Source organism: Lolium rigidum, chromosome 4 (genome assembly GCF_022539505.1).
Source record: "Lolium rigidum isolate FL_2022 chromosome 4, APGP_CSIRO_Lrig_0.1, whole genome shotgun sequence".
In the NCBI taxonomy this organism is placed as follows: domain Eukaryota; kingdom Viridiplantae; phylum Streptophyta; class Magnoliopsida; order Poales; family Poaceae; genus Lolium; species Lolium rigidum.
Genome location: NC_061511.1, coordinates 257,891,160 through 257,963,248, shown reverse-complemented (window position 1 = coordinate 257,963,248; position 72,089 = coordinate 257,891,160). Strand labels below are relative to the sequence as shown.

The window sequence follows — 72,089 nt, the reverse complement described above, 5'->3', positions numbered from 1 at the left end:
GATGAAAGTAACGAGCCCAGGTTTACTCGACTAACTGCCAAAGCAAAACGATGTTACCCTACACAGGTTCAAGTCCCCAGGCTTGAACCTGGATTGCTAGAACCTTCGGGTCTATTTCTTTCATTGACATGGCTCCTTCCTTTTTATCGGGTGCGCAGCCAGCGCACCTAATGGGAGTAGCCCCCGAGCATGTGGATGACTGTGAAGTAGTCATGCATAGGATGTAAGTTGATGGACGAAACATCGTAGCTTTCCTTGAGTTAATAATATTCGGGTGCTCTGCCATGAAGGAATCCATAATTTTGATGATGTCATCAGCGAGGTGGCAACTGTTGCAGCGAGATTGACGGGACGTGACCTAGTGGGCTTGCCCATGTCTGCGCAGTCAGTTTGGAAATGACCGAACCTTGCGCGTCAACCGAGACGTTTCCTCAATCCTCGTGCGTAGTGGAGGTAACTGGCCGACGTTTTGCCTCTCCTTGCAACACGCGCATAGCCAGATTTTCATCCATTTTTAGCGGTGCAGATTTGATGGCCCAAATCCGGAGTAATTTCCCTTTATAAAAGGAATCCAGGGTTTAATTCGTTTCACCCGTGCCTTCCTGTTCATCTCCTTTCTCGCATCTTGCCTCCCATCGCCACTGCGCCCAAGTCTTGAAACTTCAAAGGAGACCCCGAGAGCCATGGGAAAGAAGAGGAACACCGCATCTGCTGGTGTCACCACAAGCACCACCGGTTGGAAGGCAACAGCTGCCGCACCGAAAACTGCCGCCGCCAGAGACGCCCAATGTGATTGGACAGCGTCCATCATCACTAAGCGCAATGAGAATAAGATGAGAAGTTGATACGTCTCCAACGTATCGATAATTTCTTGTGTTCCATGCCACATTATTGATGTTATCTACATGTTTTATGCACACTTTATGTCATATTCGTGCATTTTCTGGAACTAACCTATTAACAAGATGCCGAAGTGCCAGTTCCTGTTTTCTCGCTGTTTTTGGTTTCGAAATCCTAGTAACGAAATATTCTCGGAATCGGACGAAATCAACGCCGAAAGTCTTAGAAATACGCGAAGCTTCCGGAGCACCGAAGAAAGGTCGGAGGGGTGCCGGGGGGCCCCACACCGTGGGCGGCGCGGCCCAAGGGGGGCGCGCCCCCTATGGTCCGGGCAGCCCGGGCCCCTCCGACTCCGACTCTTCGCCTATTTAAGTCGTCGTGACCTAAAACCTCGACACCAATTGACGAAACTCCGGAAAAGTTGCCGTGGCGCCGCCGCCATCGCGAAACTCCAATTCGGGGGACGGAACTCCGTTCCGGCACCCTGCCGGAGCGGGGAAGTGCCCCGGAAGGCTTCTCCATCGACACCGCTGCCATCTCCATCGACACCGCTGCCATCTCCACCGCCATCTTCATCACCGCTGCTGCTCCCATGAGGAGGAGTAGTTCTCCATCGAGGCTCGGGGCTGTACCGGTAGCTATGTGGTTCATCTCTCTTCCATGTACTTCAATACAATGATCTCATTGAGATTCATATGAGTTTGTATCACAATTTATCTATGTGCTACTCTAGTGATGTGTTATTAAAGTAGTTTTATTCCTCCTGCATGTGTGCAAAGGTGACGGTGCGTGCACCGTGTTAGTACTTGGTTTATGCTATGATCATGATCTCTTGTAGATTATGGAGTTAACTATTGCTATGATAATATTGATGTGATCTATTCCTCCTACATATGCATGAAGGTGACAGGTGTGCATGCTATGCTAGTACTTGGTTTAGTCTGTTGATCTATCTTACACTTAAGGTTACTTAAACATGAGCATTATTGTGGAGCTTGTTAACTCCGGCATTGAGGGTTCGTGTAATCCTACGCAATGTGTTCATCATCCAACAAAAGTGTAGAGTATGCATTTATCCGTTCTGTTATGTGATCAATGTTGAGAGTGTCCACTAGTGAAAGTGTAATCCCTAGGCCTTGTTCCTAAATACTCGCTGAGTTACTACTGCTTGTTTACTACTGCTTAGCGTTACTACTGCTGAGTTACTACTTGCTCGTTTCTTGTTTTACTTGCGTTACTATCTGCTGCAATACCACCACCATCAACTACACGCCAAGCACTTTTACGGCACCGTTGCTACTTGCTCATACTTATTTATACCACCTGTATTTCACTATCTCTTCGCCGAACTAGTGCACCTATTTGGTGTGTTGGGGACACAAGAGACTTCTTGCTTTGTGGTTGCGGGGTTGCATGAGAGGGATATCTTTGACCTCTTCCTCCCCGAGTTCGATAAACCTTGGGTATCCACTTAAGGGAAACTTGCTGCTGTTCTACAAACCTCTACTCTTGGAGGCCCAACACTGCTCTACGGGAAAGGAGGGGGAACGTAGACATCAAGCACTTTTACAGCGCCGTTGCTGGGGAGGAAAGGTAAAAGGCACTCATACTACGGTCTCGGGTAAAGTATTTTTACGGCGCCGTTGTGTGTGTGCTCAAAGCTATTTCCTTTAGATCCTGCAATTGCATCTTGTTGTTTCTTGTTTACACTAGTTTGGAATAATGTACAAGAGTGAGCTTCTTATTCTATTTCCTGATTTAAAACATGGATTGTTTGATGCGAAAATTAAAAAACCTATGAAACCTTGTTTGCATGCTGGTAGTAATATTAGTATGAACGCTTTGAACACCATTGTTGATAATGATATAGAAAGTTCTAAGCTTGGGGAAGCTGGTTTTCATGATATTTTTAGTCCCCCAAGCATTGAGGAGAAAATTTTCTTTGATGATACTTTGCCTCCTATTTCTGATGATTATAATGATAGTGGTCTTTTGGTGCCACTTACTGCTGAGAGTAAATTTTGTTGTGATTATACTATGCCTCCTACACTTGATGAGAATAATAATGATAGCTACTTTGTTGAATTTGCTCCCACTACAACTAATAAAATTGATTATGCTTATGTGGAGAGTAATAATTTTATGCATGAGACTCATGATAAGAATGCTTTATGTGATAGTTATATTGTTGAGTTTGCTCATGTTGCTACTGAAAGTTATTATGAGAGAGGAAAATATGGTTGTAGAAATTTTCATGTTACTAAAATGCCTCTCTATGTGCTGAAATTTTTCAAGCTACACTTGTTTTATCTTCCTATGCTTGTTACTTTGCTCTTCATGAACTTGTTTATTTGCAAGATTCCTATGCATAGGAAGCATGTTAGACTTAAATGTGTTTTGAATTTGCCTCTTGGTGCTCTCTTTTGCTTCAAATACTATTTCTTGCGAGTGCATCATTAAAACTGCTGAGCCCATCTTAATGGCTAAAAAGAAAGAACTTCTTGGGAGATAACCCATGTGTTATTTTGCTACAGTACTTTGTTTTATATTTGTGTCTTGGAAGTTGTTTACTACTGTAGCAACCTCTCCTTATCTTAGTTTTGAGTTTTGTTGTGCCAAGTTAAGCCGTTGATAGAAAAGTAAGTACTAGATTTGGATTACTGCGCAGTTCCAGATTTCTTTGCTGTCACGAATCTGAGCCCACTGCCCTGCAGGAAGCTCAGAAAATTATGCCAATTTACGAGCATGATCCTCAGATATGTACGCAACTTTCATTCAATTTGAGCATTTTCGTTTGAGCAGGTCTGGTGGCCTAATAAAATCCATCTTTACGGACTGTTCTGTTTTGACAGATTCTGCCTTTTATTTCGCATTGCCTCTTTTGCTATGTTGGATGAATTTCTTTGATCCATTAATGTCCAGTAGCTTTATGCAATGTCCAGAAGTGTTAAGAATGATTGTGTCACCTCTGAACATGTTAATTTTTATTGTCCACTAACCCTCTAATAAGTTGTTTCGAGTTTGGTGTGGAGGAAGTTTTCAAGGATCAAGAGAGGAGTATGATACAATATGATTAAGGAGAGTGAAAGCTCTAAGCTTGGGGATGCCCCGGTGGTTCATCCCTGCATATATCAAGAAGACTCAAGCGTCTAAGCTTGGGGATGCCCAAGGCATCCCCTTCTTCATCGACAACATTATCGGGTTCCTCCCCTGAAACTATATTTTTATTCCATCACATCTTATGTGCTTTTTCTTGGAGCGTCTGTTTGTTTGCTTTTGTTTTTGTTTTTGTTTGAATAAATTGGATTACATCATGCTTGTGTGGGAGAGAGACACGCTCCGCTGGTTCATATGAACACATGTGTTCTTAGCTCATAATATTCATGGCGAAGTTTCCTCTTCGTTAAATTGTTATATGGTTGGAATTGGAAAATGATACATGTAGTAATTGCTATAATGTCTTGGGTAATGTGATACTTGGCAATTGTTGTGCTCATGTTTAAGCTCTTGCATCATATACTTTGCACCCATTAGTGAAGAAATACATAGAGCATGCTAAAATTTGGTTTGCATAATTGGTCTCTCTAAGGTCTAGATAATTTCTAGTAAGGTGTTTGAACAACAAGGAAGACGATGTATAGTCTTATAATACTTGTAATATGTCTTTTATGTGAGTTTTGCTGTACTAGTTCATCCTTGTGTTTGCCTCAAACAACCTTGCTAGCCTAAACCTTGTATCGAGAGGGAATACTTCTCATGCATCCAAATACTTGAGCCAACACTATGCCATTTGTGTCCACCATACCTACCTACTACATGGTATTTCTCCGCCATTCCAAAGTAAATTGCTTGAGTGCTACCTTTAAACAATTCAAAATTTATTACCTCTTATTTGTGTCAATGTTTTATAGCTCATGAGGAAGTATGTGGTGTTTATCTTTCAATCTTGTTGGGCAACTTTCACCAATGGACTAGTGGCTTCATCCGCTTATCCAATAATTTTGCAAAAAGAGCTGGCAATGGGATTCCCGAGTCCCAAATTAACAAACTAAAAATAGACACTCCTCCATGGTATGTGATTGTTGGACGGCACCCGAAGGATTCGGTTAGCCATGGCTTGTGTAAGCAAAGGTTGGGAGGAGTGTCATCATAATAAAACTAAAATAAAAAGGTACTCCTTCATGGTATGAGATTGTTGGCGAGCACCAGAGGATTCGGTTAGCCATGGTTTGTGAAAGAAAGGTTGGAAGGAGTGCCATCCAAAAATAAAATAAAATGGGAGCCGCTCTTTGAAGGTTTGTACGGCAAGGGGGTTAGAGTACCCGCTACCATTCGTTGACAACAACATACACCTCTCAAAAACTTTATTTTTATGCTCTCTTTATGTTTTCAAAATCAAAGCTCTAGCACAAATATAGCAATCGATGCTTTCCTTTTTGAAGGACCATTCTCTTTACTTTTATGTTGAGTCAGTTCACCTATTTCTCTCCATCTCAAGAAGCAAACACTTGTGTGAACTGTGCATTGATTCTTACATATTTGCATATTGCATTTGTTATATTGCTTTGCATTGACAATTATCCATGAGATATATATGTTACAAGTTGAAAGCAACCGCTGAAACTTAATCTTCTTTTGTGTTGCTTCAATACCTTTACTTTGAATTATTGCTTTATGAGTTAACTCTTATGCAAGACTTATTGATGCTTGTCTTGAAGTGCTATTCATGAAAAGTCTTTGCTATATGATTCAGTTGTTTACTCATGTCATTACCATTGTTTTGATCGCTGCATTCTCTACATATGCTGTACAAATAGTATGATCAAGTTTATGATGGCATGTCACTCCGAAATTATCTTTGTTATCGTTTTACTCGCTCGGGACGAGCAGAACTAAGCTTGGGGATGCTCGATACGTCTCCAACGTATCGATAATTTCTTGTGTTCCATGCCACATTATTGATGTTATCTACATGTTTTATGCACACTTTATGTCATATTCGTGCATTTTACGGAACTAACCTATTAACAAGATGCCGAAGTGCCGGTTCTCGTTTTCTCGCTGTTTTTGGTTTCGAAATCCTAGTAACGAAATATTCTCGGAATCGGACGAAATCAACGCCGAAAGTCTTAGAAATACGCGAAGCTTCCGGAGCACCGAAGAAAGGTCGGAGGGGTGCCGGGGGGCCCCACACCCGTGGGCGGCGCGGCCCAAGGGGGGCGCGCCCCCTATGGTCTGGGCAGCCCAGGCCCCCTCCGACTCCGACTCTTCGCCTATTTAAGTCGTCGTGACCTAAAACCTCGACACCAATTGACGAAACTCCAGAAAAGTTACTGTGGCGCCGCCGCCATCGCGAAACTCCAATTCGGGGGACGGAACTGCGTTCCGGCACCTCGCCGGAGCGGGGAAGTGCCCCGGAAGGCTTCTCCATCGACACCGCTGCCATCTCCATCGACACCGCTGCCATCTCCACCGCCATCTTCATCACCGCTGCTTGCTCCCATGAGGAGGGAGTAGTTCTCCATCGAGGCTCGGGGCTGTACCGGTAGCTATGTGGTTCATCTCTCTTCCATGTACTTCAATACAATGATCTCATTGAGATTCATATGAGTTTGTATCACAATTTATCTATGTGCTACTCTAGTGATGTGTTATTAAAGTAGTTTTATTCCTCCTGCATGTGTGCAAAGGTGACGATGCGTGCACCGTGTTAGTACTTGGTTTATGCTATGATCATGATCTCTTGTAGATTATGGAGTTAACTATTGCTATGATAATATTGATGTGATCTATTCCTCCTACATATGCATGAAGGTGACAAGTGTGCATGCTATGCTAGTACTTGGTTTAGTCTCGTTGATCTATCTTACACTTAAGGTTACTTAAACATGAGCATTATTGTGGAGCTTGTTAACTCCGGCATTGAGGGTTCGTGTAATCCTACGCAATGTGTTCATCATCCAACAAAAGTGTAGAGTATGCATTTATACTGTTCTGTTATGTGATCAATGTTGAGAGTGTCCACTAGTGAAAGTGTAATCCCTAGGCCTTGTTCCTAAATACCGCTGAGTTACTACTGCTTGTTTACTACTGCTGCGTTACTACCGCTGAGTTACTACTCGCTCTGTTCATTGTTTCTTAGCGTTACTACTCGCTGCAATACCACCACCATCAACTACACGCCAAGCACTTTTCCGGCACCGTTGCTACTGCTCATACTTATTTATACCACCTGTATTTCACTATCTCTTCGCCGAACTAGTGCACCTATTTGGTGTGTTGGGGACACAAGAGACTTCTTGCTTTGTGGTTGCGGGGTTGCATGAGAGGGATATCTTTGACCTCTTCCTCCCTGAGTTCGATAAACCTTGGGTATCCACTTAAGGGAAACTTGCTGCTGTTCTACAAACCTCTACTCTTGGAGGCCCAACACTGTCTACAGGAAAGGAGGGGGAACGTAGACATCAGAAGTCCAGGGCTGATCTCTGATGACGAGAAAGACGTCTGCTTTCCAGGTTAAATTCTCGTCCTAATCCCCCTGCCGGATTCACTGTTATGTTTTTTTGCTTTTCTGTTCCGGGGGATGTCTCTTCCAGCCCATGAGTTTCTTCAGTGCCTATTTTTTCGTACGGTACTCAGCTCTAGCAGCTGACACCAAATTCTATTCTGCACCTCGCAGATTTTATCACCGTCTGCCAAGCTTTCCTCGGTATTGATCCTCACTGGGGCCTATGGAAGAATATTTTCAAGGTGAATTACTTTAACTTCTCGATGAAAGAATCTATCCAAGGTTGGAGATCGAAGTGGTTTTATCTTAGGGATCAGCCAGCTTTAGGACATCGATCCGACATGCCGAAGTTCACGGACGTCCTAGAAGCGACGCCGAAGAGGTACTGGCAAAACATCTTGACTACTGAAGAAAAAACTGATAGCCGATGATTTATATGAGAGGGTCCTAGACATGAAGAACGCTGGTGGCCGAACAATGATCAGTACTGAAGTTTTTGATGTGTTCTTGAAGCGCCGTATTCAGCCAGTGATGTCCAGGGCCCATCAGATGTGGTCATACTATGGTTCTAAAGATGTGACCCGGATCAATGCCGCTGAATTGTCAGAGAAGGAACTTTTAGACGAAGTTAGGCGCTTGACTCATTTTATTCAAGAAGATTCCATTCCCCTGGTAACTCTTCAAGATCCGTACGAGCTTCATCATCCTCGACCGAGGTTATCTTATTATCTTGGCATTCGATACTCTATACGATGCATGCACTTGATAGCTTTATTTTGAACTAATGAATTTTCCTTTGCAAGGTGTTATCCTTTTGCACCCGAGACTGGGGAGGTACCTCAGAATGATGAGTAGTCCACTGGTAATGTTGAAACAAATGTCGAGGTGGTCGAAGACAGCGAGGCCCCTGAATACGAAGGAGAATAAAAAGAGAAGGAAGAAAACGAGACTACTGCCGCCAGAACCCTTTTCTGTTGAACGCCGGAGGGCACTTGTTGATGAATTAAATGATATGGCGGAGTCGAGTCCTAGTGGCTGAAACGATGATGATCATGATCATGATCATGTTCTTTTTGTTGGTGCAGCTCCCGAAGTGTGATACGTCTCAAACGTATCTATAATTTTTGATGCTCCATGCTTGTTTTACACCAATTCATATATGTTTTGCTTACACTTCGATGCACTTTTATATGATTTCTGACACAAACCTATTAACAAGATGCCACAGTGCCAGTTTCATGTTTTCTGCTATTTTTGTATTTCAGAAAAGTTGTACAGGAAATATTCTCAGAATTGGACAGAACAAAAGCCGAAGTCAATATTTTACCGTAACGAAGACAGAGTCTAGAGGGGAGTCGAAGGGGGCAGCAGGGCGGCCACACCTACCCTAAGTGCGGCTTGGCCCTGGCCCGTGCCTAGGGGTGGCGTGGGCCACCCTGGCCTCCACCGACATCGCCCCTCCACCTATTTATTCACGATCTCGGGAAAACCCTGGATACCCGAGCCTCCATCCACGAAAAGTTCCGTCGCGGTCGCCATCGCAGAACCCATCTCGGGGGGTTCTGAAGCTCTTTCCGGCACCCTGCCGGAGGGGGAAATCATCGCCGGAGGCATCTACATCGCCATGCTCGCCTCCGAAGTGATGCGTGAGTAGTTCATCCATGTACTATGGGTCCACAGCAGTAGGTAGATGGTTGTCTTCTCCAATTTGTGCTTCATGTATAGATCTTGTGAGCTGCCCTACATGATCAAGATCATCCTTATGTAATCCTACATGTTGTGTTTGCTGGGATCCGATGAATATTGTATACTATGTTGAGGTCGATTATATATTCATGTCATATGTTATTTGTGATCTTGCATGCTCTTCGTTGCTAGTAGATACTCTGTCCAAGTAGATGCTTGTGACTCCAAGAGGGGGTATTTATGCTCGATAGTAGGTTCATGCCTCTAGTTTTCTGGAAGAGTGACAATAAGTTCTAAGATTGTAGATGTGTTGTTGCTACTAGGGAGAAAACAACAATGTTTTATCCAAGGGTATTCTATTGTTTACTTTACACACATTGCTTAATACGATAGTCTATTGCTTAGAACTTAATACTGGAAGGGGTTCGGACGATAACCGTAAGGTGGATTATTAGTCATAGACGCAGTTGGATTACGGTCTTTGTATTATGCTGTAATGCCCAAACGAATCTCATAATAATCATCTTGTCATGTATGGTTGATATTCTGTTAATTGCCTAGCTGTAATTTGTTCACCAAGCATGCTATTTATCTTTATGGAGAGACACCTCTAGTGAACTGTGGACCCCGGTCCTTTCCTTTACACTGATAAATTTATCCACTGCAATCTTGTTCTTTTACTTACTGCAAATCTCTGTTCTCTTTAATTACTGCAAACATCTCTTTTCACCTGATACGTCTAATCCTTTGTGTTCGGTGAACCGGTGAGATTGACAACCTCATTGTAAGTTGGGCAAAGTATTTTGGTTGTGTTGTGTGCAGGTTACACGTTGTTGCTGACGCCGGTAGTGCGCCCCGCCACTAGTCAGCTAGCAACACCTTCAGAAGTCACGCCTTTCTCCTACTGGTCGATTAAACCTTGGTTTCATACTGAGGTAAAACTTGCTGATGTGCTCATCACACCTTCCTCTTGGGGTTTCCCAACCGCTTCCACAACATCTGCGCTCAGCAAGATTGTCTGGCGCCATCACCGGAGCACCATCAAAGTATCAACTGTTCAGCCACCGAAGAGGACATCGGGCAGTTTTGCTGATGAGGACGAGTTGTTGTTTGAGTCGTAAGTGCCTTCACTTGTTCTTTCCATTAGATCACTTGATGATTTTTCATCCCCGTCGCTGATGTAGCTGAATCTTTTCATGTAGCAACAAAGGAGAAGTAGCTCTTCCACCTTTGAAGAAGGCGAAAACCAGCTCTAATAAGGAGGTGACAGCCAAAGCTGAAGGGCCAACTCTGCCGAAGGGGACGCTAGTTGCTCCTTCTCTGTTTAGGAGGGTTCAGACGAAAAGGAAAGAAGTTCCTTCGACAGCTGCCTCCCCGTCTTCAACTCCCGAAGGACACGTAAGTACCGTTGCGCTTTTCCTTTCCTTTGACAGTGTTCCTCGTCCAAGCATCCCCTGAACTTATATTTGGCCGTTAGCAGCTGAATGTCGGCTTGATGGTTACTTTAAATGTCTAACTATTGCCTTGTTTTTCGTAACATCCATTCCAAGCTACGGTGGCTATGGTGAGGGACTTCGCCTCCCAATTCATCCAACTTGAAGCCGAAAATGTTCAGCTTCAAAGAACTGCCAAGTCTTTATCTGATCAGCTTGAGCAAGCGGTCAAACTGGCAGCTGCTGCTCGGCGAGAGGCCGTCAAGCTGAAAAAGGAGCTGAATCAGCTGAAGGCGAAGTTGAAGGAGGAGGAGAAACTGAAGGCGGAGGCTCAGACCCTGATGAAGGAAAATGAGGACAACCTCCGTGATAGCTCGAAATTTAGCACTATTCTATCGTTCATCGTCATCATCTCCAACGGCGTCTCCACCTCTCTTCCCCTTGTTCTAGATTGTGTATTTGTAAGATTGAACATGATGATCTCCATGAATTACTATGTGTATTTCTATTCATCTATGATTGAGTAATTGATTCGGTTCTAGGTTGAGGTATGATCTAGTATGCAATATTAGACTTTGTGGCTTTATCTATTATATTACTCTCTCCTCTAGTGACAAAGAGGATATAGATGAGTTCATGTGATCCTTTGGACCGGAGTGTATTATTGACTTGCGTAGTGACAACGCGAGGTTCTAAGTAGTATATGTTTTGTGACAAACCGGTAACCATAGGGGATCATGTATTTATCTAAAGTATTATCTTGTGTAATTCCAATGGATGGCTACATAGTTGCCACTCTAGTACTAGTGATACCGAAAGCCTATACACCGTTTTTTATTCTATTCCATCCTACAAGTACAGCCCCTCTCATTACTCTCCGTTTTAGTTTACTTTATTCTTGTTTAGCTCTTTGTTCTTAGTTACTCTAAACCTCTCTTAACTCATTGCCATTTTAGTAGCTTATAGAATAGGCTATTTCCAAACCACGGTTTGGGTGCGAACGTGGCTGCGCCTGTGACAACGCAGTTGCGGGGTTGTGTGATTGCCATTTGCAAAGCTCCTTTGGGACGAACTTTCTAATAAATAGTTGCTGCTACAAGTACTGCAATAACCCTATTGTTGGACGCATGAACCCAGTCATCAACTTGGCGCCGTTGCCGGGCAGCATAGCGCTTGGTTATTACCTACCCACTCGCACATAGTTTATTTCCGTTTGTTGCTATTTTACTGCTTTTACTTAATTGAAAAGAACAAAAAAAATAAAACTATAAACTATAAAAATTGTTTGTACTAATCATGTCTTCCAAGATGTCTATTCGCGAACAAATGCAGCTTACGATGGAGGAGAAAGGATACAATGAATACCTACACATAGCTGCTCAAGAAGAGGACAATGTGTACAATGAAGAAGAACACATAACTAGTGATGAGGCACATGTAAACGACATATTTTATCAAGTGATATGTTGTGCTCACACATTATGTTCTTCTTATCAAATAATATGTCCTCAATGTATGTGTGCCCGACATTTTCGCTTTCAATGTTCTAATATTTATTATGCATCTTATTATGAATCTGTGGCATCTTTCCATAGTAATGATGCTAATAGGGAACTGAGAGAGTATGTTCTTTTATGAAGGAGCCCATGAGCTACTCCGAAAAATTATGATACTTATGATGAGTAGTGATGATGAATTTTTATAAATGGCATACGAAACCTTGCAATATATTATTGAGTATTTACATGAACATCTTAGTGATAATGCACTTGTGATAAAGAGTAAGGAACAATGCAAACGTGTAGTTCCCGAAAATAACGATTTGCAGGATTCACAAGATAAAGAGGAGGAACACCAAGAAGGTGAGGTTGACAACGAGTTACACACTACAAATTCTATTATTGTTAATGATCTCTCTTTAGTGATGATTCTTGTAATGCTAAAACTGAACATAATTTATATGTGGAGGCTTTATGCCTAGATACTCATGAGGAGAACATTACTAATGATGAACTAGAGATGCTAATATGCAGGAACCAATTTCTGATGCGAAAGAAGAATACTATGAATTGTTCCCCAACAATGAAGGCCAAGGTAAAGCTTTAAAATTTATTCATGAATCCCAGCCTCATAAGAAGGTATGCACACCACACTTGGTGCATCCACACTCGCTTAAAAGCGAGAACCTATTCATCTACAAGATGTCGATGCACAACAAGCGGGTACGACTCCGAATGTACTCCACTATGAGATGCTCCAAGCCTCATGAAGGTAAATTGCATAATCCTAGTTGATTCTTTAAAACAGTAATGGAGCATCAAAGCCTATCTATATGGCTTAAAAGAAAGCGCTTCCCGGGAGGCAACCTGAAAGTTATTAGGTGTCTTTCTTAATTTTGTGTCTTAAGTATAGTTGCATTCATGTTGCATTGACACTTTTATATATGCATGATTTCCTATTAGAGTTTTTTTTCAATAAAGGGAATATATTAATATCAAAAGATACCAATTACACCCAGCTTCTGCAACAATGCAACACCCTAATGGCAGTACGGATACACACAACCAAAAAAAGATTTTAAAAAAAGTAAGAATGAAAAGTTCCGCTATAGTATCCCAGACCTAGGAACAGTAATACATTTACCTTCTAGACAACACCTGAAATACAGACTCTTCAAAAGCGACGCCTTCAAGAAGGGAACAGTGTACCAGCGTCATTGTCGCCCGATCAAAGATTTTAGGTTTTCACCTTGAATTTCTATTAGAGTTGGCTTATGACTATTTCTAAAGGTAGAATTAATCATTAATGAAAGGTAAATATGGGGTTGCCACTCGGTGGCAATGTAGATACAGAACGAATTGATCTAATCACATACTCACTACAAAACACATGACGCTGATGTAGCATGCTGCGGCGTTAAGTCGCGCGATAACAGGGAAAGCAGCAGACAGCAGCAGTCTGGACAGGACATGCCCCGTCCAGTCGTGCAGGCTCTGGTCAGCACGGTCAAACTCTCAAATTAGGATGGGTATTGTGCAGCGGAGTTTAAACTATGGCTAAACAGACCCTTTTGCCCCTGACTAGCAGTGTGCATGCATACTACTCTTTTACCATTACTAGTACAAATGCCCGTGCGTTGCTATGGGGATTAAAGTATCTTTGGTTGCTACAATATATAAAAATAATGCACATGAAGATATCTGAGCTACTCTAGGAAAGCCTCCACCAGCAAGATGAGCTGGCAACCCTGAGTTTCCTCTCTTTAGATCAGATCATCTCATGTTGACGTTGTCTTGGGACTGTTCGCTGTTCAAAACCAAGTTCTTTGCGTGGCTGCTCGTCTAGTCGCGGGTGCATACCAATGACCTCTTTCTACGCAAGACCACCATCGATAAGAGTTACCACAAATACGGGAATAGAATACTAAAATTGTGCAATTTGGTCATACCTACTTGTATAACAAATTAATATCACGCCACATGTTTTGAATCACATACAACTGGCAAAATAATATTCAATTGAATTAGAAAAGGAACCATTGCCAAAATATACGGATGTCAGTTAACCATTCCAATGAAAGAAATAAAATGGTAGGACATAAAAGTTCTTCAAATTGTATTTTTAGATATTACAGCGGATAATAAGTTTACTTGTTTATCTCAATTCTCCAACTATAAAAAGTGTACATAGTAAATAGTTGATGTACATCATCGGAGATGCATGGCCGACTAATTATCAATTCACATTTGCAAAACATGACTCTTAATCATGTTACTGGACCTGATCTCACGTATGTTCAACTTCAATGAGGATATTTCAGACACCGGTAAGTAATCATATGTTGGTTCAATGAGGATATTTCAGACACCGATAAGTAATCATATGTTGGACAGTAAATGAATGATTTTAGACATAATGCCCATTTTCCTAAAAAACTTACAGGTTATAAGTCATGAACATTTTCTTATATCTTAAGTGGTTGTAAAAGGTTAGCACTTAGCAGTTGCTTATATCTTTCTATGAAAGCAAAAGCAAGTGTCATATGGAACTTTCAAGTCTAAATGGCAGCGTAACCCGTAGTACTATAACATGTATAAACTTCAACATTCTCATGCCTATGAGGTAAGAACATACAATAACTGTCAAAGATCACCTCATATGGTCTTATAAAATGATTGATCCATATGACCACAAATTTCATAGATTGAGCTTTCAGTAGCGAATCATGCCAGTGTCCCATCCGGCGTGACCCAACCTTCCTCAGGTGTCTTCTGAGCCTTGGCAACCAAAACATTTATCCTCACCTTGTACTCTTCATAATCTCTGTGCGTGAAACACAATGCTTATTTACATAACCAAGACCAAAACACAAGCTGTCAAAATAAGGGCGTAGTCATACTATGCAATAGAAATCTACCTTCATAGACCTACGCTCCTTGACGAAAGACGGGTGTATTTTGCCTTCAAGTAGTCAACCTTCTTCGAGAAGTAGAACTGAGGGGTTCGTGACTCAATGGCATACATCTTGCAAAATGGAGCCCATCTCCTTGCAAATTCCGCAGTTTCAGCAAGTGATTGAAACGTGATCATAGAAGCTCCATCGTCAGAGAAGTAGCACGAAACCTTCTCAACAGGAATGGATAGCACAATGTTTGCAGTGATTAGCGGAGGCTCTTTCAACGGATAGACTGTACTGGCAAAGAAATCCACAGGTGCTAACCCAGAATCTTCTCCAGCTCCATATGTGGAACAAGCCCTGGACTATGAATTCACTGGATACAGATACTTAATAATGTATAAACAGCTTTAGCGGTACTACTACTAAGCATACCATGTGATCAGTCTATCAACATAAGTCTCCCGATTGACAGGGCAACACTTGGGAAGTTGATCCAATATCCACGAGAAACCGAACCAGATCTCACATATGACTGAAGTCAACCAGAGACAGAAGGCGTTGTCGACAAGATTGGTGATACGTAGTGAAAGAAGATCCCGAGAACTACCATCCACAAAATAATGACTGCTGTGTAAGGTGTGAGCTTGTTCTTCAAAATAGCGATGATTTTGGAAGTGGCTCGTACGCATCTGTCAAACTGCAAAATTGTTTGGTACTTACGCATAGTTAAAGTACATGATATGAGTTGACAAGAAAAGGAGGTGCTTATGCATAGTACTTGATACGCTGTCAGTGTGGCATCCAGGAAGGAAACCACCAAGTCTTAAAACAAAAAAAATGGATGGTTTAATTAACCCGATAACTCTAGCCACCGTTGCCAAGCACCACTGCATTGCCATTAGCACCATGAGTCATGCTATAAATCTAAGGAACCAGCAATCTGCTTTCCTCACAAGGAGTTCCACGCTTGAGAGAACCTCAGTGCAGTTGCTGGTCCCTGGAAAGCCATATTCTTCGAGTCAATCTCTCCTACATCAGATTTAAGGAAAAAAGAATATTTTCTGAAGCCATTTTAGTAAACTCTGAAGGAAAACAAAGATTCAGAAATACAAAGTAACTCTTGATTGACACTTTCACTACACAGGGAACTTCTTTGCTTTCATGGTAGATTCCCACCAAAAATAGTTGCGAATACTCATGCGTCCATAGGAGCATCTATAAAATACCAACTTGTCAGGTATGATTCGATGGAGATATGAGATAAAAGAAGATCATTCTATTTTGAATATGTCTAGTGTCCATGAAAAATTAAGCCAAATATCTATTTGAAAAAGGAAAAGTAAGTTAAATCTCCAGCATTAAAAAAAACTGTTAGCGATCATCCTTGGAACGCTTCTATAAAAATAGCTGTAAATATGTCAAACACAGAATAGATTTGAGACGTTGGATTAGGCCGGGTTAATGGCTACAATTTGTTGGATGGAGCCCTCTGGCTCTTTTAATAGTAGTGGTGACGAAATAGAGCTCCATATCTTTTGGCAAACTGAAACTTCACCACGAAAACTGAACTAAAAATGAAAAGGATAAGAAAATGCAAGTATCCATAAATTATGTGCAATCTGATGAAATGCAGAAAAATAATGAATAAGCTTCACCGTAAATTACTTTTTCCAGCTGCATAACTAATCTAAATCATTGAGGCTCTCACTTTTCCCCCTCTCCGCTCTAAGCCAGCTACAGTATTCTTGGTTCTCTTCTTCCTTTGGCCGGGCCGCCGACAGCCGCTCCGCCGGAATAGCCGACCGGAGCTGGCCTAGGTTAGGCGCCGGTGTAGTTTAGGAGTAGATCTTTAGGTTTCATCTTGGTTTTTGGCTCTATGCCGTTCTTTGGTTTGCTTAGTAGTGGAGGCCGTGCCTTGGATCTCCGTCGCCAGATCCAGCAGGTTCTAGGGTCGTTTCTTGCTCTGCTTCTGCTCCTGTGGTTGGAGCAAAGCTGGAGGGAGAGCGACGCCGTCCTCCCCAATAAAGTGGTGACTCCAGGCGCTGCCAATCCAAGATGCTTCTGCAGCGATGTTGCTCTCATGTCCGGCCATGGTGGCGAGGGGGAGGGCAAGTTCTGTGCGGCACAGCTCCTTGCTGCCTCTCTCCTGGCCGGCCATGGTGGCGAGGAGGAGTTGAGGCGTGCAGAGTCGCTGGATCTGGATGGCGGTCCCTGGCTTCTTCCGAGTTGTGAGAGGTGGAGCAGAGTTCCGAGTCAATATTCCCTAGCCTGCCGTGGAGGCGAGGAGGGAAGTGGCCGCGGTGTCTCTGTTCTCCGCCTTCTTCAGCGTCGGCTGCCTGAGAGGTGCTATGGAGCTGCTCTCCTAGGGCTCCTTCGAGCGTCACACACGGCGTCTCTCGACGCCGTGATCCTTGGCCGGCATGGCGGCCCAACTTCAACCTCCAGTGTGGAGGTTCTCTCTCGTGTCGACCGCCGGAGCTCGGCGCTGCTTCATCGCCAAGTGGTTCGTTCCCGGAGGTGGAGAAGCGACCGGCGGATGCGATACGGCGTCGGAAGTGTGCTATTGAGCATCTTGGCACCTGAACTCAACGTCTCCATCTTGAGTTCGCCGGCGATCTGTGGCGGCGCCATCCTTGGACTTGATTGCGTTTTTACCTTTCTTTCTAGAGTGTTTTTTGCATATCTAGAAGCCCTTTCTTCAAATTACCCTGAGTGCAAGAGTTGTAAAGGGGCTTCTTTGTAATATGTACCTGCCACGTGTGATGAATGAAAGCTTCGCTGGGGTCTTCTAGGCCCTGGTCCCTTGTTCAAACAAAAAAAATCTAAATCATTATATAGGCTCACCGACATTGGTGTTCACAAGCCCACCGCATCTCATCTACCAAGAGAGCATTGACACAGATATCTAGAAGTGCATAACTCGGGAGCTTTCCATGTATCCAAGACTGTTCGTGAAAGCAAAGAAACCAAATTCTGCTCACAATGTGCGTGCTACAATAACTAAAATTTACAAGCCGTGTAAATCATTCTGTGACTTCAGAAACCTTCCAAGGTTTGGTGACATATCATGTGATAACAAGACTCACAAAGCCAAGATGAATTGGTATACGACTATGTTTAATTACCTGCTAACCCGATGCTTGACTTCTGGATTCTCAGCACTGAACCCACCCTTGGTTCTACAATAACTCAAGATAATTAGTCATGTTAATCATTATGTCAATTCAGTAATCTTCCTAGTTCTGGTGACATGTCAATGTAACACACTCAGGTTTCCATACCTGTATGGAAAAAATGTAGTACTTGTCGCTATTTGCATAGTCCTAAAGTTCAAGTCTTGTTCTTCCTCAATAAACCTAATCAAATTAAACCATCTGAAATACCCAACCTTTTTTTTGCCAAGTATTAAACTTCATTCTCCCTTCTTGTGAATGACCAACACTTTTTTATTCTAAATAATTTATCCATTGACAACCTTTTGGTATACTATATTAGAAAATTAGAAGAGAATAATGGTTTATTCAACCTCTAATTCGGGATGGTTTGCCACTGATCTATCCCTTAAAGCGGATGGATTCCACATGTGCTTTCCTTTAAACTTTATACAGTTCCCCTTTCAGGGATTATCCGTTCTCGTTTTTGTTCAAATTTTCCTTTAGTTATCCCAGCCTAAAACAGAAAGTCACACAGGATCCTAACTAATAAGCAAGATGTTGCTAAATCACGGAGCTTTATTTCAGAGTGAATCAAAAGAACCAAAGAAATTAGCAGTCCAGTAAACAAAACTTAGTAAAACAATCTCACATCATCACTGATAGTTTGAGAAGAAGAGCACACATGGAAGAGCTCGTTTGACTGACCTCCACTGGGTGCCAACCGGCAGGACGTGCCACAGGTTCGTGTGCAGCCTCCTTGCGCCATCGGTGGTGCCTCACCCTCGTCGAGCACGCACGGATTCGTCCGATGCATCACCCCACCGCGGCGCCTCTGCTTGTGTGGCGGTGCTTGGCAGGGAGGTACCCCGTGGTGCGGCTACGGTCGGAGAGGAGCCGCTGGAAGCAGCCGTATCGAGCGGAACTCTGGCTCCGGACGCGGCTAACATGGTCGGCCTAGGCGGCGGCGGCCTCCATCAGCGAGCGAGGATGGAGCGAGGTCAAGGGCTCCACCAGATCGTGACTCGTGAGTAGCTCGCCGCATGTTGTGGTTGCGGCGAACTGGATGGCTGCTTCACCTGGAGACGGCGGGATCATGCGAGGAAGATTGTCTCAACAATTTTGGATCTGATCCGGGGATCAGGGGAGTGATTGGGTGGGAGTAGTTACCGGAAATCGCTGTGATTACGGAATGTTTGGAGAGGTGGAACACCGTGGAGGCGGACAACGAAGCGGCCCACGCTGAATCAGAACGGTAGTACGACGAGGACGACCAAAACTTAGAAGACGTATTGAGAGGTGGGCAGAATAAGGAACATGTTCCTCCTTTTTAAGTAGTGTAGATAGATAGATAGATTTCTCCCTTCGTCGTATTCTTCTTCCCCATCTCATCTATTCCTGTGCCTCTCCCATGCCCCATCTCCTCCTCGCCTCTCTCTAATTCCATCTCACTCCCCGTAGAACGACGACACCATGGATCCGGCATGGTTCGTAGATAGCCAGGAGGAAGAAGAGGTCCCGGACTATGTAGCGTGCAATGAAGAAGAGTTGCTCCATGGAGCTCGCGGACTCGTCGGCGTGGGAGAAAAACAGCGTCGTCCAATTTGCCATTTGAACACATAGGAGGTGCTCGACTATGTATCTGGTTTCGAGAAGAAGAAGGAAGATGAAGGCGGCGAGCTTCCTGGTGAGTTGTGAAGTGGCCGCGACGAGCTCCGCGGCCAGCTGATTGGAGGCGGCGAGCGCGGGGAGCTGCACGGCGAGCGGGCTGGATATGGTGGTGTGCTGATTGGAGGCCGCGTCGAGCTCCGTGGCGAAGTGCGTGGTGACAGATAGTGGATAGGGGAGGCCGACGAGGTTCGTGCCATGGCCCGACGGCTGCTGCATGGCGTGCGCGGCGCGTGCCATGAGCATGGCAAGCTGCGTGGCCGCCCTGTCTGCACTTTCTTTTCCTCCTGGCCATCTACTGCTTCCGGCTGCAGCGTCGGCCTCAGCGTCGTTCGAGAGTTTGGACGTGGACATGTTCAACGTCGGCCTCGTGCTCCCGCCCGACGTCTTCGCCCTGGACATGCTCAAGCTCGGTCTCCCCTTGCTCCTCTGCACATTAATCGACTATGAGTCAAAATCAGATTGCAAAATCATTAACGAAGAAACAACAACGAAGAACATCACCATACCGTCCAATTCTGGAAAACTGTGCGATAAAGTTCCCTCCAATATGCAGCTCTCCTACTGAAAATCAAACGAAAAATTCTCAGTAAATTGGCGCCATTGAGTCCAGTAGTTTTTCTCCACAGCGCTGCATGCATCTGTATGTAGGCATGCATGAAGGTCGCAGTGACACAGCATAAAGCGGAGCATGCATGCAGGCCATCATCACGGGCCAGGCCTGTCACGGGCGCACTATACATGCATCTGTATTCGGCCAACTTTTCCATGTGAAGAGCAGGGATGTACGCTGAGCAAACCGGTTATCGCGCTGCACCACTCTGCAATTCACTCACCAGTCATGCGAAAAAATAGCCTCTAACTTGGTTTACAAAGGGACCAAGCTACTGCTAACTGCATTTAGCCGATCATGTGTTAGGGCAGCACGAATCTCCATCAATTGATCCTACGGCAACCTAGGAATAGGAGGGGGCATTGCCACCGGTGGCAAAAAATCTACTCTCTTGATAAAATCAGTGTTGCATATCCTAGTTAAAAAAATTCTACAGAATATATGCATGCGTTCTTGGATGCTAGACGAATGTTTCAGATCCTTAGTAAATTTTCGGAGAAGAATGCATGATTTTTGAGGCTCCGGGGAGTTTAACGAGCACTGATACGGGCGCAGGTCCGACTTCTCCATAAAAAAACATAAGAGATTAGGTTAGAGACTAATACAAGTAAACATGTACATGTAATGCGTCAGGGCTTTTTTTTCTTCACTAGTTAAGTGCCCGTGCATTGCACGGCTCTCGAGTTTTGTTCCTCGTCGATACAACTAAATGGAGTTCAAATTGTATAGAAAAGATAGGAACATAGTATTTCCAAACCCAGGAAGGCCTCTTTGATTCACAGATTTTCAAAACCTAGTAACATAAAATACGCAATATTAGAGTGTCATATATAGTTGAATCCTGTAGGATTTGGAACATATATGAATTTTCTTCAAAGAGTGTATGATTCACAAGAAAAAAACAAAGGGGTTCTAACATAAAGTTTGCATGGATAGAATTAAAAAATAATGTAATGCAATCCTATTACAAAAATACCTAACGAAGTAATCTTAAGTATAAGTGCACAACCAACAATACATGTGGAATAAAAAATTGTGTACCAGGAAAGAACCCCAGAAATAAAACCCAAGGCGATCCTATTACAAAAATCAACACCTGCTTGCCGGGCGATCATGCCACTGGAACCTGCACCCACAAGCGCGCAACCGTACTTCTACACTATCTTAACAATGGTCGATGGCCGTGAGTCCGTTCCTTCTCTAGCGGAGGGCAGTTCAAAGCAGACGCAGAAACACATCTTGATTTAGCCTATTTTAGTTCTGTTCTGCTGGAATCCAAACATGTAGATGCTACAGGATTCCAAGCTATGAGGCGGAAGATGATACTTGGTGAGGAATTAGGACAAAGGATGAGGCGATGATAAAAATTGATGTTGCAATTGTTGCCTGCCAAAACCCACCGGCGAGCAGCGATGGGCAACACGTAGAGCCGGGAGGCTCCCAGGACTGCTGGAGGGCCCTGGTCCCTCGGGCGACGGCCCGCAATGCTCTGGCACACGTCCCAGCTAATGCAAGGACGTGCCACCTGACCTATACCTAATCAGGAAGGTGATGGATTGCTTCAATTAGTTTCCTGCATGACAAACACGTAAACATTAAATACGAGCCCCGATCGGCTCTTAGGTTATCCAGTGAATCGGCTCAAAGAGCCGATTGCCCCATGATTCACGTTGGATTTACAATGACATGGGGGTCCTGCTTTATCAATACAAAGTTAAACCAATCTACGGCAGTCCAGGGTTTTCACCGCATAACCGGAACATCCTACACGTAATTGAGCCTAGCAGATACGTAAGATGATGGAAAACCAGCCCTAAAGAGGCCTAAAAACCAACATGAAGTTGATTCCCGGAACAATCCCTCTAGGACTTAATAAACCATACCTTACGCACTACCGGATCGTTCAACCCGTTTGCAAGGCCTAACCATGCGGATATCAAACCAATCCTTGAAGTACAAGGAACAACTATACCAGATCAGATCTACTAAATAAAGAACAAGCAAGATGCTGCCCTTACACCCAAGATAGGTGTAAGGGCAGCTAGATATTGAGGGGCAGCGTAGCTAAGCAAGCATATCATAAAGCGTCGACGTAAGCCCCAAAACATCTATGATAAGGGTGTTGCTCGCCATCAAAAAGGCTTCGAGCACGAGCAACACCAACAACGAATAAGTCGGTATCGCCTAGATCGCAAGATGCGATCTAGGCAGCATGTTGCTTACCCGGGAGAAACCCTCGAAACAAGGGGTGGCGATGCGCCTAGATTGGTTTGTTGTGAACGTGATCTTCCTCCTTTCTCAATAACCCTAGGTACATATTTATAGTCCGTGGACTTTCTATCTTAGAAATAAACCTAGTTGTGTACGACTAAACTTTATCTCTTAACTCTAAATCTACCATAATATACAGATACACGGGCAACCTAGCCCAAATTCTCGCACAAGGCCGATTCAGAGACACTTCATATGCATGTCCTCTAAGCCCTTCTTTGATCACGGCCCATCTCCGGACTTGGTTAAAATCTGGTGATAACACATGCCCCCCCTGGTTTTGGCAATGATAATTTCAAAACCACTCTGTTTTTTCTTCGTAGGGTCACGTCGTGGCAGAGCAGAACGTCACAGTATCCTTTCATCATGATGCCTTGCCTTCTCAGCTTCTCTGCACGATTTGATAGTTTTGGCACCATGTCCTCGAAAACTGCCCAAGTATTGAATCATCTCCACTATATCCCCTTTATTTAATCTCACCCGAGCAGCTCGCCTCTTCATCCTCCTGTTCCGCATTAGCCATCGACAAAAAACCCTCCTCTGCACCATGGACTCCTCCTCCTCCTCTGCCTCATCGGGTCTCTCCTTCCAGTCCTCCTCCTCCAGCGAGCCGGAGCCAGAGTTCAACCTGATGGTAGCGTACGAGGGCCTCGCCCCAGCGCACTGGGACGAGAGGGAATGGGACTTCTCCGACTGGTCAGAGGATGACGCCTCCCTGACCGACGGGGAGGACAACCTCCAATTCCTTGTGGATGGGGGGTTGGAGGAGGAGAGCGACGACGCCTTCTCCTGGGACGGCTTCTCCTCTTCCGACGAGGAGGAGGAAGTGGAGGATGACTCCTCCTCCGACGAGTACCCGCCGATGAAGCGTTTCCGCGTCGGGTCGGAGGATGACGACGACGATGGCGACGAGGAGGAGTACGGAGCGCCTGCCGCCGGCTACGGCAGCAGCGACGAAGGCTATGACAGCGACGACGAGGGCAGCGACGGCCCTTAGATAGGGACTACTAGACAGGACTAGTAGTAGTAGTGCATTAGGCAACAAATCCTCCTTTTGTGAGCGATCAGCTCTTCTTGTAAAAAATCCCCTTTTAATCAATGAAGAAGGATTCCATGTTTGATTTGTCCGATTGCTCAAAGAGCCGATGGCAACGCATCGGTCTTTACCAAAAACGCCAGCAAGGCCAGTCCCAAAATTCAAACGGTGACCTGATGCTTGCTTGCGACAGTTGTTCCTCTATAGTCGATGGCTACACATCGGCTTTTTAGTTCTAAAGTTGATGTCAGTGCGTCGGTTGTGCTTTGCATAGTTAAAAAAAAATTATTGGCCGATTTCATGCATCGGCCCCCATATTTCACTGTCCATCATCCCACGTACTCGGGAAATATTTCTTGAGATGCTGACCATTGACAGCTACTGGGAACTTCGCACCAGTCAGCTCCTCGAGCATGTATGCGCTACCCTTTAACACTTGGTCGACTCTGTACGGGCCGTGCCAATTTGGAGACCATTTGCCGTACACTTTATCCTTAGTTCCCAATGGCAATACAGCTTCCCATACCAGATCGCCGACGTGGAACTCCTTTGGTCTCACCTTCTTATTATATGCGCGAGCTACCTTGGCTTTGTTCTCTTTAATTTTCTCAAGTGACCAAAGTCTAAGTTCCGTCAGATCCTCAATGCTATCACTCATCAGGGTTGCATATTCTTAAGTTGTTAAGTCATTCTGAAACGTAATCCGCCTCGAGCCAGCCGTGATTTCCCAGGGCAACACGGCTTCTTGTCCATAGACCAGATGGTATGGCGAGGTTTTTACCGCTCCATGACATGACATGCGATAAGCCCACAAAGCCTCCGACAATACCTCGTGCCAACGTCTAGGGTGCTCGTCGATTTTCCTCTTAATCAGCTTGATAAGGCTCTTGTTGGACGCTTCAGCCTGCCCATTTGCTTGAGCATAGTACGGAGACGATCGGATCAGCTTAATTCTCATGTCCTCGCAGAACTTTCTAAACTCGCGAGAAATGAAGACCGAACCTCCATCGGTCGTGATAGTCTGGGGAATCCCGAATCTATGAATGACATGCTCTTTCACGAAACTGATAACATCCTTCGATGCCACAGACTTCATAGGGACGGCCTCCACCCATTTAGTGAAATAATCCGTAATGGCCGAATCCACTCATGGCCTTTGCTCGATGGAGGATTAATTTTGCCGATCATATCCATGCCCCAACCTCGAAATGGCCAAGGCTTGATGATGGGGTTCATTGCCGATGCGGGTACCATCCGAATGCTCCCAAACTTCCGACATGCTTGACACCCTTTATAGTAATTAAAACAAGTCCTCAAGCATGGTGGGCCAATAAAACCCCGATCGCCCGATCAACCATTTCATCTTATGAGCCGATTGATGAGTTCCACAGGCGCCTTCGTGTACCTCGTGTAAGAGCCGATTTGACTCGGTTGGCCCCAAACATCTGAGAAGTAACCCTTCCAAAGTCCTGTAGAACATATCATCTCCAATAAGGACATACTTCATGGCTTTGTACCTTATCCGTTTAGGTGCCCCCCGAGCCGAATCTTTCAAGTAATTGAAGATATCGGCTCTCCAGTCATCCGGTTCCATGAACTGTACCTGGACATCGGCTCCATCTACTATGTCCTTATAGCCCGACGCCATCTCGTGCGAAATCGTTCGCCTCGGTATTCTCGCGACCTCGGGACCCAGCTTGAAGTTTATGTACCTAAATTGTGTCATCGGCTCGCGGCAAGTGCATCCATAATGGGAAGAGCGACTCGCTCTCACATTTGTATTCTTCCGTGAGCCGGGAGATCACCAACTTTGAGTCTCCAAAGAGTTCCACTGCTTCCGCCCTGGCTTCAATAAGCAACTCCATCCCCTTGCGTATTGCTTCATACTCGCCGATATTGTTGGTGCAAGGGGTAGACAGCTGATGGAGAAGGAATAGGTTGCCCCCGGGGTGACACGAGTAGGATACCGATGCCGCAACCCTCATCACAAGCCGATCCGTCGAAGAACATGGCCCATGCACGTACGTACAGTCGTCGCTATATCGTTGTTGATTCGTTCAAGCAATAAGATCGACCAACGCTCGTCCCTTGATCGCTTTCGCAGGTTGATACCGGAGATCAAATTCGATAATGCAAACATCCACTTACCGAGTCGGCCTTTCAAAACAGGAGCCGACGGCATGTGTTTGATGACGTCCGATTTGCATATGATGACGATTTCGCCGTCGGAAAGATGTGACGAAGCTTGGTGCGAGTAAAAAATAGGCGGAGGCACAACTTCTCGATCTCGTGGTACCTAGTCTCTCGCATCCAACATTCTTCTCGCCGAGGTAGAAGGCGACTCTTTCCAGACCATCATAGACTTGCACCACCACTGAGGCGATGGAAGTGTCAGCTACTGACAAGTAAATATAGAATGGCCTGTCTTGCTGGGGCGGAACCAACACAGGTGGCTTCGTTAGATATTCCTTTATCTCGTCAAACGCTTGCTGTTGCTCTGCTCCCTCAGCGAAATTCCTCATCAGCTTTAATCTTTACCAATCCCATGAACGGCTCGATTCGCCCTGACAGGTTGGAGATGAACCTTCTAACGAAGTTGATTTTGCCGATAAGACACTGGAGTTCGTTCTTCGTGGTAGGTGGCTTCATTGTTCGTACCGCCTCCTGACTTTTCAGGCCGATCTCAATTCCGCGTTCATGAACCAAGAAGCCCAAGAATTGACCGGCCGTCACACCAAAAGCACACTTCTTTAGATTCATTTTCAGCCCGAATTTTCTAGTTCGGTCCAGGATGCGTCGCAAATCCTCCAAGTGTCCTTCGATTGAGACAGACTTGACCACCACGTCATCAATGTAAATCTCCACCAACTTGCCGATCAGATCATGAAAGATGTAATTCATGGCTCTTTGGTATGTTGCACCGGCATTTTTCAGTCCAAATGTCATGACTACATATTCAAACAAGCCCATCGCACCTGGTACTCTGAATGTAGTCTTGTGTATATTTTCTGGAGCCATAAAAATTTGGTTGTAACCGGCATTGCCATCCATGAAACTTAAAACCTTATGACCAGCGGCTGCATTGATCAATGCCTCGGCTACCGGCATTGGGTACTCATCCTTTGGAGTGGCTCTGTTGAGATCCCGAAAATCTATGGCGACGCGCCATCGGCCGTCCTTTTTCTCTACAGGTACGATATTAGATATCCACTCGAAGCATACCCGCATGGCCCGATGAACCCGGCGCTCAACATCTTCTCGATCTCTTTCTTGACTTCTTCTAAAATTTCGGCCTTCATCCGTCGTGCTCGCCATCGGAACGGCCGAAATCCTTTCTTAAGAGGGAGCCGATGCTCAATGATGCTCCTGTCTAACCCGGGCATTTCTGTGTAATCCCATGCAAAACAATCTGGGTATTCTTTCAACAAAGCTATCATCAGGCCCCTCAGATGCGGATCCAACTTTTTGCTGATAAATGTTGGTCGTGGCTTATCCCCAGGACCAATGTCAATCTCTTCTAGCTCATCAGCCGATGTAAACCCATATCCTAGCTTTCCGTCGCCTGCTAGATCAATGCTGAACACAGGCAAAACGTATGGTGAGGATAATTTTGGCCGATTGCTGGAATCGGCCTCCATGTTGATTGTATTGCTCAATGAAGGTTTACAACTTATCTGTGCTCCACTACGGGAGGGAGTCTCCCTGCTACGACCACGTGACATGCTTGAGGTGAGATCATTGCTTTTTATTTTTTGGGGCCGATCGCAGGGATCGGCCTTGCCACGTACGTCGGTTGATGTTGCTCTTGCTACTCGGTCAGGCCGGTGGATAAGACCAGCCTCACCCCGTTTTTTGTAACCTCGATGCGATCACAGCCGTCCAAACTGACTCCAGAGAGCGGCTCTTGGTCTTCCGAGTCCCAAATGTTCGTGCCGGCTATTGAGACCTCGATCGAGTCGTCTGCATGGACGACCTCCACTTCATCTCCATCCCATTGTATCAGGCACTGGTGCATTGTAGATGGGATGCAGCAGTTGGCGTGAATCCAATCCCTCCCTAGCAGGACAGCGTAGGTGCTTTTGCTGTCGACGATGAAGAACGTGGTTGGGATGGTTTTCCGGCCTATGGTTAGCTCCACGTTCAGAACGCCTAGCGTCTCTGATGCTTGGCCGTTGAAGTCGTTTAGTGTGACGTTGGTTTTGATCAGATCTGCGCTAGAGCGTCCCAAATGCCGTAGCATGGAGTATGGCATTATATTGACTGCCGCTCCCGTGTCAACCAACATCTTGCCGACGGGCTGCCCATTGATATAACCTTTTAGGTACAGGGCCTTCATATGTTTGTAGCCCTTCTCTCGTGGATTTTCAAAGATAACCGGCCGTGGACCGCGATCAAACCGTGCTATCGGCACTTCTTTGGTTGCCGGGAGCACGAAACTCCGACGGAAGTATGAACACCATGTTTGTGCCGGCCCGATGTACCCACATCGGCTTTTACTTGCTTGGGGCGCCATTCTTTCTTTTGTGGACGACTCTCCTCGTCCAAAGTTTGCTGAATTTTCACGGCCAGATCGGGCCGCGCTTTCCTCAACGTGTGCAGGTATTGCGCCTCGGCTTGCTCCAAGCTACGTAGCCGCTGAACCCTACGCTTCTGGGAGTGGCTGAGTCCATCAGGACGCCACCTTGGCCGGTGGTACCTATCTTCTTCTTTATCTTCTGACTCCTCAAAGTCTTCCTCTTGAGATGACTCAGCTCGTTTGTTCTGTGGTGGGAGAGGCCCTAGACGCTTGAAAACTGAAACTTCTCCTGCGTCCCTCTTCTGTCGTCTACACTCCGGGCAGTTGTCGATTGTGGGCAATCGGCTCATTCCTGAATCCCAGCAGTGCTTAAAGAAAGGACAGTCCCAGTGTTTATCCATGTCCTCCTGCTCTCTTGACCTCCCCTTAGCGCGGCGCTCATATCCTTCGTCGTCTCTATCATACTGACGATATCTTCCATTGTCTACGTCAGACCGATGATATCTTTCGTCATCTCTGTCGTACTGCCGACGTCGGTCATACTGACGCTCATATTTGTTAAGGAGATGCATGGAGAGTGGTCGTTGATGTCGCACGCTTCTCACTTGTTCTTCGGTGAGGTACCGCCTGTCATCATATCGGGGTCGGTCGCGTGGGCCGGCCTCCTCCTTTTCCTTGCCGCGGGAGTGCCTGCTTTCTTCTTTATCCTTGCCATGGTGGTGTACAGTCCCTGCCATGTTAACATCGAACGAGAAATCTAGCCGACGCCTCGCGGAGTGATTGAGTTCCACCATGTTGACGCCAGGGAACGGATGTGTGTCCACTTTCATGGCAAACTGCCCAAAGATCAATCGGCCTTGTTCTATCGCTGTTTGGATCTGCCGACGAAACTCTTTGCAGTCATTGGTGGTATGGGTGAACGAGTGATGCCACTTGCAGTACGGTCTCCCGTTCATTTCTTGCGCCGTGGGGATTTTATGGCCTTCGGGTAACTTCAGCTGTTTTTCCTTAAGCAATATATCAAATATCTGCTCAGCTTTGCTCACATCGAAGTCAAACCCTTTTGCGAGCCCTTGTGGTTTCACCCATTTGCGGGACACGGGAGTTGCCCCCGAGCCCATTCAGCCACGGCTACTTCCAGTGTCTTCTCGCAGATTCCTCGGCTTCTTCGTCTCGACCGGGCCTACCGGACGCTTAAACTTGTCCCGGTACAACTCAGGGTGGCGCTGCTCATACGATGTTAGTTTCTGGACCATGTGCGACGATTGAACCGTACTCTACTTGGAAAGCCGGATCCTTGATCGGCGTTGCGAGGCCCAATGCCGCGCATCGATCGCTTCTTTTTCGGCTAAACGAACCGAATAACATCGGTTCTCGACGATCTCGAAACGTTGAATGTATTCCGACACCGTTTCTCCCCGCTTCGCCGCACTGCGTTAGATCGGCAATGCCGGCCTCGGTAGCTTCGAGTGATATTGCACATGAAACTGCTCTTCCAGTTGCTTCTACGTCCGGACTGAGTTTGGTGGCAACGAGGTGTACCACCCAAAGGCTGATCCCGTGAGAGATTGTGCAAAAAACCTCACACGTAACGGGTCTGATGCTGAAATCATGCCCAATTGTGCCAAATATCGGCTCACGTGCTCTATTGAGCTAGACCCTTCTGCTCCATTGAATTTTGAGAACTCAGGGAGCCGATATTTGGGTGGCAGCGGGATCAAATCATACTCGTCGGGGTACGGCTTGGAATAGCCGATTGTTTTCTTCTTCGGCAGGATGCCGAACTGGTCTCTCAAGATGGTACTGATTTGTTCCATGGTATGAGTTGTAGGGACCGAGCTTTCATGACTCGTTCCGGTGGCATATTTAGCTAGCCATGCCTGTTTATCGGCGTCTGCTCCAGAAATCCCTGCTGGTGCAATCTGGTTCGTGCGCGCCAAGGTATTGCAGTCCGGCACGTATGTGCACACGTATCCATGTGGGATCTCTTTAGGCGGCTCATACAGGATTGGCAATCGCCAGGATCGCCTCCAACCTTGTAGACGACGTACGCCGGTGAACCCCGTAGCTCCGGAGCTGCAAGCGCGAATGGCAGCGGCGGTCTGGTTTGGAACGGTATTTCTCCCTGGTGTGTCCCTAGGGTAGGTCCTGACGGAGAGTACTGATGCTTCATGATTTCCTGCACCACGCGAACCGCAACGCGCTCGAAAGCGTTCACCAAGCTCTCAGAATGACGGTGTAGAGAATGAGCCACCATGTAATTAACTTCCTGGCGCAGAGCTCTGGTGCGTTCCTCTGAAGGGGTAGACAGGTCTACTTCATCAAGAACGCCTTCGGGGGAGAACCCTTTCCACCTGATGCCATGTGAACGGGTCTTTGCGAAGGAGCCGATGAGATCGGCTTCTAAGAGGGCTTTAATCTCATCATACTTCTTCTTGTGCTCCTCAGGCAGATCTGCGTACGTGACTGGTTCGTCCACCACCTCATCGGCGGATTTTGACATAGTTGCTGCAGATGTCGACGTAGTTGTTGTAGAGTGTCCCACCGGGCGTGCCAGAATGTGTTGCCTGCCAAAACCCACCGGCGAGCGGCCGACGGGCAACACGTAGAGCCGGGAGGCTCCCGAGACCGCCGGAGGGCCCTGGTCCCTCGGGCGACGGCCCGCAATGCTCTGGCACACGTCCCAACTAATGCAAGGGCGTGCCACCTGACCTATACCTGGTCAGGAAGGTGATGGATTGCTTCAATTAGTTTCCTGCATGACAAACACGTAAACATTAAATACGAGGCCCGATCGGCTCTTAGGTTATCCTGTGAATCGGCTCAAAGAGCCGATTGCCCCATGATTCACGTTGGATTTACAATGACATGGGGGTCCTGCTTTATCAATACAAAGTTAAACCAATCTACGACAGTCTAGGGTTTTCACCGCATAACCGGAACATCCTACACGTAATTGAGCCTAGCAGATACGTAAGATGATGGAAAACCAGCCCTAAAGAGGCCTAAAAACCAACATGAAGTTGATCCCCGGAACAATCCCTCTAGGACTTAATAAACCATACCTTACGCACTACCGGATCGTTCAACCCGTTTGCAAGGCCTAACCATGCGGATATCAAACCAATCCTTGAAGTACAAGGAACAACTATAACGGATCGGATCTACTAAATAAAGAACAAGCAAGATGCTGCCCTTACACCCAAGATAGGTGTAAGGGCAGCTAGATATTGAGGGGCAGCGTAGCTAAGCAAGCATATCATAAAGCGTCGACGTAAGCCCCAAAACATCTATGATAAGGGTGTTGCTCGCCATCAAAAAGGCTTCAGCACGAGCAACACCAACAACGAATAAACTTATACTGCCTAGATCGCAAGATGCGATCTAGGCAGCATGTTGCTTACCCGGGAGAAACCCTCGAAACAAGGGGTGGCGATGCGCCTAGATTGGTTTGTTGTGAACGTGATCGTCCTCCTTTCTCAATAACCCTAGGTACATATTTATAGTCTGTGGACTTTCTATCTTAGGAATAAACCTAGCTGTGTACGACTAAACTTTATCTCTTAATTCTAAATCTACCATAATATACAGATACACGGGCAACCTGGCCCAAATTCTCGCACAAGGCCGATTCAGAGACACTTCATATGCATGTCCTCTAAGCCCTTCTTCGATCACGGCCCATCTCCGGACTTGGTTAAAATCTGATGATAACAGCAATGTTGAAGGCAAGTATTTTTTATATGAATTTGCACTTCAGTGTTTTAAACTACCCTAACAGATTACCCGATCCGGCCTAATGAAAAACTCTGCCTTTTTGTTTTGCCATGTAGGTTCAGGAGACTCCAAAGAGCTGTGCAAAAGTAACATATAACTATATAAAAGCAAGCGATAGTATTAGCATGTTGTTGTTGGGCTGGAAAAACATGGTCGCTCTGTGGTAGGTGATCCATAGTGGATAATGATTTCAGGAAATTCCTCTTATAGTAATCTTATAAGTAAAACATGTACATACATCCATTTTTAGGCGGGTTATAAGGTGAGAGTAAATCTTGTGCAGGCTCACATTTTTCTTGTCTACCTGATTGTGTTCCTTTGGTGACATAACGTTGTGTTAATTATCTATGCCAATCTTACAGTGTCATAGATATAATATTTATAGAGAAAAATAATTTGGGTGATTGTGTTCCTTTGGTGAAATAACGTTGTGTTAATTATCTATGCCAATCTTACAGTGTCATAGATATAATATTTATAGAGAAAAATAATTTGGGTGAGCACCCCTAATTCTAACGACTAATTAAGAAGGACTGATCTTCTCACGTGGCAAATCTCACACCGGACAACCTGATGTTCCAGAGTAGTTTTATTGGCTCAGTGCCTCTATTTCTATCTGAAAGATGCAGGATACCTGCCCTTCTATTTTCTAAAATGTAATACTCAGGTTTCGAGAACTGTGTGCAGATATGTATTGATTAGTTTAGTCTCCTTTTTTCACAGTATACCAAATCCTTTGAGTTGATCACGTTGTTATCTGCTTATATAACATTTTATAAATATTTATCTCATTTTACATTTCACCGGAAATTAATCTTGCTGCTCCTGCTATGCACCTTTTTGGATGTTACACAACGAAGTTATATTAGATTGCGTTGTTGTATATTGAGTAACAGTAAATTTTACCTAATAGGAGCACTGACAGCAATTTCACACTCCGGACCATCCGATCTCATGTATGAAAGTTCCAGATCACTCGCTCATACTACCGCAGGCTTCAGGGGCCTCTTACTTGCCTCTCCTTTTTACTTTAATATTTTCTGTTGCTAATAGCATTTAGATATTGAGTAGTTCAGTAGTGTGAGGCTAATGAGCTAATTGTCTATTTGATTCTAGCATATTTTTCAAAAGGATGGTATGTGCTCAGCTCTGGACATCTTTGGTTTAGTGTTGCACTTCATAATAATTTGCATGAGTTCTCAACAATGCTTTAATTTGGAAAACCACTATGTTTGATCAACTGTTCAATTATGCCAATATTATACACATATCTCACAACAACAAAAAATTAATATCCAGTGTATATATACTTAAATGATTATGACTGATTGTCGAAGGAAATTTACTCAAGAACATTTGTTTAACCGAGAGGATATAAATGTTCTTTGCACGTTTATTGATGCCTCTCCTTCAGAATTGAGGATATCTATGAAAGCATATGTTTCAGCAGGCTAGGGCTTCACTCAGACCAGATTATCTTAGTATCTTATTCACAGACGCGTGCTTATTTCCTTTCATGACTTAATAAAGGATTTAATTTGATTCATTTTTCTATGAAATGTGTATCCACTTGTAGAAAAGGAAGTTCTCTACTTGTGAGGGGCGTTTTTGGATTTCACTGTTCTTGCCTTCATTAAATGCAGGCTTTCTGATATTTTAAATTGAAAAAAATCTTATTACAATCACAACAGTAAGGAACATATAGTTGATCTTAGAATTCGATGGTTTAGCATGTATAGACTTGAGAAGATAACCAATTATATCAATACAAGAGTTGAATTCTCAAGAACGTGACCCTCTTATAAGATTTGAATTGTTGATTTTGTTGAATAGTGCAAGATGCCTATAGAGGATGTAGTGTTGTACTCTAACCATTTTGTGCATCTCCTTAAATGATGCAATAGAGAAAAGATGTGAAAAGGAAAGCAGTTATGTGATTATGTTGGTGGTAACTTATATAAATCTGCTCCACCACCTCTATTGCAGTATTGCTGCATTGTAATCCAATGTTGTCAAATTTACAAAATGTTTCTATCTTCTAAGCTTTCTTAAATATTTTTGATATCTTTTCAATATGGACGGGCGCAGGAACGCACGCTTTTATGATCTAGTAAAACTATATAGCAAAAGGAAATAACAAACGTATTGCTATTGGGTGGATACATACCTCTGTAACGATGAGAGTCCAGATCTGGACTAAGGGATCAAATCGAGGCAGTGAAAAATCAGTTAGCACCCTTGCGATCTGCAATGTATTCCTACGTAGACCACATATTGGTATCTAAAATTCCTGTGTGATTTTTACAATTGCTTGAGTGCATCTTAGAATTCACTGATCAACAGTGCAACTCTGGGAGAATGAACGGTAGCCAAGAACAATAAAATCTTTGACTGAACATCACTGCAACTCTGCAATCAGGAATGACTTGGGCGTTGTATGGGGGGCTCCAATGAGGTAGGAGGTCAAACCTGGAACGATGCAGCAGCGGCCACAACCGCGACGGTGGGTGCCTTGATCTTGATGACCTCATCGTCGTGAAACTCCTCCTCATGGGCAACGAACTCTAAATCTGATTCCCCGGAGTGCAACTTATTATTCAGTACAACCAACACCAAGCAAATGTATGAGATCATCTTAGGTAGAAGACCCTGCCATGCAACTTATTATTCAGTACAACCAACACCAAGCAAATGTATGAATCAAAATTAGTACATTCATTGAATGGAAAATGCAAACGGTTAGATCAAATATCCATTGGAACATGAAAAAGAATTATGAAGATAAAAAACAGCAGAGTTGAGAGCCGTTTACTGAATTGGAGAGCTAGCATGTATTAGGAGAGAACTGTAAAAGATGCTAGCTATCTAGCATTCCTCTTAGATCCGTACCTACAGAAATCTCTAAGGTGATGTTAGATGCACGTAATTTGAATATTTAGAGTTGCAGCGAAATTGGTAGAGGAAAAAAACATGAGAGCAATCTACCATTTATATCAAATTCAGGACTCATTGTCACCTCATGCCTTAATCGTCCCTCTTTGTGTATGATCCTCTTGCCTAATTAGTTAAGCTGGAACACCACAATTTTGAAGAGAAAGCACCTTTGATCATTCACAAGAGAGAACTGATTCCCAGGGGGAACTGATATTGTAGAAGTTCATAATACACCTACCTGTAGTAGAAACATTGTTGGGTGTAATTTTTAATGAGAATGGATAGAGAAACTACAAAGAAGTCCAATATATGACATAGGAAAGTGCCACTAAATATTGTTCCCGAGAACCATTTCAACTTATACACAGCTTGCAATTTCGACAAAAGAATCATACTCAACTTGCTTCATATTCCCTACATCGTAAAGCAAGGTCCTGAATATATCTTGTTTATGACTCAATCACCAAGAACGAATATACAACAACAAAAAAAGGTTCATTCTCGACTAAGAATCATTTTCTCTGCTATACGTCTTTGCTACTGGATTCGATTCAGTTCAGTGATATATATATCAATTCCTAAATGAACAACCCGCAGTAGACCAATAATTTCTGCTCGATTTGTAGTTGTTGGATCAACGATTTTTGGGGGCAAAATTGCTTCTTTAATTCCTGTCGATGTACCTCGTTAAGTGGTGGCGGCGGGTGTGTGCAGATGCAGGTTGCAGCGGCCATGACGAACCTCATCGGCCGAAGCAGCAGCTGCCGGATGACACCCGGGCCTCTCTCAAGATCTTCGACCCCTCCTCATCCTCCGTTGACCCACCTTCCGCTCTCATCCGCGTTCCGGCGCCCGGCGGCCGACGCCAAGTCCACCTCCCCGCTCATCAAGGATGAAGCGGGCGACATCCAGGATGTCGGCAAGGCAACGCAACAGGCTACGAGAAGGGGCCTCGTGCGTGCTTTAATTCCAGCCCAACGAGCAGACCGTCGCCTTGAGCACTCCGCGTATCGCGGGCCGGAGTTCGGGGACGGGGACTCCGTGTAAGAGGCTGGCGCACACCTCCTTGATCGCGCTGATAGCGCAGGATGCGGGGCTGGTGGGGCGGCGAGGAGGTCGCAACAGAGCAGGATGTAGGGGCGGCTGGAACGGGTGGCAATCGGCGCCGTCATCGACGGTGCGAGGGAGATAGATGATAAGGAGGTCGCAGGTCTGTGGGATGTGTTTTACTAATACTCCCTCCGTCCACAAATAAGTGTACGTGCGAGGTTTTCAAGATACATTACGAAGTAAAGTAAAAAGTGCATTGGAAAGGTGCATCTCCCCTTTTTAATTAGTTCACCTCCAATGAGCTAAGTGCTTATAGAAAGTAAGGAGAACATATGCTCAATATTATTGGGTTTGATTTTCGTGCGATGAAAGAGAAGCAATTAAAGTGCATTAGGAAGATAGGAGTACACTCTTTTGTGGACAAAGTTTAGAACTAGATGTCCACTTATTTGTGGACGGAGGGAGTACGCGATTGACCAAAATGCAAAAATGGCTACCGTCCGCGAAGCGGGACGAAGGTTGGACGAACGGACCATGTATTGGTTAACCACGGAACACTCTCCCATTTTTTAAGTAGTAGACGCCAGGCTCCTTCTATTTTTCTTTCACACGTACCATGGCAGCAGCAGGCCGGACTCATCTAGGTGCATGCACGAGAGAAACTTCCGTGTAACACTAACATCGGAGGAATATGGCGTGCATAAATTTGTAATTTCAATCGGTAATCAAGGTCACGTGTACGTGGAAGAAAAACTACAGTGAGCTTCTGAATAAGTGTACAAAATAACAATTAGCTTCCGTAGTTGTGGCTTTGATTTGATATAAGGACACAGTCCACAAGTCACGTAATTTTATTCAACTGGCTTTGTGTGGAGTCTGACGGTCATGGTTTTTTTCTGGGCCAGAATTTCGGAAATTTTACTGAAATATTTTTGGGTTACCACCAGAAAAATAAAATACCGGACGAAATATACTGGTGTTTATTGAACTTGATAATTATTTTTAAAATTGGATAGATCAATGCATTAGTTTCAAAAATCGCGGGCAATGTTACGTCTTGTATCTTTGGTATTTTGGAAAATAGGTAATAACGGTGGTCAATGGTATTATTTGCCAACCAAGAAAAAATTCCTTGATGAACGATGTTTCATGATAGAAAAAAAGTTCGTACAACATATAGATGCGTGTCTGTGCAAAAAATAATAATAAAAAGGCTAAGTGAGGCCAGAATGCTAGGTTAGTCAACATCATTGGAAGTAGCTCTGCTGTCGGATCTAAAAGTCGTGACTTTGGTTTGACCTAAGAACAAAATCCACAAGTCACGTAATTTTGTTCCATTGGATTTGTGTGAAGTCTCCAATTGTCGGTGTTTTTTTTTTTTTGGCCGGAATTTTCAAAATTTCGCCAATTTTCTGATTACCACTGGAGAACTAAAATACCGAACGGTATATACCTCCATTTTGATAATTTGATGATTTTAATATTTTTTGGATAAATTTATGAATAATTTCGAAAAATCTCAAGTGTTTTCTATATATGACAGGTATTTCCATTATTTTCGAAACCTGGTAATACCGATGGTCAGTGGTATATTTTCCAAAACGAGGAAAAAAACCTTAATGACTATTACATGTTATAAAAAGTGTACACACAAATTAGAGATTTAACAGTTCCAAGTCAAGTTTATTAACATAGCACATATTATGTTTTTCATAATATTTAAAATAACAACATTCAACTTTATTTTTCAATCTTTTTGTCACTTCAAAGATGATGCCCTCGCATTTGTGAGGGCCACCGTGCTAGTTCTTTGAAACAGTGAGAGCATGGCTGGGCCTGACGGTGGGGGTGGGCAGACCGGCTTTAGGCCTGACGTTGGGGGTGGGAGGATCGGGAAGCTGGACAGCAACATTGGGCATCCGGTGGACCTTCAAATTAAAAGGTATGAACTTTTTGGACCGTTTTGTAAAATGTTGCCTACGTGGCATCAGTCAAAGCGCCATGCGGGTCGGTCAAACCTAGGTAGGAGTTGAGGTGAGATACCTAACAAACTATTGGGACTTAGATATGCAGTTTCATACAACTAGGACTAACTTGACACCCCTCAAATACTTTTAGGACTTCGCATGGATTTTACTCTTTAGTAAACCATCAACAATATATGCACACATAAATATTGGTCGAAGTTACATCTCTAATAAATGCACCCGCCCAGCAATCGTCCTGCTATTTTTTTTATCCCTAAGGCTGGTCATAGTGGGGAGTAACTTAGACTAGTAACATATGCCATGTTACTATTCTAGATTATTACTACATTCATAGTGGGAAGTACCTTATATGTGGTGTCATGCATTGTATCATTTATTATGTTGTAGACTCATCTTGCTTTGAGATGTGTGATGTTATGGTAACATAGCTAATTACCACCTCACTCTCTTTCTTCATTTATTAGCATGTCATATCACCAAAATGCCTTAAGATGTGTGATGTTACTAGCTATGTTACTCCCACTATGAGCAGTCTAAGTTGTTTGCTGAGAAGTACAAAACTTAATAAATCAAGTATAATGAGGAGATGTCCTCTACCACATTTCCTTAGAAAATCGAACAATATAACATTGCATTTTCAAATAGATTAGACGGGAGAAAATGCTAGTTGAATTTATCCCAAAAACATTAGAGGGAGCTGCGGCGCGTGTGACTGGTTGTACACACACATGAAACTTCTCTGCTTGCCTTGCTTCGTCATTGACATACACGCGGTGCTCTTCGATCATCTGACGAACATTGAACTGAACACTTAGCCGACAACGCTAAGACTATGCGGAGGCACCACGGAGTGCCAAAAGCATTACAAATTTTACTAGACTAACAAAAGTAACACGTGGCAAGAAACCAAGCAAACAACAAACACGAAGATGTACATGGAGAAGCCGCCGGCCGAAGGGGGTTGCATTCTCGTCGAAATCCAAACACTACAAATGCTCGGGCCAAGCGGGGCCTCACAGCTCCGTGGCCAACGGGGCGTCGAACACGGCGCTGGTGACGAGTATCCCCTTGACCTCGGCGCCGCCGCCGTGGTCTGCCACTGCCAGCAAGGACCTTTTGGAGGCCCTGCCGTGGTGCGCCCGCCTATCGACCAGTAGCGCCCTCCCGATCTTGGACGGACTAGACAGCTGCGCCGGCGAGAAGCTCGGCGTGGCGTACACCGTGCCCGAGACGGGCACCGGGTACGCCGGCAACGGCGCGTTGACAGCCTTGCTGTTCTTGCAGGAGGAAACCTTGGCACCGGCGGGAGGTTGGTCGGTCTGCTTGGTTAGCTCGTCCACGTAGAGCAGGTCGTCGATGCGCGCGATGATGTTGGAGGCCAGGCTCTCCAAAACCCGCGAGTAGCTCTCCAGGATCGATTTCCCCACATCCTGATCAGAGGAAAAAATTGTTAGTACACGATCAGTTCATCAGCTAACCAATGCACACGTCGACACTAAACGATGGAGTGTCTTATTGCACCGACACCTTTGACAGACCTTGTTGTATTGGATCTTGCTCATGTCCAAGCTCGTCTGCGTCAGCCCTGGGAACCTCTGCTTGAGTGAAATCAACAGGCCCTCGGCTCGTTCGGCGAGCAGGTCCCCTCGCTTCTCCGTGTCCATGATCATCTCCTTGACGATGCCCCAAGACGACTTGGTGCCCGCCGACCTGCCGGCGGCGGTGCCCCTCCGGCGCCATACGTAGATGGAGGCCTCGACACGGTTGGCGATCTCCACGGCCTGGTACTCGGACGATAGGTCCAGGCAGTCGAGGAGGCAGTCAGGAGAGAACTGCTCCGACGTGATGTACCGGTATATGATGTCGCCAAGCGTGGCGCGCCCATTCTGAAACCCAAATGTATTCGTCAGAAAATGGACTTGAGAATTCAGAACGGGCATCTAGAGAATGAGCAGAGGACAGTGTCTCTGCCGCGTTGCAACCTTTGGCAGGGAGTCGTGGTACGAGTCGGGGACGTCCATCTCTGCCAAGGCATTGCTGTTGATGGCCATGGCGGCCTTGAGGATCTGGTTGGCGCAGTCGCGCTTGTGCTCCAGCTGCGTCCTGGTGGCCTCGCGGAGGCCGCCGGGGGCCAGTCGAGGCACGGGCAGCCACCACTTCTCGTCACGGCGGTGGACCGGCCTCCGGAACGAGGCCGAACCGTCGCAGTCCGGCGCGCATATCCCCTGGTCGACGTACCAAAACTCGGTGTCCCTGAAACTCTCCAGTGTTTCCTGCAACAGAGGGTTCTCGTCAGACAGATGTTCCACGATTCGTTTGTCTGAAGAATCAAACAGTTTTCTTTGTTGAACTCACGAGCAGCATGTGGTCTAGCTTCCGGAGCGCCGGCAGATTGATGTACAGATCGGATCGGGGCCTGCTCGTCATGATCTGCAAATAGATGATCCACCGTAAGTGCCAAACAGGTAGTGCAATCTTCTGATTTCAGCTGAAAAAGCCACACGCGATGTAGTGCTAGTGTTCATGGCAATCATTATTTGAGCTCGTAAAGAAAATTGCTCCACTATCTATACATGCAATTTAGTACACTAGTGTTCATGGCAATCATTATTTGAGCTTATAATTGTATACATGCGGGTTTTTTACCTGGAAACAAGAACCTGGAATGAAGCTGCTGTTAGGGAGTGCTGCTTACCTCATGATGCGGCGGTGATCCTTACTATAAAACTTCCACAAAGAGCAACGGAAGACTTCATTGCATGGAGTGGCGAAAATAGTGGCCTGTTCAGTGTCCGTTCGGCATACCGGATCGGCCTCCATATGAAAAACCAGGGTAGTAACACAGGCCAATCCAGCTCCGAGGCAACTGGCGATAGGAAGATCTGGGATGTTATCTGGAAAGCGAATGTGCCACCCAAGCTACGAGTTTTTGCGTGGAGGGCTGCCTCAGATTCACTTGGTACCCGCCTAAACTTAAGTCGGCGAATTGATACGGTTTCCCCCACTTGTGCGATATGTGGGTGCAAGACCGAGGATGCCCACCATGCCCTTGTTGATTGTACTCTGCCTCGTGCATTACGTGAGGAACTTCGCGATCATTGGACTCTGCCAACTGAACTATCGTTTAGAGAAAAGAATAAGGACTGGTTTTTCACGCTTCTGATCAATGCCCCCAAGGACCAAAGACCCAAGATTATCTTTCTTCTATGGCGGTCCTGGCATCACCGAAATAATATAGTGCATGGAGATGGTAAAGCTTCGGTGTCTGCATCTGTCCCGTACCTGGTTAATTATCACAGTTCAACTGTTAAGGCTGGTGACGACATCGGCAGTGGTATACCCTCATGGATCCTCCCAGCAGCCGGCGCAGTCAAAGCCAATGTCGATGCCGGGTGGGATTCTGTGTCAAAGATGGCTGGTATTGGTATCATTGTCAGAAACCATAGAGGCTCCCCTCTTGTTGCCGAATGGAAACCTATTCCAGATTGTGGGAGTGCGGAGGAGGCGGAAGTAATTGCTTGCCTCCATGGTCTTCGCCAGCTAGTGGAATTGCAGTGTTGGCCAGGCACAATTGAAACAGATTGCCTGCGTGCTGTGCAGGCGATTTCAAGTGACCAGGAGGAACGCTCAGCTTGCTGGACTTCCATCTTGGAGATCCGTGAACTTCTGAAGATCTTCCAAGACGTTTCCATTGTTAAGATAGACAGAGTCTGTAATGGGGTAGCTCATGTCCTAGCTCAGCTTGGTAGGTCAGGTCTTTCTGGTTGTGTGCGAGATTCAGCGCCTGACTGCGTTCAGGACCTGATCACGCTTGATTGTACGAACACTGTGTAATCCTTTGGCAGCAGGTTTCTTACGCACTCTTTTCCTTACCAGGGTACCTAAGGGGACTGGAAGGTTTTTAATGAGGCGGCCTGCTGCTGTATTAATATATGTGTTCTTACCTCAAAAAAAAAAAAAAAACAAAAAGTGTCTTTGGCTCCCGAGCTACGGTTATCCCTACATTCTAAAACTTTAAAATTCATACTTACAAGTCTAGGAAAACTGAACAAAAAATTCTGGACATACTCAATGATGTATCCAACAAGCATGCAACATTGCCATGCGAAATTCTTTGCAGTGTGGGCTACACAAAAATGACAAAATCTGATAACATTTAAAAATATGCATACCCAGATCCACAATCTTGCCATCTTTGTGTAGCTAAGAACGCAAAGTATTTCAAACTACATCGAGAGTATTTCGTTTTTTTTTAATAAAAATGACTGGATCAGTGGAGTCCTGGATCCAAAATTCTGCACTCGTTTTGTGATCTTTATTTACTCTCAATCTTGGTAGGAGTAGTGCTAGCAAGGGACGCAACATGCGGCTGCTGGTGACATTGAAATGTGATGAAGCACGCCAAATTGAAGGACCAAACGGACAGCACATTCATGTACAGTAGCCTTTACTCTTTGGACCTCAAATGCGCTCAACCGTCTTAGTAGTACAATAAACGAGATTAAGTACAATCAAACGGCTAAACACGTACACTTAATATTTTCAGTGGTCCGCGTCCAAGTTGAATTCGAATTATTAGCGGATTTGCGCTCGATCTATGCATCCGTAGAACACGGACCAACTTAAGTAACTCCGTGATCTACTTGCTCATGAACAGCAAGACAAACACTACTACTTACTAGCAGAAATTGTACAAGTGTATAGTTCAGTCATCAAGCCATTGAACGAAGGTTAACATGACATGTGAAATGTTACAGCTCTGTCAGTCTTGAGTTACCTCAAGCCTGGTCCCGTCAGGGAAGGTCTGCCAAGTGGGCACGAGCTCGACGATGTGGTCGCTGACGCAGAGCAGCCAGTCCATCTCCCGCCGCCACATGGCCTTCTTCTCCGGCGCCAGCGGCTCCAGCCTCCACAGCTGCCCGAAAATCGTCGCTGCAAGCGCAAGGACCGACCAGCGCGTCAGAGCTCTGTCCCCTCCGATCGACAAAAAGCCAGTTCGCGAATTCCAACGTATCGGGCGGGCAAGCCCAGAAACAGAATGTGGGTCACTCACCGCAGAGGTTGGTGATGGCGTTGGAGATGGCGAGCGCGGTGCAGACGCCCTTGCCGCTCCCGGACATGTCCTCGCCCAGCAGCAGCTTGGAGAACCGCTCCTTCATCAGCTCCAGCTCTGCAGCGAAAGTTAATCCCGCGGCACGGTCAACTAGGCTGCTGGTACCACTGCGGTGCTGCTCTGAATCGACGTTTCGAAATTAAAGGGAGGATTTTTTTCGTCCCGTAGGTACGCACGCACCTGGGGCTCTGTGCCTCTCGGCGCACGCGTCGCCGACGGGCGGCGGTTTCTTCTCGCCGGGCGGCGGCTTGGGCTTGGCGTCGTCGGTGACGTAGGTCTTGATGGCGACCTGCTGCCACTCGTCGGGCGGGCAGTAGGAGTCGCTGGAGGCGGCCACGGAGCTGGCGCTGGAGCTGCTCCCGCGGCGGCGCTCCTCGTCGACGGAGTCTGCCGTGAGCGTCTCGCTCACGGCCATCTCCTCCTCCTCTTCCTCCTCGGCCGCGCCTCCTCCTCCTCCTCCTCTCGCCATTCCAATCAGGCTAATTTGACAAGGAGGCAGTGACGACGACTGCTGCTGCGTCTGATGCTACGTGCTGATTGACGCGCGACGGGATTGGTTGGGCGTCTGGGGCAGAGCACGGCCGAGTTCTTGCTGGTAATTGCATGAGACGGCGAGAGTATAAAGGCTTAAAAGAGGTGAAAGGTAGCCAGCGGAGGAGAGGAGGGAGGAGGAGTGACCGTTGGGGTTTTGAGTAGTTTTGGTGGGATTCTCGGTGCGGGAAGCAACGGACAGTGAGTGAGAGTGACAAAGGCTGCTAGCCTGCTACTCAATTTGGACGCGCGCCGTGGCAGCTACGATGCCCGGCGGTGGTCCGTCCGTCTGGCCGCTTTCGCTCTACGTATCTCTGCGCTCGCCTTCTTTTGCCGTTGCGCGCTGTCGAGGGCTGGTCTGCGCATGTGCATATGGGAGGGAAGGCGGATACAAAATTTTGGTTGCAGGATCTGCACGTTAGGGGGAAACAGAAATCTAGAGGGCCGGCCGTTTGATGATTCCTCGTTGCGTCTGGGTTGGATTTAGTTGTTTAGTGGCGTTGAACATGATGATCAAACGGTCAATTTCTTTGTTTACTGGTGGGCGGACTGACGGTGTTCTTGGATCGATCCACATGTCATGGCCTGGGCAAATGTCTTTCTTTGAAAATCTGAAATAGGTTATAGAAATGATGGTGCTATTACTATTGCTTTCCGGTTTGGAAAAACTCAAAAGGCTCTTTTGATTCATAGAAATTGCGTAGCATTTATATCCTATAGAATTTTGTCCTACATTAGTTGTTTGATTCGGAACATATTCTATACGAAATAATAATTCTATAGATTGTAGTCATACCATATGGAAAAATTTCTCTAACACAATCAAAGAGAAATTATCTTCCTATAAAATTCAACTAGGCGTGAGATACTAATCCTATATTTTTCATGTTCCTATGATTTTTCTATCCTATGAATCGAAGGAGCCCTCAAAGTTTTCTCGTGGAATAAAAAATCCTCCTCTCCGCTCCTCTTTGCTATCATAAAAATGATGATGAGTCTAAGACAACGGCAATGTGGAAGCATTTGAGCCACAAGCATTGACATCGACTCAAGGAAAGCCGCAACACTACAACGCAATGTGGAATGCGTCGACAATGGGGATGCAAAGGCACAATGGGGAGGCGGGGTGGAAAAGGCAAGGGTTAGGAGGGTTCCACATGAGGCACATAAGGGCTTAGATGGATGATTGATCGTCAGCAATGACTATCCGACAAAAACCTAACCGCAATAATTGGAACCGAACTCAACCTGTGTAAGGGTTATGTCCCTACCCTGTGATTTCAATCCAATCTATATGTTGGTATTTCCCCCCAAAAAAGTTCATGTGATTTCCAATTGAGTCCTCAAGCTTATTGGGGATTTACGATTTAACCATCTAGAGTACTGTATTTTAGAAATGAGACATCAAGGCTCAATGGGCTTCGCAGTTCATCCCATAATCTTACCTTTTTCATCACTCTAACCACCCGACTTAATATTTTTGCATTTAAGCTCCAGGTTTAGAGAAATTATACATGGTACACCATGGGATCTTCCTAAATTGCACAAGTAATAATTATGTTGCATTATGTAAAATTTCCATAAGGCCATCATGTATTCATATATTCCATAATGTTGTGTACCATTTTTTATTATTTATGATGTGCTTGACCTAGGAAATCACGACCATATTTTGAGGTCAAATTATTCACCGCTGTTGTGTGCTATAATCACCCCTTAGGATTAGTGTTGTTTGCACTTTTGCCATCCTCTCCACTGTATTTTGCATTAAGCTCTCTACTTTAGAAAAAAAACATAGTATATCCTTGGGACTTCCTAAATTACACAAGGAATAATTTTGCACTATTTACATTATGTAATATTCCTCATGTATTCTTAAATTCCATCGTGATGTGTACAATTTCTTTAATTTATGATGTGCTTGGCACGGCCATATTTGGTGGTCAAAGTGTTCACTCATCACTTTGGTTTGTGCTATGAATCCCATCCCTTAGGCTTACTATTGTTTGCACTTTTGCCATCCTCTCGATTGTATTTTGCATTAAGCTCTCTACTTTAGGGGGGAAATACATAGTAGACACTTGGGACTTCCTAAATTGCACAAGGAAAAACTCTGCACTATTTACATTATGTAAAATTACCATATGAAGCCCTCAATCTTAATATATTCCATAATGATGTGTACAAATTCTTCAACTAATGACATGCTTGAAACCAAAGCCATATGTTGAGGTCAAAATATTTGCCGGTCACTCAACTTTGTTCTATGAGCCAATATTGAACCCACACTTGAACGTAACCATGTTTGTTGCTCCCACCTTGCGACAACTTTATTTTCTTCTCCTAAGTTAAAAACTCATATGGGAGTCGTGGCGGAGCCAAGGGTGCGAGATGGTTGTGTCAAGCCAACGATAATGGTTCCACAAGGATGAGAGGGCAAATGGCTCCCGAGATCTAGGGAGCTCATTGTTTAAAGAAAAAAAATGGCATTTGAAAGTTCCAAAAAAATCGCAAAAGGTCCTAGATGTAGATAATGATGATTTTTTCCTAGTGCGCATAAATACCAATCCAAAATTCATTGTATTTTAGGATGAGAAAAATGGCAAATACATGGATTGGTGTGCGGCAAAGAGTGCACATTTTCAAGACCTAGAAAATTTGTGGGATTTTTCATTTTTGTGTAGCATAGAATCTAAAGAATTTTGAATTGAGATTTTTGCTTGATGGTAGAGTTCGACATTATCTACACCCTGGAAATTTTGTTTTGAATATTTCAAAACTTACAAATGTCGATTTCGAGTTTTTGTAAGTATTTTTTCCCGCGAACATTTGCCCCACCCTCTAAATTGTCAATTTCGTTCTTTGTATAAAACCTGACCAACATTGACCCCACCCTCTTAAGTTTTTTTGCGAATGAATCATGCAGAATTAGTAGTAGAATGATAATAGCCAAACGTTGGGCTACAGTGTAGCGAGCAAGCCTTTCAGAGAATCGTAGTTACAAGAACGAACTCGTAGTTCGCCTCAGTCAGAGTTTCAAAACAAGGAGAGACAAAACAAAAGAGAGGAGAAAATGGGCTGAACTAGATATAGATAGAAGGCATCTAGTCTAGCAGCACAAAACGTTAAGGTGAAAAGCGCCTGCGGTTTGACTCGGTAGGCGCGGAGCAGTGTCCTTTTGCGGCGCACGAAAAAATCCCATGCGTGTCGCTAGCTGCTGCCCCGCCCCACGGAGGCCCCACGAAAGCGGCGTCAAAAACTCCTATCAAAAGTCGAGCAAACCTCTCCAGGATTAGGACAACTCATGGACTTTATTTTCCTTCTTTAGTGCCACCATTTTGTAAGTGAGTACTCCATCTTGAATCATCGGCTTTCGCTAGTGGGATCTCCAGTACTAGCATTACCAGTGTACTAATTGCGTCTGATCACTTCTAGCAGAAGCGATGGAGGCCTAGGCCCCTTGATTTATGACTTAATTGATGAGGCAAAACATGAAGCTATTTTGATCACACTAACGAACATGGAAGACCACTCCTGATGCTTACTCCCTGTATTTCTTAGCACATCGTGGTAAGTAAATTGCTGATGGGGCAAATGACACAAACCCGTAAAAAACAAGGTTTATGAAATTGTTTTGCATATGATCGATCAAAGCTGAACGTTAAAACACAAACAAATCATGCATATCATAGTTCACCATCAGATATAACCACCGGCATCAAACAGAGGCAGTACCGCCATCAGCAGCATCGGCACTACCTCCTGGAGTCACATCGGCACCACCTCCTGGAGGCACATCGGCAGCAGCAGTTGTCTCTTGACGAGCAGCTCTTCGCCTCGCCGTGATCTCCGCCGAGGTCTCCTTCCACCACTCCAGCTGAACCTCATTCATTTCCTTCGTGTTCATCATCAAGATTTCCCTCTCTTCGGCCAATAGTAGCTTCGTTGCTTTGACCTTCTTCACATTGATCCTCATCTCCTCCAACTTAGCTTTGGCCTTTGCTTCCTCTTGGTGGCTTCAAGCTTTGCAAGGGTCACCTCCTTCTTCGTCTCGATGATGACACGCTTGGTCTCCAAAGTCTTGGTCGCTATCACCTCCTTCGACTTCATCATTTGATCAAACTTGTCCCTCAATAATGCAGCCTCCCCCCCGAGCCTTATCCTTTCCTTCGCTTTCTTGTTCCCCTCCGGCTTGTCGGCGTTCCTGCCATCCTTCTCGTCCTCGGTGTCGTCGAGCGCAACCATCGCAGCCTTCTTCGGAGCGATGTGTGGCGTCTTCAACCTCCGTGTAGTTGTTGGCCCGCCTCTTCTTCCGACTTCCATCGGCCGTGACCTCCACCACACCGTCGTCCTCTTCCTCGTCCCCCTCGTCCCCTTCGTCCCCTTCTTCCCCTTCTTCCCCGCAGTAGTTCTCGTTGCCGAATGGCGGGAGTGGGTTAATGTTCACCTCCCCCAACATCTCCATGTACGAGGTGGAATTGTTCCTAATTTGACGAGGCCTCAGTACGTACTTGCAATGGAAAAAATGGAGGAAGAGTTCATGTGTACCTTGCTGCGCCATCGTCGAGCACGTCGTGGGCGGCGGCCGTGGTGGCTTCCGAAGGCGGCGGCGGCGTAGGCGGAGATGGGCAGGGAGGCGCGGGGCCACGGCTAGTCGCCGCCTTCACTTTGGTCCTTTTCGGACCCGAACTCTTCGGTCTCGCACGGACGGCCTTCGGCTTCACCGCCGACCCACCACCGGGGACCGCCGCGGCACCGGCTTGCAGAAGCAGATGTGTTCTCGCGCGCCGCCTCTTCGCTGCAGTCGTCGACGAGACCGCGGGGGTCACAGGGGTGGAAGCGGTGGCCGGGATTGTTGGTGCAGCGGCGGAAGTTCCGGCGACCACGGGAGAGGGTGCCGGCGCCGGCGGGGTAGCAACGGCGGCCGGCGGGGTCGATTCGAGACTCATCGGGGACAAATCGGAGGGTGGCGGCGCAGAGGAAGCGAGGGCGCACAAATCGGCGGGGGCGGCGGCGGTTGGGACGAGCTGAAGGTTCCCTCGCGCGCAAATTAGGGATTGTGTTCGGGCTGCGTTCGGTACGCTCCGTCGGCCCCTACAAATACAGGCCGACGGAGCGAACCGAATGCAGCCCGAAAAAATATTTTCGGTTTTGGGCCGTTTACGGTCACTGATCGGCGCCGTTTTTCGATCCGAACCCGTAAAACGGCGGTTATTTTTCGGTTTTGGGTCTTTTACGGGCTCTGTTAGAGATGCTCTAAAAGCCAAATATCTTGTCTGGTTGCTCAAACACAAGGAATGCAGAATTTCTAAGGAAATTCTTAATGCAACATGGATATATGAAGCCTAGTTTTTTAAACATATCCGAGTCTTAAAAAGTTAAGACAAAAATACACATATAATTGGGCAGAATATCCGTGTAAACTATTGTGCAAAAGTTAAAACATTTGCGAGTTGTTGCATAATTAGAAAACCACTACAAGTTAGGTAATATGCACCTTAATTTTGTTATTTTTCTCATTTTTATACGGGTTGCAAACGGTCCTAAATTTATGACAAGAAAACATAAGTAAGTTTCTACTTGATACATGAAAGCGCGATTTTCCTGTTTTCCCCCTATGTTCTAGAAACAGGTCCTGGCATTTGCGGGTTTTAACATGAACTTGAAGATTGAAACTCATGAAATAACTAAGTCTATCTCGAGTAAGCATGTTTTCCTTCTATTTGTACTTTTATGTATTTATTTTTGCAGATTATTGTATATGTTTATTATTTATTTTCAAGACCCGAATTTCTCTATCCAACAAAGGGAATCGTGTAGAAGCATGATCCTCTATTCTGATGCTTCTACATTTCGTGAAAACTGACATGGCACAGGGTAGGAATATTTTTACTTATGGAGAAGCTTATGTTGACAATAATATACTACTGGTTTATGGTAAAAGCAAAGCACCCACTCACAAAAATTACAAATTCATGATAAATACAAAAGTAAGGATAAAGTGCACAAGAAAGCATCAGATGGCATAAATTATAAAATGGCATAAGTCGTCAAGGATAACTGCATCTCAATCTACCAATTATTTCAAACTTTTTCATTGAGGTTTTGGGTTTCTTACCTATATGCTTCATTGCTATTTTGAACTTTATTTGACTTAGAGTCTCTTTGTATTGAAATATTTTAAAGCTTTGGCATATTCATAAAATATGTTAACAATGTTAGTTCGATTCAAGGAGTAATATCACAAAAATTATATGCATTAACCGCCTCACGAACTTAGTTCCACATGATTCTTAACAAAAGACCAGATATCTATAAGGTTTCATTGTTTATTGGATGCACCTTATGTCTTTTAAAGCTGAGGCGGAAATTTTAGCAGAGTATCGGGAAAGCTACAGTTCTAAATTCTTTTGTTATTGTCACTAGATTGCAAGCCATCTGATTCAGTCCAATATTTTCAATACTTATTTGGGTTTATTTTCTTAATACTGAGTATTGATTACTTATTAAACTCGCAATGCTTTTTTGTTAACTTTCTTTGGCTTGTAGGAGCCACTCAACCAAATTTCACATGGATCTAAATGACAATCACGATTTTTAACAATGTTAAGAATCAAACTGCCTCTATAATTTGTGTTGCAGTAAAGTCCCTATATTTTCATCAACTGGTCCTCTGGCACCAAGATCTTAAATTATTCACAGCAAAAATACCCTAAATTAATCGACCACGAGGCACATGTGGTAGGCTATCTAAAATATGAACGAAAAAACTTAAATCATGGACTTCACTAATGAGAGCTCTACTGTGAGTACTACCAGTACACTAACTACGATTGGCTACTTGTTCGAGAAGCAAAGAAAATGCCCGATGAGTTATCATGGTGGAGGGTTTAGCTGCAAGCAACCAAGCAAGAATTAAGCAGGAACATTAGCTAATGCCTGAGAAGCGATCAACTTTGCTCCATGTGCCTAGCCTCAAAATTGCTTAGCCTCAGAGGCTTCTCAAAATGCACTAATGGCTCTTTGAAAAATATCGTTGTATCGAGCTTAAGTTCTCACAGCAACCAGGTGGTCTTTTCCAAAATATAAAATCATCAAATTTGCTCTGCCTTCGAACTACGTCGAACATTAGAGTGCTGGTCCAGTATGTATAGCCCATGTGCAACGATTAAGCGCCTAATAATGAACGGAGATGATTATGTTTTGTGTGCAGCTGCACTGCATTGTCCTTGCTCGAACAGGGAGTGTTGTTGAAGTGCAGCAGTTGTGAGTCACACATAGATTGAATCACACATCTGCATAGAGAAATGAAATTTATAATCTAGGAACTTCTATGGATATGCTTACCTACTAATGCACAAGATGCCAACATTAAGATATTTATTTGACCTTAGGCTCTAAGATCTTTACCATCAATATGTATACAACTACTTATTAAAATCTACTAGCATATAACATGAGTATGAATTTAGCCTTAGCCAGCATCAGATGTTAAGTGGTAACCATTGAATAAATATAATAATAATTAATTTATCATACTATTCACACAATATAGAACTTACAAAAATGTCTAAACAAATTTCAATATCATATTACATAAAATAATGCCATGTTAGAGAGCAATCAATTATGTTGTTGCCCAAGCATTTGAGAGTAGGCAACTCCAAGAATAGTGTTTGTAGCTTCAGTCTTCATCCACTTCATGTAAAAGTGGCACAACCAGTCTAAACTAAATTTTGAATATGTAAAATTTAAATAAATACAATTTGTACTAAACTCTCATATTTCTTTAGAACTTATTTTAGCATGCGACAATCTTAGCGACTATACTTCTTTAAATATTCCTGGTTTAGATTCCGACTTAGCTAGCAATGTTGCTAAAATATTAGCCGGCTTGTTCTTGTCATATGGTTGTAATGCATGTTATTTAGTAATCATTTTATGTTGGATTTTGCAACAAAAAATGGTTCTCGGATGATTTTATGGACCATTGCATGATTTATATCAAGAAGACTTCTGTAGCAATGTTGTTTGTATCACATGAAAGCTGAGTAATTTAGAAGAATTTTGATACCAAGTCAAATTGGATCACATGAATGAATTGTTGCAAGAATAGTGTGTAATTACATAAATGGTAAGGAAGGTAAATGGGTCACATTAGTTGATTCTCACTTTCTCATATGAGCTTGGTACTCGCTCAAAAACATACAACGTGTATTGCATAAACATCCCCTCTTGTATTTACTTTTGCAATTGTAGTTATGAAAAATTTATACAGATTCAGTTTTTCGGGCAGTGAGATTTTTTTTTGTGAGAAACACAACTCTTCTCTTAGTTCCTTGTATGTTCAACAAGCCACGTTTCCTACTCTTTTTTTCCATATTGACAATAGTAAGGGCCTCTTTAATTCATAGGATTTGTGTAGGATTTGCATTCTATAGGAAAATTTTCTACACAAGTTGTTTGATTCGTAGAAACATATCTTGTTGAACTAATTCTATAGAAATCATGTAGCGTAAATCCTATAGAAAAAACGCTTTAGATCATACCTCATTGAAAATTCCTTGACTACAATCAAACATATTGCATCTTTTCATAGGATTTAAGTATGCATGACATCTCAATTTCATATTTTTTTCCATTCATATATCTTTGCTATCTTGTAAATCAAAAGAGCCCTAAGAAGGGAAACACACCCACACTAACCTTAAGAGCATCTCCAGTCGCGTCCCCCAAATGACGTTTGGGGGACGGCGGACAAGAAATGGAGAAAAACGTGTTCCAGTCGCGTCCCCCAAAGCTAAATAGCGCCCCATTTTATGTCCGGCGTCCCCGGTAGAGACTCTATGTATGGAGTCTCTACCGGGGACGCCGGACACAAAAACAGCGTCCGGACGCATGTATGTAGCCCCTACTTCCCACATGTCATTTTCTTTTCCCACACTTTTTCACATCTACTTTTTTCATATGTGGTGGTCCCATCTATTAAAATGCATGCATCCGGACGTTGTTTGAGTGACGTAGCTGGGAAGGGTCTCTTTTTTGTACAAATTTTTAGTCTCTTTTTGTCCGGCGCGGTCCTAAACGTCCCCCAAATCATTTGTGCCGGACGTTTTTTGAGGGACGCGACTGGAGATGCTCTAACCATACCTTGACCACCAGACCGTGCGAGGACCATCTAAGTCAATGTCACATCCTCACGCATAAAAGAAGTCGGTACACTACACGCGAGAGGGAATCGTCCTTGCTACACGGGACGGAAACGTCAAAGGCAAGAGGCAGCGCTTGTCCTATCTATCGAGCGTAAAGAATGTTCCACTGTTACTGCCATGAGACGACACTTCTTCAGAGAACACCGAGATGAAAAAACTGATGCTACCAGTACCAGTAGCCAGTAGGCCTTGGTGAACGAGAAGGCAGGATTCAAAATCCCAGAGTATAAAATAGTTTGTCGCTTATCACCTGTCGCACCTAGCAAGTGCGACTCTCTGCACAGCGACCCACGACGGATGTTCGTCGCCGGGCTCGGGCGGTCGGTCAGCCCCAGTTGATCGCCGCTTCTTCTGGTCTTCCACGCAGTCGGGTAGCTCGGAATCCGACTCGTCTCGGTCTCTGTTGCGCTGGGTTAGTTGGTCGCGACTTTCCGTTTTGTTCTCTGGTTATCGTGTCCTCCGCTGGGTACCGCGCCCGCGTGCCTGATGCAGTGGTGTCCGTGAGCCCGTCACCCAGACGCGACGATCCCTCGCTGTGGCCTGCAAAATCTTGACGTCCGATGGGACGAAAAATCGTTGTTACAGGGTTGCAGAATCTCACTCCACGTAGATTTTGGTTATGAAATTTAAATTCGAGCTTCAAATTCGACTTGGACGACATTACCCAGCCCGTTTGTGTCGTTTGTCCAGCTCGCGTCCATAATAAATTCACGATTTAGATCTATCTGTAATCGTACGGGGTTAGAGCATTTCCTCTCGGTTTGTCATGCTACATTTGTGCCCACATTGTGCTCATTACATTGTAGTTGATTTGAATATTTCTTTTTTTATTCTTATATTTGAATATTTCAGACCTACAGTGGTGATAATTAAGAGGTCCAGTTCAAGTTCATCCACGTCTTCGAGAATTGCGAGAAGTGGGCCGAGACTTAGGTGGCTCTCGCCAAGGCCAAGGACGCCGCCTTCGACCCTGCACCGACAACACCGAACGGCAGGGGCGGAGCTACAGTGTAATCACTGGTGTCAGCTAACACCGACGCCTAGAACACATTCCCTTGTAGCTATAGTGCATAAGCAAAAAATGACACCATTTAAAATAATTGTAAGTTTGTGTTGCTTGTTGTTTTGACACCAGCGACCATTTATTCTGGCTTCACCCCTACCGAACGGTCTCGGAGTCGGAGAGGCGTTGCATTGGGCACAAGAAAGCCAAGTTGGCAAGAGATGCGGCGTCGGCCTCGAAGAGTTTGCAATCATCCATCAAGAAGTGCATCATCATGCCGCCATGAGAGAACATGCAAAGTCTTGAGAGAAGAGAAGTGTGATGCAAGGTGGACGGTGATGTTGGAGAAGCAAGACATCATGATCAGTCTCATGAATGTCATTGTTGTGGCGAATAAGAGAAAAGAGCAATTAGCTCGCTTAGTGTGTGTTCGGTTATTGTAATGGTTTCATTTCACTAGAATGGAAACATTTAATTATTGTTCCAATCACCTCTTGCTTAGCACGGGTGAGGTTAACTTATCATATGCATGTGTATAAATTTTAACAACATTAGTTCCTTTTTGAATTCGCAAAAATAAAATCCTTTCTGATTTCAACATTTTTTTAAATTTTCAACACTCTCTATTTCAATCAGCGCGTGTAATAGCTTGTACAGATTATTAGTTACTCCGTAGCATCTAAACAGCGGTACAAAACGTGCAATCACTATTTTTATCCAAAACAGATGGTCCGAGCCAATACTACAACATCAAATCTGAATAATCACCAATTTGAAAGCAGCGTCGTTGCTCGGCAGCTCGTCCACAGCAGCTTCGCTGCTAGCCTGCTAGTGCCCAACCAGCTCGTCGCTAAGCAGCCGAGGCGCAGCACTTGCCCTCGCCAATCACCTGAATCCAGCTTCCAGCCACCGCTGCCTCACCTGCTTCCGGCTGCCACCAGCGGGCTGAGTGACAGCGTCGTTTGTTGGGTCGCGGCGAGCAGAGGAAAAGACCAGGGAACACGAGATATGCGACGGGCGAGGATACCACAAGGTGGCAAGGCTGAGATTTGGTTGGTGCGGTGATCATTAGACTGCCGTTCTACCAGATTCCACCAATTTGTTGGAATGGGTGAATTCTGAATCTAAGGGTTATATTGTCTTTTTAGGACCAGTTGGTTCCATCCTTCTCCAGAACCAAACACATGAACGGGTTCAAAGGATGAAACGGTTCCATTACATTTTACTCCGTTCTAGAACTAAATACACCCTTAATGGCCATCTACGATGGATGAATGGGTGAAGGCGTGATACAAGGAACAACACGACCTTATCTTGCAAGAAATGAGAGCACTAGCGGCGAGTTCTACACCGCCCGCGACAAGTTCTACACCGCCGGTGACATTAGATGCCCTAGAGGCGCATTCGAGGCAGTGTCGGATGCCGTATGGTGGGCGGCTGGAGATGTTCTTATCATCTCCACTGACTGAACGGGTATTACGCTTTACCAATGGCGACTGCCTATTTCCTGTGAATTATATCCTTGCACTGGCCGGGCTGTGCTCCGGTGTCCCCCCCTTAGCGAACGACGTTCAGGTGGTAAACGTGCGTTTGGTTCGTGACCAGAAAATATGGATGATCCCATCCCAAAAGTCGAATATTTCTGAGAAAGGCTGAATCATATGATCCGTGAATTTCATGATTAATCTCACTAGCCACCTGAGAATCCATGGCCGTCGACGCGACTCCGACACCTGCCACCGTCGTATGTGTGGCTCCCCAGCTCAGCGGCGGCCACCATGTCACGGCGAGCGGTGGGCTTGCTTTTCCGCGTGGCTCCCCAGCTTGACATCGGCGGCCTCCAGGACGCGGTAAGCGGCGGGCTTGATTTTCAACGTGGCTCCCTAGCTCGGCGGCGGCGGCCTCCATGGCGTGGCGAGCAACGAGCTTGCTACGTCTGCCCAGTCGAAGAAATGACCTCGCTAAGTATGTGCGGGTAGTGACCTTGCTAGGCACGGGTAGGCGGCCGCCCGCTAGGTCCGGCCTCCACCACAAAAGGAAAAGGACCCGTTAATTACATATTAACCGGTGTGTTAATGGCATATTTATATTTTTCTATTAATTGTTAATTAAACATATTTTATCCCATCCCATCCCGTACATGTTTGCCCATGAACCAAACACACATGTTAAGTTAACCCACGAAGGGGTATCAGCAGATCCTAGCCGTCTAAATAGAACAAAGTTTAGAGAGGGGGGGACACCGGAGCAATAGCCGCACTGGCCATCTTTTTCTTTCTGCCAGAGTAGATGAGCTTGGAGTGTGTAATCATTAACCCGCTTCCATTTCTTGCCTCGGCCATCAAAGACGGTGAGTGAGATGTGGTAGAGAAATTGAGACAGCTATAGTCACCGGGTGCCCATTGGAGACGAGTTCTGACGATTCATGAGTATATGGCCCCATTCTATGGTAGAAAAGACACTCTTCACTTGGAAGGCTTGGGCATAGATTGGATGTATATAGGTTTTAGGCGTTTAGCACCTAATGCGTTTCATTGTTTGTCTAGGTTTGGAGCAGTCCATGAGAAGCACGTAACCATCATGTCACGGCTCTTTATGGCGGTGACCAGAACCTCCAATATGTGTGCTGTAGTGGCAGCAGATACGTACCATGACCTACTAGATAGTATGCACAAGGACAAGACCAGCAAAAGGAATAGAGGGCAATCAGTACAAAATGAAGTTGCTTGCTCCTCTGGGTATATGCATGATTTGAAGTTTGGTAGATGGTAGTGGTAGGTCAATTTTAAGCCTCATCAACAGCTAAGGATTTAAGGTACCATCCTAACACGAAGGGAAATGTTTCAGCAGAAATTAAAAGGGACAGACGAGCCAAATGCTGCTGCTTCGTACACAGACGTACACAACTCAATATGTTTAACTTAGCAGGGATCTTTATCAAGTGGCACACGTGATAAGCAATTTCAAAACAATCTTTAGAACTGAGGAGGGATCTTTTATCTTATATGGCATGTCTCATGCATGAGCATAAATATATGAAGAGTGTTCCAGCTAATTTTAAGTCAAGAACAGCAAGATGACACCACATCCTAAACAACTGCAGTACTGCACCATCAATGAATCCACATGCAAAAATATGGACAGTAAAGGCATAAGGCAAATGCATTGTTTTCTCTGTAATTTATGCAAACTTTAAGCCAGAACCTTTTGAGTTCAGCAAGTGATAGCCACACCAGTATGCAAGGTTGCAGTCAATAAAAGCATCTGAAGAAACTTGAGGTTGCTAAAAGAAGATACCAGTCTCAACTAAGTGACGTTCAGTACACCTTTAGATATGTGCACAAGCAGGAACCTGCCTGCACAAAGATGTGCTACATTAGTCTTTCTCCCTGGAAAACGGATGAAAAGTCAGTTGGGTATGGTAACTGAAGGTGAGCTGAGTTAACCAATATGTGCAGAAGCAGGAACCTTGCTTCTGACTAAACAAGTAGAGTCCCAACTCAGAAGTCAGAATGCCAGAACTGTGGTCATGGCAAAAAGAACACAGATGAATCATTCAGTTTGCCAAAGAACATTAGGATTTCCAGCTCACTGTTTGTCAGAAAGCAGAACTTGTCATACTGCACGAATCATAGGGAAAATTGCTTGTAAAATTTCAAAAAGTTGAAAATTCTATTACGAAACAATACAACATGTTTAATTCATTCATCTAAAGCTACAAGTCATCACTAACAACTAGGCAGGAGCTTCACAGTTCGAAATCCCTCATGTTGCCTCGTGCCTTCACATCTGAAGACAACATATATCCGTTCCTTTTTGCGCAGTCTCTGTCAGAAATCCAGAAGTGCATAATCCATCAGACAGCAGCAACAAAGAAAATGTTGTAGGCGGTAACTAAAATCTGTATATGACTACTGTTACACAAAACCAAATACAAAGCAAAAAAAATCTTGTCGGTAGCTAATAGTACAAGTCATACGTCAAGTGAAAAACGTATCCTGTGACACGCCTTTTCTGATCTATGGCATGTTTGTACAAATGGCCATTACATTACTGCTACAGTATTGCCAAAAGTACACTTTAAGTAATCAGATGACAGCAAGCAACAATACCTATTGTACACCACATGTGATTCCTACTCCAGAAATTCTTCCATGAGACCCTATGATAAGTTAAGCAAAATCTTATTCACACCGGAAACATACAGAATGGATGATCAAGAATCTTATTCACGGAGTAACAGGTAGCAAACCTGTGATATAAATTGTTCTGCATCTGTGCGCCTTAGGAAATGTAGTGAGTTCTTTGTCAACGATATGGAATGGTCGCCAAGAGATACTTCACCAATGTCCTCCAGCACTCGAACCTGGATATAAGGATCCTTGGGGGGTACCATGTCCTATGAAAATTAAACAGTTATTCTGATATCTGTGTTTCGTCCTCAAAAGGTATATCATATAGGAAAGATCCATACCACCGCTAAATCTATATCCATTTCTGATATGTAGGACTTAATGGCTGTAGAGTGGTTCTTGAAGTACTCTTTCTCTGAAAAATGGAGCTTTTCTTGTATTTCATGAGGAAGCACAGGACCAATTTTCCATCTAAAACTCTGAATAGTTTCAGCTCGGTTGTACCTATTTGGATACGGAAAATCGGGTTCATCATGTGCAATCACCATGAAAAAGAGAGGAAACACAAGTTTGCACAGACGTGAAATAAAATCCTGTACATGTAAGCCATGAGGCATCTTTTGTTACGGAGCAGCGAAAGATGGTGGATAGCTGCACCATAGTGGTCCTCATTTCTTGTCGTTTCAATGTCTAGGTTTTGCTCCACCATTTTTCTGTCACAAGCACAAAACAGATCAGGCATTTGAATAGCTTCTAAACAGTGCTGGTGAGGAATTCAATCTAGTTCTTTTATCTTACTGGAGAAATGACAGAAACAGGAGAAACTGAACGTTACTCGCAAGTCAAAGTTACATGAAAATTCTAAATAGCATGGAAGTTACCTGATCAAAGACTGAAACTGTGCATTGTGCTCATTGCACTCTCTAATGACCTGGTCAAATACATCGTTCTGCACATTCCATGAGGCAACAAGTTAGGGATTGGCATATTAAACATTAAACAAAGTAAAAGGAAATTTTGCTACCAAAGCATACTGCCCAAAACGTGTCAATATGCAGTGTTGTGTCTAATGCCCAGGTTTCATGCTAAAGATGTCCTGCCACAGCAATTTACCAGCCCTGCACCTGAGTACCGAATATTTTAAAGGCGATATAATGGAATTCGGTATGATGAACCAGCATGTGCTGACAACACTATTGAAGGAAGAGGCCTAGAGTTCTTCACAGTAAACAGAGATTACTTCGGAAATGGCATCAACTTCGCAAGCAAGACCAGAAGGCGGGTAAGTAAGAGTTGTACTGAGGCACTACGCAGTACAGATGCCGGTACATAGCACCTGCTTAAGTAGTATAAAATATATGGCTGCCTGCTAAAATAGAAAATAAAATTATTCCCAGAAAAAATCCTCACACACAAGATTAGACGAAATTACACTTCAATACAAAGCAAAGATTGGGCAACACTATAGTTTATCTGGATACCTAGTGCTCTTCGGAGTAAGCACATGGTCACAAGCCGCATGTAGTACTAACTAAATCGGTACCTACTTGCACGGATGCTTTATTCATCAAGGACGCATAGCAATTCCCATCAGGATGCAAAATCCACAGCATAGAAATTCAATTCCGTCCACACAGACGCCTAACAGAAACAGATCAAGCAAAACTGGTCTCTAAAACAGACGAATCGAGGAAACTGAAGCACCGTGCAGCCGTGTACCGAGCTAGGAGGTGCGAGTGGGTATGGAGAGAGTAGGGGGAGAATTACGTTGAAGACCACGAGCTGGCCGGGCTCGCAGGCGTCGAGCTCCTTGAGCAGCTGCGACGCGCGCCGCCCGTACATCCTGCTGCTGCTCCTGCCGCCGCGCGCGACGTGCTCGACGGAATGGCGCTGCGGCACGGGACCGGATCTGCCGCGGCGGGAGGATGGGATTGGCAGAGGCGGCAGATCGCGCGCGGCGGGCGGTGTGGTGGGGGACTCGGCCGGCTGAGGGGCGCGAGCGGTGGCGGGAGGGAGGGAGAAGGGGAATTTGGCGTCGCCGCGCGGGAAAATTTTGGTGGACTCGGTTTGGGAGGCGGGAGGAGAGGCACCAGCGACAGGAGCGTGGTTTGTTTGGACACTAGGGATGGTTTGCCACACGACAGCAAAAGAACGCTCCTACGGTGCGGTCCACCGCGGGTTGGGGAAAACGCGGGTTTTTCTTAGAGGAACCAAATATTTCAAAATCAAGTTATATACACATGTGAAAATTAAAAGACAAACTAGGATAATAAGAACATACATCGAGCCTCCACCATTGCAAGATCTAAAAAAGCACCACCAATGAGACTTTGTGAATCGATAAACAGGTCTGTTGCAAGCAACGAAGCACGTGTCATTGTGGCACTTCGACCGGGTGACGTCATGTGCTGTCTTGGACCAAGATGCAATGTCTCTCATCAACGAAGTCGGAGAAGAACGATATATCCACCACTTCCCCGAGATCTACCACGACAGATCCGCTACCAGGAGGCGCGGGTCGCGGCTGGAGAGCGGGGGAATGGGATCCCACCGCCGTGATTCCTCCGGTGGTGCCGCGCCGCCTTGTCTCGCTCTTCTCTCAGACGAAGGGAGACGAGGTGGAGCACCATGTCCTGTTCCATGGTGGAACCGGACCGCTTATGGTTTCCGCTCCGACCGCGCGTCATGTTCATGGCGGGCCTCCTCGTTCTCCTACCTTAGCGGGCCATGGCGGCCAGAGGGGGAGCCCCACGCTGTGCGACGGGAGAAGTACAGATTTCCTCTCCATCCCCTGTTCCCCACTCACTCCACTTCTTCCACCGCTCATACCTTCGCCACCAAGCTCAATCCACCCAGATCTGCGGCGATTCGGAGGAGGTTTACCCTGGCGTCAGTGGTGGCGCATGGCAGAGAGGAGGCGCAGGGAGAAGAGATGTACTCGGAGGTGGAGCCTGGAGGAGGAACAGGAGGTGACAGCGCTCGAGGAAGTACCAGGATTCACAGAGGTTGGCGTTGGCGACTGGGGAAGGTTTGGGCTGCGCTCGCCGAGGGGACAGGTTCAACCGCTCCTCCAACTCCGGCAGAGGGCGAGCTTCGCGTCAGCTCCATCATCATCAGCACACCCTGGCGGGCTGGGACCTCGGCTTGCGGTGGAGCCTCGCGCGGAGGCGCAGGAGGTGAAGCCTGGTCCGAGGAGATTCGCCAAGCTCTCCAAGCTTCTGGCGATGTCTAGCTCCTCGGAGGAGGAATGCAAGGAGATGATGGGCTGCGAGGATTCATCTGCGGAGGTGGGCAGGCCCTGCGGTCCGAGGAAGACGAAGACAGGGAGGTCGCGGAAGCCACGAACTGCTTTCGAGTTGGCTCGGAAGCGGCTCACTGCAAGCGCTCCAAGGATCTGGCAGCCAGTGCAGAGTGCTCAAGGGTTCAACAAATCAGAGATTCAGTCGATAAATGGATTGATTCAGTTCAGTTATCACACCAGGTTCTTGGAGGAGATTGTCCAACAGCTTCGTCAGCTACCACCAGAACACTGACTGACGAAATTCAATTTCCTATTCCTCTGCATGACCATGTTCAGAGTGAAGCCATGGTGGAGACTGTCCAATCTTCTAGATGGCTAGAGCAGAGGAGTTCAAAAACATCAAGGTTAGCGCTCTGGAGGGGTCCAGGGCTCAGTGAGACCCAGCTGGTGGGTGGTGGAGAATGCTTTGGTGGGGTGGAAGACTTTTTCCAACAACTCTGGCATATTCCATGGCATCCACCAGGCCTTCCTCCCCGCAAGTCCAATATAAAAAAGGGTGCCTCCTCTTTTAGGGTTCCTCTTTTGGCCTCTTGGGTGGCGGCGGAGGAGTTCTCCGGGGAGAGCCATCTTGGAGTGGAGTTTTGTTCTGTAGATACTATAGCAGATATGGCTGGACGAGGAGGCTACAAAGGGAGAGGTAGAGGTGTGATGACCCACAAGTATAGGGGATCGCAACAGTCTTCGAGGGAAGTAAAACCTAATTTATTGATTCGACACAAGGGGAGACAAAGAATACTTGAAAGCCTTAACAGCGGAGTTGTCAATTCAGCTGCACCTGGAAACAGACTTGCTCGCAAGAGTTTATCAGTAGTAACAGTTTTATAGCAATAGCAGTAGTGAAATAACAGCAGCAGAGTAACAAAGACAGCAGTAGTGATTATAGTAAACAACAGGATTAAAATATTGTAGGCACGGGGACGGATAACGGGCGTTGCATGGATGAGAGAAACTCATGTAACAATCATAGCAGGGCATTTGCAGATAATAATAAAACGGTATCCAAGTACAAAGCAATCAATAGGCATGTGTTCCAATTATAGTCGTACGTGCTCGCAATGAGAAACTTGCACAACATCTTTTGTCCTACCAGCCGGTGGCAGCCGGGCCTCAAGGGAAACTACTGGATATTAAGGTACTCCTTTTAATAGAGTACCGGAGCAAAGCATTAACACTCCGTGAACACATGTGATCCTCACGTCACTACCATCCCCTCCGGTTGTCCCGATTCTTGTCACTTCGGGGCCATTGGTTCCGGACAGCGACATGTGTATACAACTTGCGGGTAAGACCATAAACAATGAATATCATGATGAAATAATAACATGTTCAGATCTGAGATCATGGCACTCGGGCCCTAGTGACAAGCATTAAGCATAACAAGTTGCAACAATATCATCAAAGTACCAATTACGGACACTAGGCACTATGCCCTAACAATCTTATGCTATTACATGACCAATCTCATCCAATCCCTACCATCCCCTTCGGCCTACAGCGGGGGAATTACTCACACATGGATGGGGGAAACATGGCTGGTTGATGGAGAGGCGTTGGCGGTGATGATGGCGATGATCTCCTCCAATTCCTTGTCCCGGCGGAGTGCCAGAACGGAGACTTCTGGCTCCCGAGACGGAGTTTCGTGATGTGGCGGCGTTCTGGAGGGTTTCTGGCGACTTCGACTTCTCTCCGTGCGTTTTTAGGTCGAGGCGAATAAGTAGTCCGAAGGGGGGCATCGGAGGCCAGCCGAGGGGGCCACTCCATAGGGCCGCGCGGGCCCCCCTAGGCCGCGCCGCCTTATGGTGTGGGGCCCTCGGGCCTCCACTTGATTTGTCCTTCTGGCTCCGTCATTATTCTGGGAAAATAGGGCCTTTCGTCAAAATCCCGAGGTTTTTCCTGAAAGTTGGATTTCTGCACAAAAACGAGACACTGTAACGCTTCGTCGAAAACAGCGTTAGTCCGTGTTAGTTGCATCCAAAATACACAAATTAGAGGCAAAAGAATAGCAAAAGTGTTCGGGAAAGTAGATACGTTTTGGACGTATCAACTCCCCCAAGCTTAGCTTATTGCTTGTCCTCAAGCAATTCGGTTAACAACCGAGCGATAAAAGAACTTTCACGAACACATTTGTTCATATGATGTATATATTCTCATGATATGGCTAATACTTAAGCGAGTTCATAATAAGATACATGCAAATAAGATCATCTAACAGACTATGTCAATCATGAAGAGGTACCAACAATTAATAATAAGCATCATGAATCATGTATATAAGCAAGATTGCAATGTTCATAAGAGAATATGATAGAGTGGTATCTCGCTTGCCTGTATTTGATCGGCAAAACATAAATGCCCGGGCACCTCTGGAGTTCATAGAAAGACTAGAAGTAATGATTGTCAAAGATAAAAGCATCAAAGTTATACCACAATCAATCATATTTTGAGACAAGCATATTATACTAAGAATGACAGTTGTGCTCTCAAGAAAGTGCTCAAAGAAAGGATGGAGACACAACATAAAAGTAAAAGATTGACCCTTCGCAGAGGGAAGCAGGGATTAACATGCGCTAGAGCTTTTTATTTGTAAAGCAGGAGTAAAATTATTTTGAGAGGTGTTTGTTGTTGTCAACGAATGGTAATGGGTACACCAACTACCTCGCCAACCGGACTTTCAAGAGCGGCTCCCATGAATTATTTGCATTTTTATGTGGCACTCCTTCCAACCTTTCTTACACAAACCATGGCTAACCGAATCCTCGGGTGCCTTCCAACAATCTCATACCATGAAGGAGTGCCTTTTTAGTTTAGTTTTATTATGATGATGACACTCCCCCCCAACCTTTGCTTACACAAACCATGGCTAACCGAATCCTTCGGGTGCCGTCCAAAAACACAAACCATGGAGGAGTATCTATTTAAGTTAATTAATTCGGGACTGGAAATCCCATTGCCAGCTCTTTTTGCAAAATTATTGGATAAGCGGATGTGCCACTAGTCCATATGAGAGTCCGTCAAAAGTAAATGACAAGGTTGAAAGCTAAACACCACATACTTCCTCATGAGCTATGAAACATTAACACAAATTAAGAAGCATTTTGAAGATTTTAAAGGTAGCGCATGAGAATTTACTTGGAATGGTTTGAAATGCCATGCATAGGTATTTATGGTGGACACTCGGAATAACTTGGTTTTCATGTATTTGGAAGCACGAGCAGCGTTCCCGCTCGGTACAAGTGAAAGCTAGCAAAAGACTAGGGAGCGACAAATCAAGAGAGCAATAACTCGTCATAATCATGCTTGCGGCAAAATAAATTAATCGAGGCATAAAAGTGATACAAGAACTCGAAACAATGTAAATCATTGAGGCTTAATTGACTTTTGTTCAGTCATATGCATGCGTGAGCATGTGCCAAGTCGATATAAATGAATTATTCAGAGGAGGATACCACAATGCCATACTTACTTATGAATAAAACAATGCAAGCAAACATCCATGACATGCTACTCATATTAATAAATTGGAGCTAATCATGAGAGATCATGAACTACAAGACTTTCTTAAATAACATATACCTCACATGAACCAACTAAGAATGCTCACATGGATGAGTATATGTACAAAAATGAAAACAAATAGAGTTCATACTAGCCTCTCACCACAATCAGATTGTCGTAGATCGTCATTATTGCCTTTTCACTTGTGTAGCTTGGATAATATGAAATGAAAACCACGCTCCAGCCACCGAAGACCATTGAACTCATGATGAACTTTACAAACCAAAGAAGAACAGCAAATATTTTTGGTGTTTTCGAATTTGAGAACGAGAACAAAAGGAAACAAACAAACAAAGCAAAATCTTTTTGGGTTTTCTTATAGCAAACTAGCAATAGCAAATAAAGCGAAACAAATGCAAGAAACCAAGATAAACAAATGATGAAGAGAAACAACAGAAATATTTTTGGTCTTTTTGTGTTTTGGGAAAGAAACAAAGCAAGAACAAGAAATAGCAAACTAAAAGAAACACAAAAAGCGAAATGGCAGAAATCTGCCAAAACCTGACAGCAGTACAGAAATCGATTTTTACAAAAATCTTACGTTGCTCAGTTCGAAAAGTGTTCAACTAATGAAAGTTAGATAACAACCTGGGGAACCTGCACAAAAATTGGCAACTCAAAATAACGTTCTGTCTGTGCGCACGAATTTTTACGGTAACAGCCCAGAATCTGTTTTCAGGCAGCACTTCCCCAAATATCATCTTCCTCTCATTAGAAAACCACTCAAACAAACTAAACAAGTATATACAAGTATCCAGCAACCATAATATGCAAAGAATGAGTGATGCCGGTATACCTCCCCCAAGCTTAGGCTTTTGACCTAAGTGGAGTTCAATCCCATCGAGGCCATGAAGTAGTATCCCCGTAGTACGACGAAGATGGATCATATTCCGGGTATGTGCTAGAAGAAGCACCCGGATACGTGACGGTGCAGTCGTAGGAGGGCTCGGCGTCCTCGGAGTCATGCTGCTGGTGGAAATCTTGTATCTTCATATGTTCATCCACCTCCTCCTTAGTGCGCGACCATGGTTCCCTGTCAATACTGAACAAACCCGGCTGGAGAAGAGGGATTTCCTTCTCATCCCCGTCAGCAAACAACATTCTATAGACCATGTTATCTACAGTGGAATCAGTGGTGACAAAATGATGGCTTTTCATAGCAGTGATATCAAGCCTCCTAGGGGTTAATGGCACATCATTAGGATCAATAGGAAGCTCTAAGTATGTTAAAATGCGCAGTGCAATACTTCCTCCAAAAATAGGCCCCCTGTTAGACAGGCGGCGAGCAATAAGAGAGCCAAGATGATAAGATGTCCGTCCAGTAAGTGCAATATTCAAGAAGGCAAGATGGTAACTAGAAATATTGCTAGTGTTCTCCCTACCAAGTATGCTAGTAGCAATGTAATATGCAAAATATTTAATGGCAGGGAGTTGAATGTTCCTTATCTTGCCCCGCTGAATGGTGCGACAGTCATCATTGGTGATCCCTCGATAGAGCTCCAACAAGTCTCGGGGGTTGTCATCAATCCTCCTTGCTGTACCTACAGGGGCAATATCCAATGCACGACAAAATTCTTCCAATTCCATAGTAACGGGATTACCATAGATCTTGAATGCAACCGTCGGATTATATTGCGAGTTTTGGAACTTGAAGCTCTCGACGAAAATTTTGGTGAGCATGTAGTATTGCTCCCTTTCATCTCCAACGTAGGTGGCTAAACCCGCCCTGTTGACAAGGGTGAAGAAATCATCCAATATCCCTGCATTTGTCAGAAAATCATAACATGGGAAGGATGAAGCATTAGGAGGCCCATTGTCCTCTTCGGGCGCGAAGCTAGGCGCGATGATGTCCTCATTGTACGACCGCCTAATTTGGGTGGCGGTCCTAGAAGGCCTCCCGGTGCTGGTTGTTCCCTTCTTGAACAATTCTCCAAATTTGAACTTCTTCATCTCTTTTCTGAAATTTCCAACAAACAATATAAAACTTGATTTGGTGACATATAATTGAGGGAAACTACTATAGGAACTTGCTAGTGTACGAATCATGCATCAAAACTAGTTTCTACCACTTAGAACAAGCATGCAAGCTCACTAAACATGTTACCTACAGCAGCAAAATATTCAAGATATACTCAACCAAACAAAATTCTACTTGGATAGGCGGAGGAGTCACATACCGGAGAGCAAATATGCCAAATTTCAAACAGAAATCTGGGTTGAGCAAAGAGATCGAAAAATCCTGAGCTCTTGAGCAAAAACGCGAGTGAGAGAAAGTTGGTTCGAGTTTTTTCGGGAGAGAGAAGATGCTGGGAGGAAGAGATGAATAAGTGGGGCAAGGAGGGGCCCACACCACAGGGTGGCGTGCCCCCCTCCTTGGCCGCGCCGGCCTGTGGTGTGGCACCCTGTGGTGCCCCACAGGTCATCCTCTGGTGCTCCCGTGTGCCTCGTCGAAAAATAGGACCAACGGTGTAATTTTCGCGAATTTTTGAAAACTTCGAAAAATGCACATTTCTGGGTATTAAATTTATTATTACTGGCCAGGAAAATTTTTGAAATCTCCAATTAACTAAGGAACTTTGCAAATTAAAAATGCTACAGCAACTAGAGCAAGTGGAGGAAGAAAGAGATGTTGTTTACCTCTTCTATGCATATAAAAGGTATTTGTTAACAAGGTTGATCAAGTCTTGCCACCAAATAAATTTTACCTAGCATAAGAAGAAATAAACCTCAAATCAATCATGTTACCTTGAATTGTATTGATATGGATCCAATCACAAGAGTTTGATATTCTTCTTTAGGCTCATATATAGGACAATCGATAGTTCCAACTTTGATAGTTCTCACATTAGAAATAGTATTAACTCCGCATGCTTTTTCAATCCTCTTGGGGAAATAGACGGTGTGCTCCTTATCATCAATATTGAAAGTAACCTTTCCTTTATTGCAATCAATAACAGCCCCTGTGGTGTTAAGAAAAGGTCTCCCAAGAATAATAGACATATTATCATCTTCGGGCATTTCCAACACAACAAAATCAGTTAATATCAAGCAGTTATTAGTAACTTGAACACGAACATCCTCACATATACCAACAAGAATAGCAGTAGATTTATCAGCCATTTGCAAAGATATATCAGTAGGTATCAACTTATCTAAGTAAAGTCTCTTATAAAGAGAAAAAGGCATAACACTAACACCGGCTGACATAGGCATCCCAAATGGGCCCGCCAAAGATAGTACCCGGGGTTTAATGAAGGCCCACTACCCGAAGAATAAGAAGGTTCGAGAGCCCAAGATATATTAAGGGAAGTAGAATTGTAATAGGAAGTGTTGTTTGTAAATTTGGCGGGACGAGTTAGAAACCGTCCCGGACTCTGTAACTTGTACGAAACGAAACCCTCGGCTCCACCTCGTATATAAAGGGGGAGTCGAGGGACGAGAAAGGCATCGAATCATTGTTCACAAACCCTAGTTTTCATAATCGTCGAGTACTTTTCGGCTGAAACCTTCGAGATCTACTTGCCCTCTACTTCTAACTAAACCCTAGCCTACAATCCATAGGCATTGACAAGTTAATCCCTTGTCAATTGGCGCCGTCTGTGGGGACTAGAGGCGTAAGGATCTGATCTCGATGGCACGTTCAAAGTCTTCGACATCGTCAACCGGAAGCAATACTATGGATCGAGGTAAACAGATCGCTGCTGGTCTTGTTGATTTTGTTCCTCACCCACCCTCCCGTTTGGATGCATATGCGTATCTGGCGGAGCCCTTGGAGATGACGTTCGGAAGGTTTCACTTTCGCGTCGAGAAAGAAGGATCGTATCGTGTCGAAATTCCGATCGTCGGCGGTCGATTCTGATTTTTCAAGCTATGCATCGTCAACTGAGTCAGAAGAAGAAACTTCGTCAACACGTTACGTCAGCATCAGAGCAAGAGAGAAACTCGCAAAGATCTTCAGCGACACATCGTTTGAGTCATCTGCGGACTCATATATAAGCGATGGCTCAAGCGATGTCGACAATTACGACTTCATCGACAAATCTATCACAGTGGGCAAGGTCTTCATCAATCTCAACAATGATGTCACCAAACCCAATATAGATCGGAGTACAAAATATCATCGGATTTATGCTATCGACAATCAAGAGGAAACATCGGAGGCTTTCGACGATTTGGGTAATCCTTTCGTCGATCCCTCAGATCTAAGGAGAGGTATGGGCACTAAATATGTCGGGCCCACGCCACGTGTCAGCGTTCAACTTCCACAAGCAGCTTGGGATAGAGCCGCAAAAGCTCTAGATGGTTCAGAGCCAATGACAACAACGGCCACGGCTCAAGAACTGCAAGCTTATCAATATAGGCTCGCACGAGCCGCCGGAGAAATAGAAAAACAGAGACAATCGAGTTGAACGAGAGAAAGGAGGCAGCTTCGCATCCAGCGAGGAGAAGGGCAAATCTAAGTGGACAATCTAGAGTTTCGGGTGATAGCCACAGAGAGGCTCGGAATAGAGGAAGATCAAGGTTACAACACATACCCGAAGCGGAAAGAGAGCACTTGATTCAAAACCTCGACATGTCCTTTATGTCGATAGACACAAGAGGAAATATTATTCCTAAGACACCGGAAAGCTGGGTATATGGCGACACAGGCTTACATCCTCGCATCTAGGCCACCCCGGGAGATCCAAGAGAAACATTATATAATATGGCGTTAGCGGGGGTTGGAGCTATGGGAACAGCGTTTGTATCAACGCCTCCCGAAGGAGCGGCAAGGCAAAATAGTCCACGACCCGCAGGCAGCAACGGCGGCGGTTCTCGAAGGACCAAGCGGAGCAAGAGACGCAGGAGCACAAGCAAGGATTGATAGAGCAAGGCAAAGCAGAAGGGATCATCGGCAATCCCCGGAGCTTAATGACGAGGATATGTGCGGCCTGCCGTGCTTTACAAGAAGAGTACGAAAAACTCGAGTACCTTCGGGATTTAAGTTGTCTGATCACTTCAAAAAATTCGACGGCCTGCAAGATCCAGAGGATTGGCTAGTTGACTACCTCGAGACAGTGAAGTTAACTGGAGGAACTAGGGCAACAGCCATGCAAAGTATTCAAGTACACCTAAGTGGAGCCGCACGATCTTGGATCAAAAAACTTCCGCCGAGATCCATCGACAGCTGGGAAAGTTTCGAGGACGTATTCGTCAAGAACTTCAGGTCCACATGCAAAAAACCTGCGTCGTTAGAAGAGCTGAGAGCGTGTCGACAAAAACCAGATGAGTCAATGAGAAAATACATCCAAAGTTGGAACATCATAAAAAACTCGGCAGAGAATATATCTGACGAGAGAGCAATAGATGCGTTTGTCGCAGGAATTAGGCGCGGAGATTTCGTCGAGGACTTGGGAAGGACCAATCCAAAGACAGTATCGGCATTGATGGAGATAGCAAATAGATGGGCAGACGGAGAAGACGCTGTCCACAATAAACGACACAGGTCGCCAGAGGAGGACCGTGGTCGAAATTATCAATCGAGGCAACGATTTCCTCGGCAGTATTCGAACTACGACGCCCCAGGGCAAATTTCGGCAGGATTTCGAACAAACACAGGAGGAAACAACAGAGATGATTATCAGAGAAGCAACGAGCAGAGAAGTGACAATAGGGACGACTCCCGCAACAGACAAAATAGTGGGCCAAGGTTTCCAAGACCTTTCGTGTCACCCGAAGAAATGCTGAACGGACCGTGCCAGATGCACTTCTTCCTCGACAGCAACGGGAAAAGGCAGTCAGGGCATCTGCAGAAAGATTGTCGAAATTTTCAGGCAATGTTCAGATGGGCAGAAAACGCTCACGCTCGAGCAGCACAGAGAAACCCTCGGGAGCCTAGGAGCGAAGTTCATCTACCGCCACCTCCCGCGATCACAGACGACAATCGGCATCAGCTCAGAATAGCGGCAGCACCTCCACCACCACCTTATGTCGATCCTAACTCAAACGGAGCGGTGTCGATGATTCAGAAGGGAAGGCCGTCCAACAGAACTCAAAAAGTAATCTCGAGACAGGTGTTCATGGCAGAGAAAATGCCTCCACCAACAGTTGAATACCTCAATTGGTCTGGGCAAGACATCGGCTTCACCATAGCGGATCACCCGCAGCAAGTTCCTCGACCAGGGCAGTCAGCACTTATCCTGCCAGCGGTTATTGCGGGATTTGATGTTTCTCGAGTATTCATAGATGGCGGCAGCAGCTTAAACCTTATGTATGCAGATACATTGAGGAAGATGAACATATCCCTGGCAAACTTGAAACCAACAGACACAAGGTTCCACGGCATCACACCAGAGAAACCAAGTTACCCATTGGGGAAGATCAACCTTGACGTTCAGTTTGGAACCCGAGAAAATTACAGAATCGAGAAACTGGAGTTTGAAGTCGTGGATTTTCCATCACAGTACCACGCTTTGTTGGGACGACCAGCATATGCTAGATTTATGGCAGTACCACACTATACATATCTATTGTGGAGATTGCCTGGACCCAAGGGGCCAATCACAGTCAAGGGGAGCTTCGCCTTAGCGGATAAATGCGACAAGGATTTCCATCGTTTATCAGAAACTTTCGGGATGCAAGCTGAGTATTTGGCATCGAAGAGTATGACTGACTACGACGTATTGCCAGACGTCGGAAGGCCAAATAAAGAATCAACTTTCAATACAGAGAAAAATTCTAAGGAGGTACAGATTCACCCGACAGACCCGAAAAAGACGACATCCATTGCAAACAACATGGATATCGCATAGGAAAGCGCGCTCGTCGAGTTCCTCCGTGAGAACTGAGAAATCTTCGCATGGTGCCCAGCCGACATGCCGGGCGTACCCGTGGAACTTGCCGAGCACCACCTAAATCTGGATCCATCAGCGAGACCAATCAAACAACCTTTCCGGCGTTTTTCGGAACCAAACCGCAAAGCTATGCTTTCAGAAATCAATCGACTACAAGAAGTTGGTTTTATCAAAGAGATATTCACAGAAGCCACATGGGTAGCAAATCCCGTGATGGTGCCGAAGAAAAACACTAAGGTCCTTCGCATGTGCGTCGACTTTACGTGTCTCAATAAACATTGTCCAAAGGATCACTTCCCCCTCCCGAGGATCGATCAAATTATCGACTCCACGGCTGGATGTGAACGTCTTTCCTTCCCGGACGCATATTCTGGTTATAACCAGATCAGGCTGAAAGAAGAAGATGAAGTAAAGACCGCGTTTATCACACCTTACGGCGTGTTTTGCTATAGAACAATGCCCTTTGGTCCGAAAATGCGGGAGCAACATACCAGAGGATGATGCAGAAGTGTTTGGCGACACAGATTGGAAAAAATG

General features: G+C 45.1%; 2 protein-coding genes and 1 pseudogene across 2 annotated transcripts; all 3 read right to left on the bottom strand.

The window, feature by feature from the left end:
• Positions 1-14,690: 14,690 nt before the first annotated feature.
• LOC124648633 lies at positions 14,691-17,024 on the bottom strand (annotated as a pseudogene).
• A 21,860-nt stretch (positions 17,025-38,884) lies between these two features.
• Positions 38,885-43,042, bottom strand: LOC124650334 (rop guanine nucleotide exchange factor 7-like). The gene is made up of 6 exons (XM_047189870.1): positions 42,925-43,042; positions 42,649-42,803; positions 40,227-40,301; positions 39,854-40,144; positions 39,410-39,757; positions 38,885-39,301 (listed from the first exon to the last, which is right to left on the bottom strand). Exons 1-6 carry the CDS (start codon positions 43,028-43,030, stop codon positions 38,885-38,887), a joined length of 1,392 nt encoding a protein of 463 aa, XP_047045826.1. The 5' UTR covers positions 43,031-43,042.
• Positions 43,043-57,329: 14,287 nt separating this feature from the next.
• On the bottom strand, positions 57,330-58,836 carry LOC124705621 (DNA replication complex GINS protein PSF1). The gene is made up of 6 exons (XM_047237327.1): positions 58,745-58,836; positions 58,463-58,576; positions 58,205-58,367; positions 57,983-58,129; positions 57,843-57,892; positions 57,330-57,557 (listed from the first exon to the last, which is right to left on the bottom strand). The coding sequence occupies exons 2-5, from the start codon at positions 58,570-58,572 to the stop codon at positions 57,866-57,868; spliced, it is 447 nt and encodes a 148-aa protein (XP_047093283.1). The 5' UTR covers positions 58,573-58,576; positions 58,745-58,836; the 3' UTR covers positions 57,330-57,557; positions 57,843-57,865.
• Positions 58,837-72,089: the final 13,253 nt, after the last annotated feature.

Bases quoted from the DNA above. Each gene is read 5' to 3' on its own strand.
- LOC124650334 (XM_047189870.1), bottom strand. From the start codon at position 43,030: ATGAAGGAGCGGTTCTCCAAGCTGCTGCTGGGCGAGGACATGTCCGGG. The intron at 42,804-42,924 runs GTGAGTGACCCA...TTGCGCTTGCAG, and splicing joins CGCCATCACCAACCTCTGCG to CGACGATTTTCGGGCAGCTG. The intron at 39,302-39,409 runs GTCTGTCAAAGG...TCCTCTGATCAG, and splicing joins GCAAGATCCAATACAACAAG to GATGTGGGGAAATCGATCCT.
- LOC124705621 (XM_047237327.1), bottom strand. From the start codon at position 58,572: ATGGTGGAGCAAAACCTAGACATTGAAACGACAAGAAATGAGGACCAC. The intron at 58,368-58,462 runs GTACAGGATTTT...GTATCCAAATAG, and splicing joins AGATGCCTCATGGCTTACAT to GTACAACCGAGCTGAAACTA. The intron at 58,130-58,204 runs GTATGGATCTTT...TAATTTTCATAG, and splicing joins TGGATATAGATTTAGCGGTG to GACATGGTACCCCCCAAGGA.